We start from the raw sequence: 72089 nt of genomic DNA on the forward strand, positions 1-72089 counted from the left end.
TATGATGGGCAACACAAGCACCAAGGACTGTCCTCAGCAGATACAAACAGAGACAGGCAAAAAGACAGATACAGTCAAATGAGAATGAAACAAATTCCTTTCATTTGTGCAATCAGGCAAGTGCCAGACATTAACCTCAGATATTGGAACACACAATATTTTCCCCTCCAACTGTGTGCTTTCGTTAGTGTGGAAATGACAGTTTCCCCAGCCCGCCCATCAATGGGACAGAGCATGAACGAATATATTTTTAATTTCCAATCAGCATTTGGTTGGATCCCTGCGGGCGCTTTCATTACAACAACAATAAAACGCGCAGTTGAGTGTCAGCACGGAGCTGACAAACGCGCGATCAGCCAGGCGGAGAGTGGAGAAGAGCATAGAGCCATTCACTCCTACCTTCAATAACACCTTCTATCCATAACCTATCGGGGGGAATAATACTCTCATTATGTTTTAAGATCTCTTCCTTATAGGTTTGCCATAAAGAGGTGGAAAAACTATTAAGGAAAGTACACACTAAAAGACTTTTCATATTCTGTTTCTAATATACTGATAATAGTACGTAACCTTCGTACATTCAGAGCACCTGCAGTTTTGAATTTTAAAGTGTAATCCTTTTAATACCTTCATTTGCCAACTTTAGAAAACACAGCCAAGCAGTGCAGTCTATCCAGCCACTCAATTTGACAAAACTCAAACGCAGTCATGGCCCATTTGACAAACATCCTGTACATACATATCCGGACTTCAAACTCAACCTCCATAACTTAGGCCTTAAGTGTCCAAAGCCCTACTACTTCATTGTAACTGATGGCTTATGCCATCATATCATACTTCTGACACAGGCAATTAAGTGTGTCACATACAAATGTATAAGTGACAATGAAGAAACATAGTCTCATGAGAAAAGCTTGACAGTCGACACGCTTTTAACAGGTGACTGTCAGACACCATGAGCTGTGAGAGAGAAGATGTCAGTAATTCAGTGAAGGAAACAGAGAGCAGGAAGCATGTGAGAAGCTTTTCAAATAGTCAGTCCTCAAGCATGATGCTCTTGAGATGATAAAATGACCGTGACAGTGGCAGCATTTCCACATACACCTTTCCTTTTGGCTGCCTGAACCAGACCCAGAGAACATCCAGACTCACCTATGTGAAGAGTAAAGTGAAAACAGCAGTTTCAACAGCATCAGCTAGGTAAGAAGCCTATCACCAAAGGGAGACAAAAGGCAGTACGGCAATTTAGAGAACCATTCATAGGTACTCTAAGTTACATGAAATATGTATTTCATCAAACAACAATTAAATATTTTAAGGAATGTATTTGTACTTAGGAGTGCTGTGAAATACAGCAGTGTCCAATTCAGCTACTTTTTTTTTTAATTGCATTTTTTTGTTTATCAAACATCCATCAATCAATTATTAATAACTGCTTGTCCAATGCAGAGTTGCAGTGACCCAGAGACTATCCCAGAAGCACAAGGTACACCCTGGACAGGATGCTAGTCCATCACAGGGCAATCATGCACTTTCTCTCTCACACACACACACACGCACGCGGCAAAGGGAATCACGAGTTCACCTAAAACATGTTTGGACTGTGGGAGGAAACAGAAAATTTAGAGGAAACCTAATGCAATTTAGAGTCATCAATTCACCTGAAAATAATATACATAAATAAGCACACAAATTGAGACCTCAAGCCCAAACCAAGGACAATAACTTCAGAACACTGCAAAAACACATTACACTGAGAATTACACTGACAGTACACTCATCTCTCATTTAATGTGGTCAATTCGTTCCATAAAATCACCCCATTAGGCAAAATCCCCTTGTGAGGGATCAAATTAATATAATTTCTTGTGGGGAAAAAAATAAAAGGTACCTGGACAAAAATGTGCTTAAAACTTATTTTGCTTTTTATCATACTTTTTCTGAATTTTACTAATAAATCATCCAGCTCCTAAGTATTCCCTTCAATGCAAAATATCTACACCAGCTTAGGACAGGTAAACACAGCTATAAAGCCCCAAGGTTTAACAATAGGCTGAATGTGTTTTTTCATGGAGTGTGCAGCTATGTTTTGAAACAGCTGATCCCTACATTTTCTGAGGTGGAGAACAAAGAAAAATGCACTGCAATAAGCGCATGAATTTATCTATAAAAAGCAAGTGTTAACATTTCTGTATTTATTCAGGATCAAAATTTAAAAACGCTGGTAAAATTATATTTTGGCTACATAATTTGAACTTTGGAATGAAAGCTGAAGTCAATTTCTATGTACACACCCAGATTCTGAACTACGTTTAAATTTTTTCACCAGTGATTCAAGAACTTTGCAACCTTTTTTCCCCTCTTTCAATCCACAGAGTATTTGTGAGAATCATGCCATGCCACGCATCATAAGAGAAAATAGTTGTGCGTCTACAATTTGCATTTTGTCTACTAATAATGGAGCACATACAGAAAGAAAAGCAAGGGACCAAAGGAAGACCCCTGCAGAAATCCACTAAGTCATATCTGCCTTTTTAGATTCTAATGAAATTAAGAACACCAGGGAACTGTTTAATCACTCAGATAATATTCAAACCACTTTAGTTACATGCTAGAGAGAACAACCAAGCATGTTTAATCTTTATTTGGGTCAATGCTGTGCACCGTGTTAGAAAGCAGCAGTTGTAACAGCATTACTAAAAGACTAAGTGAAGACCACAGATTGAATTAGTCCAGTAATAAATTTCCTTGTGGTCAAATGGTAGAATGAAACCACAATTATCATCAGTTTACAAGCAAGTTGCTTTATTGTGCCATAAAAAAAAAAAATCTATGGATTTTCTGTAACATTTTACTGTTTATAACTGTAGATTACTACACACAAGTGCCGTTAAACAGTCCTTTCATTCACCACTGTGACTGCAGCTAGAGAAGAATGCAGTAACCAATACTGTTATGACCTTCAGGGACCAGAGGGATCACAGCTAGGGTCAGTTTGCCAATTCAATTCATGTCATCTTTAAACGAAGCTGCTGTATTCCCACTGCCTGGCAAAGCCCTGCCACCCAGGGCTCCCACACGTCCGTCCTAGAGTGAACACTCGTCTCTTTGAAAATTTATAGAGGTTGTGCGAGTGGGGTCATTTATCCGCTCTACAGATAGACGGCTTTGCGCGATACCCCCCACTGTTATTCCCCTCCCTCGCAGAAGACAGAAGATGGGGAATCAGGGCACAGAGGGTAACAACTGATCCCATTCTTACAAAAATCTCATTAAAGGCACTCTTCCTGACAGCTGAATCATGGAACAGAAAACATTTGAATTTGGATATTGCGCTCCACATCTTTGTGTGAGCACAGGACACAATCCTTCTGGGAACAAAGAGGGGAAGCTGATGTGGAGGAGCAAATGTATTGACTTCTGTTCTGAACGCATCTCATTTTCCCCATCCTCTTTGTTGTAAAGCCATTCTGCGTCAAACCACCAGTCTCCATGTTTCTGCATCTTTTGTCATCTTTACCTGCATCATTAAGAAGAGTTTTAAAAATCTTATTTCATAAGGATTTTGCTTAAATGTACACTACTGCACCATAGCATCACAGTGAATATTAGATGCTTATAGGCAACATAATAATAAAAAACAATAAACTGAAAAGTAATGCATGGAGCGCGACACAACTCATGTTTACGGTCACAGAACAACATAATCTATTCACTGTAATCATCAGTGTCAAGAGTGAAACAGGTAACTGCCTGGATTTGTGCAAAACTGCACTTTTAAATTAACTACATTAGGGCTAAATTGCTACTCAAGAACCAAATCTTTGCTATCACTGAATTAAATTTGCAATCAATAGCTCAGATAACTCCTTATAGAAGGGTCAGGCCCCAGGTATCTTCTCAGGTCATTACTATTCCTTCTCCTAAATATGGCATTGAACGGCTCCCTTTTAGCTGACTGTACAATGCTGAGCATGTTAAGCATACTTAGTGAAATACACCAGCTCCTCCGCTTGTGAACACAGATAAAATTAATGGTTCTTCCTTAATAAAAAGTCTGTTTTGAACTATGTCATGCTCAATAAAACATTTGCATTTACTCATTCAGCAGACACTTTTCTCCAAAGGTACATACATCTCCAAGAACAATACAAAAAGAGCATCACATTTATTCATTTAGTACAGGCTTTTCTCCAAAACAACTTCCAATGAACACTTTGCAGTATTATCAGCTCACACATTCTCACCCAAGGTGACTTCCAATGGTAGATGTAGTATCCACAATATGGGCCACTGTGCCCCCACATTGCTGCATTACACCAAAGGAGAAATTTGGATGCAGACATAATTCTTGAGTACAATTTGTCACATACTAATTTAGAATGAAAATGTAATAATGCAGACATCCCTTGATTTGTGTGTTACTATCTGTAAAAGTACAAGACATAGCTACAGTACATTTATTCACTTAGCAGACACTTTTCTCCAAAGCACCTTAAAATGGATACTATGTAGTGTTACTAGCCCACACACCTTATTCACTAAGGTGACTTACACTGCTAGATACACTACTTAGAATGGGTCACTCATCCATACATCAGTGAAACACTCTCTCTGTGACACTCACACACTGTGGAGGAACCTGAACAGCATGTCTTTGGACTGTGGGAGGAAACCAGAGTACCCAGAGGAAACCCACGCAGACACAGGGAGAACATGCGAACTCCACACAGACTGAGCGGGGATCAAACCCATGCTCTCTCCTACCACCCAGGAGCTGAGACAGCAGCACTACTTGCTGTGCCACCCAGCTGCATCAAATAAATAAAACAAGACTATTTTAATAACATATGTTCAAACTGGAATTAAATTTTTAAAAAATAAAGTCTCACAAAAGTGAATTGGAACTCTAAATTGCCTGTAGTGTGTGTTTCAGCATGTCTAACACTAAGTCACTCTGGGTGAAAAGGTGTGGGCTCATAGTACTACACAGTGTTCACTGGGAGTTGCTTGGAGAAAAGCATCTGCTAACTGAATATATGTAAATGTAAAATGACTGAAAAAAAATACTCTACATTGTCTGTACAAACCATTTTCAATGCCAACTTTTTTACTGATTCACCCTTATAAACATGTACAGATTTCATCATCTTGTTATGTTTTTAATTGTGATACTCAGGATACTCCAAAGAGAGCAACAGAGAAACACCACTAATTTTTAATTTTCTCCTTTAAAGTAGTCAGCATTAAAAGATTATAACTGAAGTCTTTCTTATCCCTTCCCTCATCAAATCAATAGAGACTGATTCATTAGGACATTCATTAGATCCCAAATTCAGTTATTCAATTACATTTTGAAAATACTCAAATAAATGAAATATCATCAGCAGATATCAAACACTCAGTTCAATGCACAAAAAACTTCCAACATTCAATTTTCACTCAACTGTTTATGCAAAAGAGGAACTGTCACAAGATCAGACATAACCCTGAAGACTTCTGGTACTTCACACAGTTCCAAAATACTTGGTACAGGCTTAGACCTGTAGTAGCAATAAAGAAACTAAAAGAAGGCATCTGCATGGAAGCTGCCAACAAGAGAAGCTGTGCACTCATCTTTTTTTTGCCCTGCTTTTACATTAAGCACTTGTATTACATCACATGACATTCAAATAACATTTCAATCAGGACTCATTAAGTGCCAGCATATTTAGGACCAAAACCAGGATTCACTGGGGTGGGTCATGGATTAGGACAAAAATCACCAGCTTTTAGCATTGACAGTGAACATTTCAAAGAAAACACACAGGGAAAAAAAATTACAGAGAGTGGCTGAATTACTGGACACCCCCTCTAAGAGCAACAAGGTTCAAAGTGGAACAGAAACAAGTATTCCTGCATATAGATAAGAAGCACAAATACATGAATGTATTAACAACTGCCAGCCTCAAGTTGACTCCTATACCAGCGTTAATCACTTTTGGCCCAGTGGTCTAATTGCTTCTGTCCTCTTCCCTTCCTACAGGCATACCTAATTTATGCATGAAAAAGACAGAGAAATTACAGCCACGCTAAGTAGAAAAACAGCCGCTAGTTTTAATTCATTTTTGTTTACCGGTAGGAAGCTAACCAAACTCAGTGTACAGCTTCAATTATGTTAGAACTTATTATTTAGTGCTGATCAAGATTATTTAAATAGTGCTGCAGGAAGCTCAAGAATGCCTGTAGTAGTCATATGGTGTGGGTGTACATGGTACGCCAACCTGAATATTAATGGAGTTTTAGCATCGCAGGTAAAGTATGTGAAATTTTGAAAAGCCTGCCAGGATGAAAGTGCAACCTTTAGAAGTGTGCCAAAAGAAAGTTAGGGTTTTGCCCAGTCCTGAGTCAATATAAAAACTACTGGTATCACACTTTTAACCTAATCCTTACCAGCTTTCCATTGACTATTTCTATTCAACAAACATCTCTGCCGATCCTTTCACGTAAGAAGTATTTGACAGGCAGCACAAAATTCCGGCGAGACAAAATTTAAAAAATAATAGCTCTGCAGCTAGTAACTTATTTCACTAACAAAAACATGCTTTGACTAGTATGATAATTTCAGTTTACTCAATCAAGCATCATTTATTAATCACCAAGCAGGAACAAAACCCAACATATGCAGTGGCTTCTCTTGGACATAGGATGAATACTGCAAACCTAAAGATTTAAGAAAAAAACCTCCAGATTTTGTTCTCGAGCACCATAGCGCAATTATTATCATTTGCAAAACACATTTGTACGTTCTCCTTCCATCAACAATGTGTTAGCATTACAAGACATCTTAAACAGATCATAACAGTTATAAACGTTATATTATAATCTTTTAAAATAATAACAGTATTAATTACATTTCTTAAAAGACAAGGAGATGTAATCAAATACACATGAAGGCATCCTCATCCATACAACAAACCCCCTAGGCTAGTGTGAGTAAATACCTATCATGACTAAAAAGGATAACACAAGACTTAGTGTCCACAAACACCGCTATAACTTTTGTACACCACCTAAAAGATTTTTAAAAAATTTTATTTTACACACACAAGTAATTTTTTTAATAAAAACCTTTATTAACTGAAATAAAAAACAGACCACCTTCCCAACCCATTTAGTGCGTCTCAGGGTTTCCTCCCAACATTTTCCAACAGACACTCACCCCCTCATAATTCCCGGGAGTCTTCACAACGGTTGAACAAATATTTCACATTTTACCCACAATCCTTAACTATTTACAATAACATTCCCGCCCAACAATATCACACCCCACAGTAACGCGGGATCCGTGTCCCAGCTCAAAGAACGAGGCTCGAGCATTTCACATTTAACTTCGGTTATACAGCTAATGCTAGAAAAAAAAGTCAAAACTTCACTCAAAGTGCACAGATTATCGTCGATTCGGCAGCGATCTGCCCACATCGTACGGCGCCCAGAAACAAAAATCAAAATGGCGACAAAGAAAATGGCGCCAACGGTGAAACCCTAACGGGAGTAAATTTTCCCCCAATGATTACCGCAGATTAAAGAAAGTGATAAAAAAGACACCCACGATTATTTTGGCACAGGAACGACAGGAATTGAATAACGGTTATAGCTGAAGTCATTTCAGGGAAATAATAAACTTTTAGGGCATATCGTCTAAGTATCGACGTTGCGTTGGTGGCTGGACCGTCGATTTTACTTCCTTGTAAATCCCTTTCCATCTTAGTCCATCCAGGATATATTATTCTTACTACTCAGCAGAGAAAAAAACAAACTAAACAGCAAAATACGTACCTCCATGATTTGGAATCATCCATTTCTGTAATACTGATATATTGAAAGAGCATAATACCAAGGTTTCGCGCGCTACACATTCCCTTCCGCGGATTGGTTCTTCCTCTCAATAACACTCACTATCATATCCCTCCGCCCCATGCACACAAATTAGTTCCTTTTTTTTTTTGTACCATCACAGGAGGAATTCAGCAGGGCATCACTGTGTTTATTTTCTTTTTTATGCAGTGAATATCCACAGTGCCAAAACGAATTAATTCGTGAGGAACCATTTAATTATTCACATCTAGATTTATGAGTGATCTACTTTCTATAAAGTGGTTTCAAGTGACTGATGAAAACTGCTTAATGCTCATTAGGATTGAATAATGTGGTGTGTTTTGCATTTCCGACTATTTTGACTACATGATTTTTTTAATAATCACATTTTTTTCAACTTCATTTCATAACATAAGAATAAGAGTGAAAACCCTCCAAAATTCTACATCACAAATCACAAACACAAAATCACATCCAAACATTTCATCATAAAAACATTTCCCATCATAAACATGGCAGAGCGTATTCGCTCATCTGAACATCATCTCATTTCATTAATACAAGGAGTGATACACATCGAAGATAAAGAACAAGTATAAATATCCACTATGACAAGAAAACCTGGGACTTGAAAACACTTGATCATTAAAAGTGTTTTAAGAAAAACAGCAAAATAAAAAAAATACATCTGTGTGTTACATCCACAAGAAAAGTACCCAAGCACCCATGTCAAACTTCTACACTCTGATTTCACTCTGCCATCAAGAACCACAAACATCCACACAACAGACATCTAAAACTTCTCCAGGACTCTTTCCCAGGCCCTGACGAATTGAACCTAGGGGGGAGACCCCATCCGAGACAAACCAATAACTAATAAACCCAAATGATCAGGTACCACTGTGGAGGAAGGAGGATCTTATCGGCCCTTTTGGGGGGTTGCAGTCAAAACCGGCACCCTCAGCGCAGTACCGGTGATCAACCCAGTCTCCCTCCTGTGCCTCTTCTTCTTTCTGGTCACTCCCGCAAAATCCCATGAGCTATCCGTGCGACCTCAGCACCCGCCACTGGTCCTCGCTGCTCCACTGCGCCACCAGACGAAGGCTGGGCTTCCATACTTTTTTCAATCACATGCTCGTTTTTTGTCGATTGAAATCCATTTATTGAGCCGTCCATCCAGCCATCCATGCACTGTCAATGACTGCTTACCCAATTCAGGTTCACGGTGGTCCGAAGACTATTACAGAACAACAGGATATGAGACAGGGTACACCCCGGATGGGATACCAGTCCATTACAGGGCAATATGCACACTAAGGGCACTTTGGCTTCACAATCTGAGGTACATGCTTTGAACTCAAACTAACACTAACGCAACACATAGATAGTTCGATTCGAATCAGACTCAAATGTTATGATATTCACTTTGCTCATCTGAAACAGCTATAATTATTATAGAAAGTGGCATCAAGTTGGGTATTTGCTCCTGTAGGTTTGCTGCCTTGTATTCTGAAGGTTCTTGGTTTGAATCCCACTCTTGCGACTTACCATACTGATAGAGTAAAGGTGTCCTGCTGTATAAATAGGTAAATCATTGTCAAGATGATTATGTAACACTGCAAGGGACCATGGACAAAGGTGTCAGCTAAATGAAGGTTAATAGTGTTAAAGTAAATGTGTTAAAAGTATTCCTTTGAATTATTGTCTATGTGAACAGATGTGGTCATTGCCAAGACTTAAAATAAATGTGAGCCTCAAAGAGACAACAGTTTGCCCTGGACACACAAGTAGAGGCAAATAGGTGTGGATGTACAGCTTCAGGCAATGGTGAAAACAGTGACATACTTTATTCTAAATGAATTATGAGTATTGTAAACATTTTTAAGGGGGTGCGGTGGCGCAGTGGGTTGAACCACAGTCCTGCTCTCCGGTGGGTCTGGGGTTCGAGTCCCGCTTGGGGTGCCTTGCGGCGGACTGGCGTCCCGTCCTGGGTGTGTCCCCTTCCCCCTCCGGCCTTACGCCCTGTGTTGCCGGGTAGGCTCCGGTTCCCCGTGACCCCGTACGGGACAAGCGGTTCTGAAAATGTGTGTGTGTGTGTGTGTGTGTGTGTAAACATTTTTATTAAGGGAGTGGGCAAACTAATGGGTGTCCCAGGACAGGACTGAGAGCAGAGTTTGTCCTTTGGACAAACCTAAAGGTATTTAAACATAATTTATTCAGTAAAGAAAGGTACCTTGAAATGAAGCACTCGACAGACAAGTGAAGAAGTGAACATTAACATTATATTACATATTAAGACAGGGGTGCGGGGGTGCAGTGGTGCGGTGGGTTTGTCCAGGTCCCACTCTTTGGTGGGTCTGGGGTTCAAGCCCTGCTTGGGGTGTCCTGTGACAGACTGGCGTCCCATCCTGGGTGTGTCCCCTCCAGCATTGTATCCTGTATTGTCAGGTTAGGCTCCAGCTCACCACGGCCCTGCTCAGGACAAGTGGCCTCAGCCAGTGTGTGTGTGCATATTAAGAAGTGAACCTAACAGTCAATATAAGTAAACTATAAATGATCATTTTCTGGAGTTCAGTGTGTATAAGATAATTTTCCATGTACAATATAGGTTGCGTTTTACATTTTTTTAATAGCTTAAAATGTGAGATGTCAAAACAGCTGCAAGGAGACGTACTGCCTGTGGGCACGAACTCTCCTTCAGGCTGCAGTGTTGACCTGACCCTTAGGTGAGTTCCTTAGGCTAGCTTCTGTTAGATGGCACCACCCGACAAAGTGTACAGCGGCAGAGCTAACCTGGCTCTTGCCCTCAGGCACAGTTAAAGGCATGCTTTGCCCTGAAAATGATATCCATGTCTTGTTATTGCCATCCTCCATAAATGAGGAACCATGGCTTCTCCTGAAATTTGTAATTCTAAGGGCAGATAAGCAATTAAAAGTACATTGGATTTATTATTTGCACTTTGGTCTACAAACGTCAGAATATATTAGCATCTCTATGCCAATGACATGTCAGAGTACAATAATCCAATTTGACTGTGGTACAGTGCCCAATGAAATATACATTTTTAATGTTTTTAACAAAGTCGGGAGCTAAACCAAATCTTTGCATAGAAAAAATGTAATGTATTAGAAAAAGGTCTTCCACAGTCTCTAGTGATCAGTTTCAAGGTAGAAACTGTGCCTCTATTTATGGCAATGAGTCAGGAACAAAAAAATCAGTTGCTCTCAGTTCAATCTAATGGTGTGGTGGATCACAAGGGATTCTCTCCATCGTATGAGCATAGAACATGTGTTTTTTCTTTGTTTCCATTTGCTACCTAATAGCCTCTTCCTGCTACCGGAGTGGCTAATGCACCGTGGCCTTCACAGAGTTGCATTTTTATTTGCCTAGGCAAAAGGAAATTACTAAAAAGACTGCACCACGTACAACATTTAATATTTAGTGATTATCATCTTCTTATTTGCACAGAAGTTTGAATTCCCTTAACTGAACCAGAGGAATGTTTTGCTTATCTCTTTACCTGACAAATGGCATCAGCAATAACATCGAGATCAGCTTGTTCATGGTACCAAGAAATAATCACATATTCACCTGATAAACAGAATTTCATGTGGATTTCAGTAAAAAGCAGAGTGGAGAATATATTTAGATATTTTCTAGTGATCACTAATCTGCAAGTGCATACTTTTCCACTGAATGTTTTTTTTTTTAATGTAATTTCTTATGCAACCATAACCCAGTTAACAGTACAGATCAAAGGATGAGATTCCAGTTATTCCTAAAAGGCAGCTGTATTGCTAAAATTAATATTTATAATAATATCTTTGTTATTACATTATACAAACGGAAATGACAATGGTAATATTAAAATTACAACAGCTGTAAAAGGGGAGATGATTCATTATTTCCTTTAAATTATTAGAAATATAGATTGAAGTATATAGTTAACATCTATGTGGACACTTCTATCCTGCTGAAACTATATGAAGGTAATTCAGTGGTTCACTAGTACTTGCTTGACAGGGCTACCTGCAAAGTATGCCTCTAGAAGGTTCACATGCTCTTACTAATTCGCAGGATTTTCTGTTAACTGAGTGACTTAACAGGTTAGCGAACAGAAGAGAAGCAAAACTGTAAGAATGGATTTTCAAGAGAAAGCATTCCTTTTTTTCCTAATATGATGCCTGTTGTGTCGGTGCCCGTTGTTACTTGTGTTCTCCTCCAGAAAGACTTTGTTCCTGGGGGTGACATGTAAACTAAAAACCAGATAATGTTACATTTGAATATAGATAAAGCGCTGCATGATTGCACATTGTGTACTGTATGTATTGTACATCTACATTTAAAACTATTCACTCAGAACAAGTCTTTTTTAAGGCAATTTAGAGAATGAGTGTAATGAAATGAATACATATGTACAAAAATATGAGAGGGATCCACCTCTGTGTAAGGCAGAGATTTGCTTATTAGTTCTGAACAATTTATAGTCCATGTTATGCTTATTGATATTTGATGGACTTTGGATGACATCCATAGAAAACACAGAAGCACATGTATAGCCTCATCTACATTCAAAGGTGACAATTCTACATTGTAGGGGTTCCAGATTAACTGATGTTGCCTCCAAGAAGAAAATGCATTGCGTATGTACTGTAGCTGATAATAACCATGTCAGTCTAATCAGTGCATATTAGAGCTTTGTCAAACCTCTGTAGGTTTGTATAGTGAGCCCTGGCGAGAGTGTGTCAATTCCCAGAGGCCAGATGTGATTATGAAGCTTAGATAACGCTCCCTCCCACTGACCCCTTTCCAGATCTGGGAAAAAAGATTGCAAGAGGTCTGCACCATCACAACGAACACTTCCTACCCGCATTATCCGAACGTGAAAACATCTGCAGTAATAGAGTAAAAATATAGCTGAAAATATTACCTGTAATTTCCATCCATTGTTCTTTGTGAACTTTCATCTATTCAAAGACCACATAGTGGTGGGAAGAAACCTTGGACACTAATAAAAGAATCCATACCCAGCATGTTCAAATTCATTTTTCAACAGGCAAAGAAGCACCCAGGAGTAAGTTCTTTTTTCTACTATTCTGCTGTTTGTATAGACGTAGAGTATTATGACATTGTTATTTACTGACCCTATAAATTTCTCGAAGTCTGTATTTAACAAATATTATCTCAATGTCTTTAGTTCCTTTGTAATTAGGTTTAAACTAAACAGATGAAACAGGCCTACTTAAATCCTAACTCTGGGCAGTTTTTGCCTGGATATTACACGTATATATGGGTTTAGATTTGTTTGCGGTTGTGTAATTGTTCACTTACATTATTCCTATTATGAAAAAACAGGTGTGTCATTAAAACAGCTTGAATGTTCAACAATGAATTGCCAGCACAACCCAACAAGGACCGGACCAGTGGTTCCTCATAATGAACCAAGGAAGCAAGAAATTGCACAAATCTCAGATTTTAATCATGGATTCATTGGTTACTGTAAATTTTCATTAACGATAGAACTATGACGTATGAGGCAGTTAACGTAAATATACAAAAAAACTGGGAGCTGCGTTTGCTGGTGAATTAGCATATAATGCTGTAACGTAAGGAGACTGAAAATACGAGTTGGTTTAAAATGAAATTTTATGAAATCATTTAGTGAACACTGCACGCACAATGTGTATATTATATAATATATATTTATAAAGAGGCCAGCATAAAAACTGAGAATCCGAGTCGGATCTGACCCAGATTTTTAAAAGAGCAGTTGGCTTGAGCCCAAATTCGAAAAAGATGTAAAGATGGGACGCTTAACATAGATCATCAGGGGCGGTTTTCTAACACAAACTCTTAAGAAGCACTTATTCTCTGTAGTGAAGAACGTATTCCTTCGACTATTAAATCCACGTCACTGTTGGGCTGGAGCTTAAAGCGTTGCTCCTCCCGTCTGCAGCCTCTTTTGGAGCCTTATTTGCGTCCCTGTCCGCAGCCCTCTTACTGCAGCCGGTCTGCATCCCCGTCTGCAGCCTCGTTTTCGGTCGGTCTGCATCCCCGTCTGCAGCCTCGTTTTCGGCCGGTCTGCATCCCCGTCTGCGGCCTCGTTTTCAGCACGTCTGCATCCTCTTTTGGAACCGTATTTGCATCCCTGTCCGCCGCCCTCTTATTGCAGCCGGTCTGCATCCCTCCTCTGCAGCCTCGTTTTCAGCCGGTCTGCATCCCCCGTCTGCGGCCTCGTTTTCAGCCGGTCTGCGTCCCCCGTCTGCAGCCTCGTTTTCAGCCCGTCTGCAGCCTCATTCGCAGTTCCGCCTGCGAAGGTCCGAAACGTGACCGTGACATATGAAGTTGAATAGTGTTGACAAGCGGCTCTCGAACCCTTTCGACAATATATTCACGAATAAACATCTTTCATCCCTTCACAATGGCCTAATTGACACATCACATGTACTAGCATGTCTAACACATAATAACTCAGCTTCGTAGATGCCCTCTCGGAAACAGGATACGTGGGAATTGACGCAAATTTACGTAATTTATCGAGAATGAATAGCTTTTATCAACACAAGAATATTGCATTAGGACAAAAAAAGTGGCAGAATGAGAGTACATGACTGACATGACTGAGGCTCGACCTACTGCTCTAGTTTCTGTCCGTTAACTACCTCCGCGGTTCATTTGTTTGCCTAGACATTTAATCATCATGTCGTCGTGCTGAATGGCGATGAGAAGTCTGAGGCACAGTACTGTACACACAGCTTTTTGTTTAATATTTCCTTTTAAACTAGCAGGCTTTTAATTTTTGTTTATCTTAATAAGAGAATTTTCATGTCCCAGGGGACTCCTTCCATGAACACCCAGCAGCTGCACAAGGAAATGTGTAAATTGAGAAACAAAAAGTGGGCCATATATACATATATAAATATATGCGTGTGTATATATATATATATATTGCCCCCGATGCATATTGTATTATATTATCATTTAGACACTTCTGGGGGCCTTTTTTAAAAAATCATTAAAGTGATGCTATATCATTACACTTTTTAAAATAAAAGTGCTATATATATATATATATATATATGGGGGTTTTGTGTAGCACACAAATTGGAGAATAATATAGGTGAAACTTTTTTTTTTTTAAAACAAACAGTTTACAGCACCAAATGTGCTACTTCCTTTTATTAAAGTCACCCAGCATTAAAATGTGACGGTGTCAAAATAATTACAAATAAATAAACGAAGCGCTCCCGGTTTTACATTTACATTTACATTTATTCATTTAGCGGACGCTTTTGTCCAAAGCGACGTACATCTCGGCAAAAGTACAATTCATGCATTACGTTAAGAGAAGGAGACGTAGCTGCAGACATGTGACTCAAGCAAACCTAGTTTGTCACCTACCACTTGCTGCACCGAGGTTCATCGTTCATGTAGGTGCATAAAACACAGGATAGACAAATCCCGATACCCTCCCACCAATTTTTTTTTTTTTTTAATATTATTATAAGATACACAAATAAGCAGTTTTACATAAATTTCTTTGAAAGGACGTAGTGACACAACGCACGGCTTTTAAGAGTTCGGGGGAGAGATGGTGCGAGCAGTGGGATGCCGGCGATGCTCCCTGGCCACGTGAACACATGGAGTTTTACATAACGTAACCACTCTAATTTGAACCCGTGGTCGAGCACTGTGGGCCACACCCGAGAAAATCGGAGGGCTTGCCGGCCGGCGTTGCGAGAATGCGGCCGCCGTGCTGATTGAAAGTTGGAATTTCGCAGCTCATCTTCGTTTTGTGTTTCCATCCTAATCCGTGTCTTTTGCGAACAAACTATGGCCCCGTCGCCTGGTCTCTCCGTGATCCTGTCACTCAGGTTGACAGGCAGCGAGGGGAGCACAGGAGCTCGCCTGGCGCGGGGAGCCAGATCTCCTCTCTCTTTCGTAGCGTCCTTGCCCGCTCAACCCAGGCTGACAGGAAGGCGCCTCACATGGCTGCTGTCTCATACATATGGAAGAGCAGCCGGCGAGGGAGAAGAATAACAACGAACACACTTATGTACACAGGCACGCTTGGACAAATACACATACACACACATGCACATAAACTTTACTGTGGTGAAGAAGGTTTGCTCTCGAAACACGTGGCGTTCACACACGCCTATACAAGCACCGCCAAAGCCAAAATTAGGAGAGCGCTTAAGAACGTCTAGAGGCCATCTTCATGCGGCCACGCTATGTTCATCTTCGCAGTTTTGGTCGCTTTGAGAATCCCTTTCTGTGTCTTCATCTTCTAGCTCATCCCCCAGTTTATCTTCATGATATTAGGAATGGGGGGGGCTACCTTGTACCTGATACGGCTTGCTAGAGGACCCCATGTCAGGTAAGGCCATCCTTGTCCTTATGCAATAACAAAGATATCCCTAACCTTCTATTGAGTTCTCGATTTTTATAAGAAATGTTTATATTGTAAATTAATTCAGTTAATGCAAAAAGCTGGTTCAGGATTATGATTACATCTGTTCGTTACAAGAATTACGTGTATGCAGTGAAAGTTGAAAAATTTCTAATCCTATGTTCAATTGTCAGAACTAATCTTATTAATACTCAGAAATTGTATGTGATTAAGAACTAAAAAATTGCTTTTGGTTAATAATTACTTTCTGCTAATTCACATTTTCAGGTTAAGTTTAGAAGATTGTTTTTCAGCTTTTGGTTGCATACATAATGCTCAATTACACGTTTTGTACTCCTTCTGAGAAGTTCGTAATACTTTACCCACTTCTTCAGATAGCATCTTGACACGCAAGTAGCCAAGAAAAAATGAGCACAGACAATAAGACACTCCTCAAAAATCTCAGATCAATTACTGCTGCATGTCAATGATCTCATTTATTTAAGGCTGCCACACAGTAATACTTTTCATTATTTCCACTGTCTTTCAGTATGTTTTCTGCCCGTCTGTCTTCTGTATACAGAATGGCATGAATACAAATGAACGATTATCACACTTGTCATCACTTCTTTATGAAATGCCTGACATTATTTTATCATTAATGGTGTGATTGATGAAACGGCCATTTCTTGGTTTTAACAGCTTTCTTATTTTTCCATATTCAGGCAACGTGGTTATAAAGGCTCCGATTCTGGTTGTTCATCTTTAAGTACCCTTTGTTTATGCTTGGCTCCTCACTTGGTCATTATAAGTACACTCTGTGCCATGTCCGTGTGAGAAGGGGGCTTAGTTAATGAATTGCAGATGCCTGCCAAGGCATGACCGGATTGACCTCCTCTCATAATCACCTCTCTCTCTCTCACTATGTGACCTGGCCTCACCCCGGTGTGGGCAGCTGGGACAGAAAGAACAACCCAGAGCCCTGGAACAAACTCAGCCCAACATATCAGTACAAGGTGAATTCTTTTTCCATACTAATCCTGTCTGGCGAGAGATGGGCCGAATGATCACCCACGCTCATGGCTCTGTTTTCATATGGAGGGACCGACAGCCCCGAGCTAAACCGTTTATGAAATGTGTATTAAATGTTTATTAAACGTTACGATTAAGCGCGTCTAAAAAAAAATTAATACGTGTTTATTTGAATATGCCCTTAGCATCTCAGATGCGTTTTAAGAATTTAATCCATGCACTCCAGGTACACTTCTGTCATGCTTGAATATATTGGTCAAAGATGCTGAGTAAGGGCATTGCCCCAACCCAGTGATAAAAATTCAACAACAAAAGGAAGGAAGAATAAAAAAATAGGACCTCATAAAGGACCAGTACATATTGCAGACGGAATTTCAATGGTTTTCAAAGCCGAATCTCATGCTTGTGTAATGAAAGTCACGGCAGATGAAAGGTCATGGCACAGCATGTTTAATTCTCAGTAGCAGGCAAAGGTCGCACATCGAAATTCCACTGCAGTCTGAACAGTAATAATGAACAAGGGGGAGGAGGGACGAGGGAGATGACAGCCAGCTGATCAAAAACAATATGCAGGAGGAAAATAATCATTGAAGAAGGGAAAACGTGTCCTCTGTCACGAATGGGGAGATATACTGTATAAGCTGTACATGACATATGCAAAGAGCGTTCCTGAGCACTTCCTCAAGAAAAAAAGAAAGGTGGGAAATAAACAAACACGCTCCGAATTGGGGACCATCCTAAATGAGAGGAGGGAATGGGCACTGTTAGTGTTTTCCTCTCCTAAAGACACACAGATGAACTTAATTTAAGCAAAACATATTCAAATGTATTCTCTTCCAGTTGGTGGCCGTCAGCACGGACTACAAGAGTCTGAAAAAGGAGGGCCCTGACTTCTGAAGGTCTTTACTGTCATTCCAGGGGCACACGGTGAGGTAGAGCCCCCCTGTCACCATGCGCTCCTTGTGCCGGTGTGACACTTTCCTATTTTGTAGCTTTATTCCACATCTTTCGTTAAGCTTTATCGATCAGGGTTTCCCTCAGTGCTCCATTGGTGTGGTGGTCTGCCAAACCTCAGTTTTATGCTGGCACACCGGCAAATTTAAAAACACTTCGCTGTGTGATGCTCAAGTTAATCCTTTGAGCTCAAGGTCAAACAGAGAACACTAAATACAGTAACTGAAACTAGTATAATTGGAGATCACAGAGAGGAGGTATTACGATTTTATCTTTTTTCATAAATTTAATTTTATGTGAAAGTAAATAATTTGCTTACCACCAGGGCTAATGAGATTTCTGAAATAAACCCTGATGAAACAAGACCTAGTAGACCTACTTTATTTGTACCTAAGTAGTAAATATATATCTACTCTAAGTAGTTTTATGCTTGTGTAAATGTTTCTTACAGTTGACCTCATGCGGTTTAATTCATATAGATTCGTATGACAGAAAAAGTACAAATTAATTTATTCCCTTATGCTTATAGCACATGTAAAACTGAACCTTGCTGCATCCGATTATACCTCTTGACATACTAAATATTCTCGATGCAACTGTGTTTCTTTTGCATTCTGGAGAGATGAACGGAGAAGCTGCATTCGTGCTCTTAGGCTAATTCACGCAATATACGAGTAAACTGTCACCTCATCGGAGCGCGTCTATGCTTTGATGGCTTCCACCCTTGTAATAAAAATGTATTCCTACCAATCCGTGTGTGTGCATCGCCTTAGGAAAAGTCATAGCAACTATTCACTTGAGTGGGGCAGCAGGGGTCCTAAGCACTCGGAGTCAAATAGTTGTGCCCCTTGTTGCAATGCAAACGAGCAGGACCAATTGTCCGCCTTAACGCAGCACTCTCGCCCGTGGCCTGCCGCACGCTGACAAGTAATCACGGAGGCCGAGGCATCACACCAGCAATAATCACCAGCCCACAGATGTGCAGGGCCAGTCGTGTTCAACCACAAGGCGACGCATGTAATTGCATTCCCCATATTTGTTATTTGCATTCCCACAATTCATTTTCAGACCACCAGCAATCTGCACGCTCTATACTTGTCGTTATGATGCCGAAATCAAAGAACTGATGGATCGTCTAAGGAATACTCTTAAAATTTGAATGAATGACCCATTGAAAATTGAGCTGTTTTTCATAGGAGCTTCGTTCACCTTTCCACAAAGCACGCGTAGTTCTCTGTTCAAAATTTAACAGAATGCTTGTTTCAGCACACCCTACCCTCTTTGTTTTATTTATTAAGTAGAAGAAATTACACACACACACACACACACACACACACACACGCACATTGTCTGAAGTTGCTTGGCCCAAGTGGGGTCGTGGCGAACCGGAACCTAACCTGGCAACACGGGGCATAAGGCTGGAGGGGACACATACAGGATGGGACACCAGTCAATCACAAGGCACCCCAAGCGGGACTCGAACCCCAGACCCACCGGAGAGCAGGCCCTGGCCAAACCCACCGTGCCCCCAGGAGAAATTACATTCTCTGTTTTTTTGTGTCATGGCTATACAATAGTGTCAGGTGTTAGGAGGTAGGATGAAAAAAACGGGTGCAGGACAACTGCAGATGAAGGAAATTTTAGTTGTTAACAACAGGAAAAACCAGAAAATAAACTTAGCACTCAGGGTTCAAACTAAAACTTCACTCAAGCTAGCTAATGATGTTCTGAGTCAGTGTACTTCCTTAGGTAGCCTTACTACAAGACCAACAATGAGTTGCTGTTGTCTGAAAAGAGAGCAAAAAAAGAAGACGACGGATAAATGTATTTTGTATATTTTGCTTGTCACCTTTCCACTGTCCTCCAGATCATTGGTTTTACAGCAGATACTTCCAGTAGGCACATAATGTAAAGTCTTTCTCGAGTTCTGATTTATCTCACAGGACTCGTGTTGCTCAAGGTTTGGCTTTACATTCGTTACAGTCCTGCTTGGTTGTACTATGATGGACTGGTGTCCCATCCAGGGTATACCCTGTGCTTCCTGGAGAGGCTTCAGACAAGTACAATTTGCACAAGTGGTTAACAATAGCGGGTTAGTGTGCGAGTGCTTAGCCGTACTGCCGTACTCCAGGCCATAAGTTGCCTTTGCGAACATCACCCTGTAGATAATCACAACAGAAGTCAGACCAGAAAGCTAGAGTTAGTATCACAATGAATGGTCATCCACTGCAGCATCATTGACGAAGATGAACTGCCTCTATCATCTCTCCCGGTGACATTAAAGACCATAAAAATGTATTTTAGGAAAGCACTTCTTTTTCTATCAGTGAATATTTGCCTACCTGTGCCTGTAGCTTCCTGCTCAGGCCTCTAACCCCAACTTGAGTGCATCTATTGATACAATAAAGGCCCCTGACTGGTCAGGTTTATGGATAAATGGTTCTGAGTACAGTGCAGTTGTCAAAATTTGGAAAGCTTAATCATTTCGTTTCACAGATCAGAGAAGAGAGTGTATTGTAGAGAACTATGATGTAAAATGTTAGTAATATCCAGCCGGTCCACAAACTCAATCTGTTTTTATCTCAAGGAATAAGCCAGTTTCTAACAGGGCTTATTTTAGCTGCCTGGAGTTGTGACACCTTGTGCCTGATAGCGAAGTCAAAACATTGTGCCCTGATTAATATTTTGAGGCATGTGCATAGAACCCTGGCATTCTAAATTACTTTAAAACTCTCCAAATCCAAGCTAGATGGTCCTCATGCAGGAGTCAACATGGATGACTAGGTTATGCTGATATACAGTTATCATGCTATCAGTGTGGTCTTAAAACTTTGCCCATGAGTCTTTGGAATGTGGCAGTGGCTTCGCGTGACCCAAATGGTAGAGCACAATAATGAAACGATCTGTCCGAGGTAGCAAATATGATCTTTTTTCAGCTTGAGGTCCAAAAGAAGTTATCATCCTTTATTAAACTCCTGAGTGATTATGTAGAAGGCAAGTCCCAGTAATGTAATCCGTATATTGACATGGTACAAGCGTTAAAATCTAAAAAGGCAATACATTAGACAAAGTCATTGCAGAATCGCTATAAGCTATCCAGCTTTGGGACTATGACAACAGAACTGGCCTGTGGGCTGCAAAATTCAGTCTCAGAGCTTCCACAGATTACAGCTAATAGTTCCAAATGTCTTCAGCACTGTGCATACACCTTGCTATGATCTAAGGAATTTATTTTTGGCACAAACTCCCACCTGGTCTGCTGTGCTTGTTGGTCTTCCACTATGTCTCTCCTCTATAGATCTGAACAGAGGTATGTTGGGCAGTTGTTTTGAATTTATGACAATGACATCTTTATGCTGTGTCAACTGTTACCTTTTTTAATAAAAACTAATATTTAAGGTGATAATTGTGGAGGCATTAGGATGGATGGGTTTGGGCTTTACCTTTTATGCCACTTGGGAAGGGGGTACATTAATGTGGCTTTGTTAGCCCTTTTCACTACCTCTATCGATCCTTCAGGATCCCTAGGAATCAGATGTTGGATGCATTGTGAAAAAGGTCATGAATGACATAAAAAATATATTTAGACAGTTCCAAGGTAGCAAGTAAAGAGAGGTCTTTAAAAGCCAGTAGACTACTAGGACACGGTGCTAAGTGGAAGCTCCTTCCAGACCTTAAAAGTAAGAAGGGAGAATGAATCTCTCTTTGTGTACATTTGGGGAGAGCAGGAATAGAGAAACAGGGAAAAGGTTGAGTATAGTAGGTAGAGGTAAGAGAAGAGAGGAGCCAATTCATCTACGAATCATTACGTTACACAATTTCTGCATACACAGTTAATGTCACTCTTCTACACACATGAGAAGCCCAAATCAAAAACATGAATCAAAAATTAATTTGACATATACACCTACCTCTTAGATAATTAACATCCTCAACACAATAGCACTGAGCAATTTAGGAACAGGTAGGCTACAGAAATATAGGCTGATTACATTTAACTTTTAACATTTGAATCAACTAAAACAAAAAATTGTACATTTTAAAATAGCTAACAATGTACTTCTCTGACATATATTTAAATGGCCCAATCGGCCCACTTGTTATAGACTTGACCTGCACCTGTTGCACGCCACCCGATATACCATTTTGCTTGTGGGCAAAAGAAAACACTTGCTGGTGTAATTTTCTTTGTAAATGTCATCCACTCTATTATACCGCAAGGCTGCTTTAGGTTTTCTGGACTGATATTTCTGCAGCATGAAGGGAAGTGAGACCTTTTAGACACGTAATGCTTCTTGAACTTGCAATAGGCTTTGGGAAGGGGGAGCAGCTGCTCAACAATGGCATACTGCCCTTTTTTAGGTTTCTTCTTGCACTTGAGCAGCACGAAGATGACTGTCCGGGAAAGCTGGATCCAGTTTACAAAAGTAACAAGGAGAAATTATTAGTAGATAAACCTGAATTTTAATGTGGGAAAAGGGAGAACAAGGGAAAGGTCCACACGAACAACTAAATAAATACTGAGCCAGTGAACGGAAGGGAGCAGCAGAGGCTGATGAGCCATGGAGCCTGATTTGCCCTGGGCAGATGCACAAATTTAGCAGAGATGATAGGTTCCTACTTCTCATATCCCAGGCCCAGCAGTGGCCTCAGCATGTTTATGCCATTTGACTAAAATCCCAGTGTTTCACTCCAGGCTCTCGCACATTGTTAAGACCTAGTGGTTACAACAAACAGTGCAGTAGGACATTATTTTGTATAGGTTTTAACATCCTATATCATTTATGGATGAAACTGAGGTCTCCAAATGTCTGCTCTTAAGATCTTATCAGCTGTTTATGGGGAAGGTGTTGGACATGGAAGGTGTGTCGTCTCTCACTCTCCTACTTCCCAGTTCCACTATGTGTCAATTGTGTGGGATCTTCCAGCTTTATTTCTACTTCATCACCTCTCAGATATGGTTCTCAATGTGCTAATTGATGTGTGGAATGCTTTCTCTCTCCGAGTGATCACTATGATCTTCCACCTTCAAATCCTTTGGGGTTTTTTTTTTCCAAGAAAGGACACAGCTTGACAGTTAAATAATAGTTAAATTTGAGGAATAACAGCATCTCTTCCTGTGCTGTTGTTTCTCAAACTGCCACGGCATGTTACAAAGGACTTTATTTATGACATTGACAGCCCTTTGATAGTAGCCTGAACTGTTGATCAAATTGACAGATTCTTTCCTGGTGTATGAAACATTTCTATGCAGTGTTTTTCAACAAGTCCACCAGAATGCGCTACAGAGTAGTTTACAGGGATTCTTCACATTGCTTCCTGGTTCTGAAATTCTGTTCTACTGCATATTGGTATAAATAGATTGGACTGAATTAAAATCATGTGGCTTACTGACACAGCAGGTAACACTTGTCTCCCCGGACAAAGGTTGGACACAGGTTGGAACCCAGCTCAGGCTCTCGTAGAGTTGGCATGTTCTCTCCCTGTTCACATGGATTTGCTCCAGCTGATTCTGTTTTGTCCCAAAGACATGTTTCAGGTGAATATCTGACTTTTTGTGTGTGTCCCATCCAGGTCATATCCTGCCTCATGCCCTGCTTCCAGGAATCACTATGGACCACATAATGTAAAATTTCTCAAATACACTAATCATTAATCCAATTTTCAAATAAACAATCTAGTATATAGATGGTGAGTTTTAAAAAAAGGCACACGTTTGGAGGGCTTGTATGGATAAAACTTAGAAATGCAAATTGTGTGTCCCTGAGGGATGATGCAGAAAAAGGAAGTTTCATACACAAAAATAACAATCAGAGTGGAAAGAAAATTAAAAAGGTTCCTTATGTCAGTCAGACACCAGATCAAGAGAAGGTTGAAAAATGTAAGATTAAAGGCTCCCTGTCCTTAATCACAATAGCAGAGTTAGTTTCTTCCAAAGGCTGCTTCTTGTTTGGGACTTGATACAACTGGCATTAAAAAAAGGCTGAGAGGAATTTGATTTTTGCCGCTTCCTGTCTTTATGTACATGAACATCAAACCAAAAGTCATATTACTAATGGAAATAGACTTACTGTACAATGTTAAAAAGAACTAAAATGACAAAGCATTTTATTAGTATTAAATTTCTATTTATTTCAATACTATTTAGACAGGAGTACCATAAGAAAAGATTAAATAAATTTGCAATTGAGGAAAAACACTGGCTTCCCAGCACTGGACAACAAAACCACCTTAAGAACCAACTGTGATCATCATGGAAAAAAAAAAGCAGAGCCCCAGTGGGAGGTCAGAAGTGAGCAGACGCTGATGTATGAGTTTCCAACCATTCGGAAGCTCCATGGAAGTCGTCCAAGCCAGAACTACCAATAGAAGGCAGACCCTGAGAGAAATTTCTCATCGTCTACGACAAAAACTCCAACACGTACGTAGGGATTTCACAGGCTCCGTGTCGACCCTTCGGCGCCAAAGCCACCCTCTCCCTGTGCTGTGCCTGTACAGCTAGTCAACTCCCCAACAGAGGAAAACCCCTAGAGTTCACTGATGCAGTGCGAAGTGGTAGGGAGGCCCAGGCAACAAAAAGCTACTATAAATACCTTTAGACCACTTATATTACATTACAATCCACGTAAAAGTAATGTATTAAAAGCTTTCGAGGCATTCGTTTTTAGAAAGATAAGACAAAGTCAAGCTATTTAGTATGCCTGTTATAATTGTGGATTTTCTTTCGTTATTACCTTTGTTATTACTTATTTGTGTTACATCAGAAGACTGAAGTTGGATGTTTACCCACCCTTCTGTTAAGACTTCCTGTACAAGAAGCTGAAAGCTCGCTATGAAGTGAAGCCAGAGGGTGAAACAGACGGAGTCCAGCAGCTTCATGCAGGAAAGGGGCTGTCCCGTCCTGCCTACGCTCCATATTTTCCCGGACCGGATTACTAATTGATCAGTCACTCCAAACGGAGCCCCCAGCATCAGCTGAAGTGAGCGACGTTATTATAAAAATTGCATGGCCAGAGAGAGTGCGTCATACCTCAATTACAGCATGAAAACCTTTTCAAAAATAAACCATTTCTAAAGGTTTTCCAGCCACATTAGATAAAACATTTTAGAATATTATTATGAAACTGAATTTAATGTCAAACTTAAAGCCATCTAGAAAATTATTTCTTTAAATTCAGTTGTGTTTTTAATTTTTTGCTTGAGTTCTTTGCAGAGAAAAACAAAGTGGGTCAATGAAGCAGTCTTTGCCTATAGACACTATAAAACTAAGATTTTCAAAACTGTCCAATGAGCCTATGACCCTCACGTGGCACTGGCCACATGACTCGCATGGCTTCAACTAAGACTCAAAATGTTAAAACTGTGTGTTTGCAGCACCACTTGTAGAGTGTCCCCAGTCCTGCCAGCCCCAGAACCTGAACCCCACGTCGCTCTACTCTGCTGTGCTCAGTGATCGAGGAAGCCAGGCATGGGGAAAGGGCGTGCAAAAGCCTCCACGCGCTGCCGCAAGTCTGCAATCTTAGCCATTGTCTCACGATCCTCCAGCAGGAAGGACTTGAACTCTTGCAGTTTTCCTGGAGAAAAGGGAGAAGAGGAGGTGGAGAGGTCACACATCTTTCTGGGGCTGCCACAATTCCCACACTAAACCTTATCATAATGCAAAAGCACATTTACACCACTCGCTTTCGTTTTTACATTCAACGACAAAAATATTACAGGTATCCACAAGTTACTCTATTAAAAAAAAGACAATTCATTGAAATTTACATCCAACATTCACTGCTACTGTATAAAAGTTGCACTGGCTGACATTGTACCTGAACCTTTGACGTTATTGTCAAATTCAAGTCACTAATCCCTACTACACACAGCCCAGCTGTCACCACATTCTCTCGCACCCTTACACTCACCTGTCTTATTCTTCACATCCAAGGCAATCTTGAACCCTTCATCCATGAACTCCACCACCTTCTCAAAGTCAGCTTCTTTGAACTGCCTCGAAGTCAGGGCAGGGGTTCCTGTGACAAATTCAACAGAGCCATGGTTGAATAAATAAAGACTGAGTAAAAACTCTACCCATAGCAACAAAAATAATGACGGCACAGTGCAACTGCAAAGGATCATGCTAGTGAACCCAAGTCTGGAGTCCTTGGTAACAGTACCCAGCCTAAGACCCCCGGGTGTGAGGGCGCTTTTGTCCCCTGGGCAGGTGTTCTTGTTGGCAGTGATGGACACGAGCTCTAGGACTCTCTCAGCTCGAGCCCCGTCCATGCCCTGAGGCCGCAGGTCCACAAGGACAAGGTGATTGTCTGTACCTCCTGAAAAAGGGACCAGGTTAGAGAGGGGAAAACTGCCAACAGAACACTGGAGATATATCAGAGGTGTCTAACTGACAGATACACCAACACTTGGTCAGCTCGACAATCAATCAAATTAATGTACACAGCCCAAGAGTCATTCCCAAAATGCAATTACAGAAGCTTGTCTTCTGGGATTTTACGGGTGTGTTACAGTCCCACTGGACACATCTGCATCAGCAAGTGTAATAATGGTGCTCACCTGACACCAGAGTATACCCTCTCCTGAGGAGGGCATCTGCCATGGCCTTGGCGTTGCGAAGGACCTGAGCAATGTATTCTTTGAACATAGATGTTGAAGCCTGCCGTAAGAGAAATATTTCAGCAGCTGCACTGAAACCGACAGGACAGTTTGAGAAAGATCAGGAGCAACACTCAGCTGTTAAGCGTCAAATGGAAAAAAAAAAAAAAAATCATTTAGTATCCAATCAATCCATGATCTTAAACACTTCACAGAAACCTTAAAAATCATATTTTCAAAATCGTGCTCCAACCTAGTCTGTACCTGACCTTACAGTCAACATTCACATTTACTTTGAACAGTAACTATACGGTGTGTCTCAACTTAACACTCTGGTTGGTTGAGGTTACAACTCTCCAAGATAGGCCCCTTTCTATCCTATTGTGCTCTATCTAATCTAATTCAAGTGACAAGCAAATTTAAGAGAAATAAATAGGGGGGGGTGGAAGTGTCATGTTTACTACTACTTTTTCTCCTACGCTGACAAAGTTTCCCTTCTTTCCTATTTGGCTGTTTCCTAAAGATATAAATACTAAACTGCATTCTGTGTATTAAAGCTAAACAATTTAAATTAACAGAAAAGTTTTTTTTTTTTTTTTTTTTTTTTTTAAGTGGAGTACTTATACAGTATTAAGCGCATGGACCCTTAGCTGCCAAAATGAACACACGTGTATAGACAGACCTGGCGCAGGGCAACAGCCACACCAGCGATGGCGTGGTTATGGGGACCACCCTGCAGGGACGGAAACACTGAGAAGTTGACTTTGTCCTCCAAGTCATAGAGTGTCTCTTTTCCCTTCTTGTCAACGGAGCGCACCCCCTTCCGGTAAAATATCAGGCCAGCTCTGCAACACAGAAAAATTGTTACACCTCCCATTCATAACTAAACACAGATTTACATGGAAGACAACACAATGATTTAAAATAAATAAATAAATTAAAAAAAAGTTCACACACAGATGATTGGGTTGGAACAGCTCCAGCTCTGAAGACTGTTGTTATTTTATTTATTTACTGAATTTATATTGACACTAAGTCCTACTCATATAAGAAGTGTACTGGTACTACTGAAGAGCTCCTTTAAGGACCAGCATCTCCATGACAACTGTATCCTTGTACCTGGAGCCTCTGAGAGACTTGTGAGTGGTCGTGGTAACCAGGTCTGCGTGCTCAAATGGGGACGGGATGGCCCCGGCCGCCACCAGGCCGCTGATGTGGGCCATGTCAGCCAGCAGGTAGGCCTTCACCTCTGTGCACAGCTGGACAAGAATGGGAGAGCCCAGAGCGAAGGACACGTTATACAGATGGAGAAAGAATGGCATCTGTGTTCTTTAGTGTATGTCACATTAGAACACTCATTTGCAGGCCACCTGAGGCTATTATGACATCTGAAGTCATTATCGCACAGGAAAAATTAGACCACAGGCCATGACAAAAATGCTGTGAAGCACAAAACTACACAGATCAGCAAAGGAGTATAATGGCAAGTGTAACCTTGGCTGCCACTGCAGCTCTGGGAGTGTGCTAAACATCCTCTAAACGGCTGAACGGGGACAAGGGCTTCACGTATTTCAAAGGGTTAAAATGCATAGCTCAGATTAAAAATGTTTACAACAGGAAAAGAACTGCTACAATAAATAAACAAAAAACAATAATAAATCAGACACTATACACTGGAACAACCCCACACCAGCGATCAGTGAACTGAGAGAACTCCTCAGTCCTCAGCCATAATACCAAGCACATAAAATGTCAGGACTGTGGACAACATGTTTGTTCTGTTATCCCCCTGACAGAACTGTCTGCTGCACAATAACAATGTGCTGGGAAGTGCTGCGGAACTTACCACTCGCAGCTAAATTTCCCAAATTGTTTCAAGGTCTGAGAGAAGTCTGTAAAAGGTTATATTTGCTAAACTGATCCCATGTCACCTTTCCTTTGCATATCTGAGGATGCAGTTCAGAGTTTATAAATTAAAAAGTGGAATATTAATGTTAGATGCAGGAATATGGATGGGATATTCCACTGTTATGTGGTGCAACCCTTAATGCTGCCTCACTTTGTAGATCTCCTCTAATCTTTATATCAAATTAACGAGGGCATTAATGATTTCTTGATAAGAGAAGGAAACACACAGTCTCACCCTACAGGAAAATAGTCAAATTTAGCACAGGAAGCCAAATTCCAATTAAAAATTAAGTCTGTAGCCCCGAATACCTGGAATGCAGCCCATCTCTAGAGCTCGGACTCAAAGTTCCTAAAAGTAATCTAATACATCAACACCCAACTCCTTTAAAGATAGTTCTGGAGGGGAAATCAGCCCCACAGGGGGAGGATCTATTTCAGAGCCTTGCAGGCACACCGGTCACATGGCCTGTAGACGAAAATCCTTTCAAAAGGACAATTTGCATACAAAGCAAATTGCCCTGTTTGTAACATCCAGCACCTGATTTAAGCGGTTTACTTTCCAAGCTCCCGCAGTTGAGAAACGGGAGGAGTGACTCAAAATGGTCCAGCGGGAGCTTTACAGAGGATGAGAGGAGGCCTGGAGAGCGTGCGGGGTCAGAGACACCAGCCTGAATGGTGTGCGAGAGCAGCATTCATACAAAGGACAAAAGGGGCAGAGAAAAGGATGTGGAGGATGGAGGAGGCGGCGGTCCAAGCACAAGCAGGAAGGGGAGGGGGACGTGGGTGTGCACCTTCTTCATGCGGGCATAGTCAATGAGACGGGCGTAGGCACTCGTGCCTGCGATCATCAGCTTGGGTCGGAAGAGACGAGCTGTCACCTCCATCATGTCGTAGTCAATGAGACCTGTTTTAGGCTGAAAGAAAGAGAGAGGACCGGAATATGTTAACAACAAGGAAAGACACCTCTGACACTCCAACTGTCACTCAAACTCACTGGGATAAACTGCCAATGTTGTAATTACATGAGTCATACAACACATAATAAACAGTGCTTAAGAGATAAGCTCAACTCAATCTTTGAAGTAACAAATCATTAGTAAGCTATTGATTCAGACATTTAAAAAAGTAAACACTGAGCAGTCTATGTGGAGTTTGCATGGGTTTCCTCCAGGTGCTCTCGTTTCCTTCCACAGTCTAAAGACCTGTGTTCCGGGTGAATTGGACTCTGAATTTCTCATAGTGTGCGCATGCGTGAGCAGGTGAGTAAGTGTGTGGAAACCCTGCAATCAATGTGCATCCCATCCGATGGGTACCCTGTATCCTGCCCTACGCTTCCAGAAGAAGTGCCGGACCACGGTGACTTTCTGTAGGACATATGGTTACTGAGAGAAGAATATTGAACGAGCAAAGACTGAACAGCAACATAAGCTTAAATTCTTGAAAGACTTACTTCCTAAAGTGTAGCACAGAGCTTTGTCAGTGTAACATGTTGAGGGTAGATGGGGGGGGGGGGCTGTTAAAATGACTTTAAAAAAAAAAAAAAAAAAAAAAAGATCATGTGCCAGTTCTCGTCAGAGCCTGCGTACATGCGGATGCTTCACGCGAGCAGAAAGCTTTATTTAGACAGGCAAATAATGTCCCATCTCCAGAGCATCTCCAGGTCCCCTCTCACTCCATCAAGGCCCTTATTCTGGGGACGGAGCGCTGGAGCCAGCCTGTCGATTTCCCATTATCTCTCCTGCTGCGGGAGACTGCCACCCCCATCAATCACCTCCCATAGGCAGCTGGACACAGAGAGGGCCGTTGGACAGAGGGGCATTGATCACCGAAACACAGGACTACAGGAAAACATTGATCACTGGGACAGGCCAGAGACAGGCGACCGTGAAGATGGTGGTGCTGGCTTGAGGCAGGCAGGCCAGCTGGCCAGTACCGACTACGAGGTGGAAGAGCGGCCATCGTGTGTGTGTGTGTGTACGCGCACTCACATTCAGCTTGTAGGGCATGGACTCAAAGTAGATGGAGGTGGCGGAGATGCGTTTCACATCCGACATGTAGCCGTGTGTGAGGCTGGAAGGAGAGAACATAACTGTGAGACTGCTGAGGGAAAGCAGTCATTTCATCAACAAATTAGCGCACTTCAGCACCAAGCCAACCCGCCAGTCTGCATCAGAATACATTTATTCCTTTGGCAGATACTTTTCACACACACATTGTCTGAAACCGCTTGTCCCATATGGGGTCGTGAGGAGCCAGAGCCTAGCCCGGCAATACAGGGCACAAGGCTGGAGGGGGAGGGGACACACCAGAATGGGGCGCCAGTCCATCATAAGGCACCCCAAGCAGGACTCGAACCCCAGACCCACCGGAGAGCAGGACCCGGTCAAACTCACTGCGCCACCGCGCCCCCTTTAGCCTAAACTGCTGCAGCAAACTCTATTCAGCTGTATAAATTAGTGAATAACTAAGTAACTTAACATTGCAAATCCTGAAAAAAAGTGTCACCTAATTAAAGAAAGGTGAAATTCAGCATAGCTGTGTGTAGTTCATGACGACTGTAACAGCGCTGTGGTTCACAGTGACAAGTGGAGACGGTGGTACTAACTGTCCGCCGTCAGGGAGGTCCAGGCCCATGATGCGGTCGTGCGGTTGCAGGACAGCCGTGTAAGCAGCGAAGTTGGCAGGGGACCCCGAGTAGGGCTGCACATTAACCCCCCACTGAGCCGGGTCCAGGTTGAATGTCTCCAGGGCCCGTTTCTGACAGAGCAGTTCAATCTGGTCCACAACCTCAGCACCGCCATAGTACCTTTCGAGGACATGAGACAGATTTAGAGGAAAAAAAAAAAATCCTTTGAGATGAAGACAAGGTAAGTGCTGTCAAGTCCTATTCAAATCATGGCGACAACTTGCGTGGTTTTCATAGGGGAGGGTGCAGAAGTGGTTAAGCACTGCCTTCCTCCAAACATGTCTCATTTACAAACACGTTCAGAACATGCAAAGTCCTCAACTTTAACTGGATTCGAACCCACGCCCAAATGTATAGGGCCGGCACTTGGAGCCACCAGCACAACGGCCGTACTTTTAGCGCTACGGCGGCGCAATTCCCCGATAGACGATTTACTAAAATTCCCTTCAGTATCTTCCCCCAGGTCCCCTGAGACCACCACGCATCTCAGCATTACATGTTCCTACAGAATACTGTAATGACCCGCATCACCGTGTTTTGGATGAGAAGCTTGTTAAATGTAATTGGTTAACTTTTGGCGATGTACGGGGTATATAAGGGGGTGTTTGTGTCTGCCAAGGGGAGAAAGAGAAGAGAGCCTTGGAGTGCTAAGCAGGCTGGGAAGGCTGGCTAGATGCGCAGATCCTGGAGAAAACAGGGTTCTCGGACCGATAGCATTATTTCCCTGTGTGCTGGTGTTCGAATAAAACGTTCGAAATGAATGCTGCCTCCGCGTCCTTCTTCGCGCCACAACACTGTTACCACAGAGCACTTACAAGCCTCGGCCAGGAGGCCTTAACCTTGGTGGACGACGACTTAATCTCATCTCAAGCAGCGTTCTGTACTTAAAACCTAATATGTGCCTTCACCGCAGCGATTCCTGAAGGCCCAAATGAGGCTCTCGGAAGAAGTGCCTCAGAGGAATTCGGCACCAGTCGACTCTCGCGTACAGGAGTGCAGTCCTCTCCACCGCTGCGTGCCGAGCAGGAGAGGCACACGCAACTCGGGCTTCACCGTAACGTCTTTATTCTTCGCTCTCTAAGACAAGAGCCGATCATCCGGTTTCAAACAAACATGTCATCACTGGTTCTCCTCCCCGACAGGACATAAATTACCTTAATATACCCTTATCTGAACTGCGACTAATTTATTACAAAATATTTACGTATAGTAACAAATATTATACATGGCTGATTAACAAATTCCACAACTTTTTAATTTGCATTTTGAGGCCAAAAAAAAAAAAAATTCTAGGAATATTTCAGAAAGGGGACTCAATGTGAAAGTACAAAGTGTGAATACTAATCACCGGAAAATGTGAACTGGCAAATGTGTAACCTGTCCTAAACTCAAGAGCCAGAAGGGTTTTGCTCACATACACAGGAACGGCGCACACAAGGACCCCCACTGTGATATGTATGGCTGCCAGGCCTTTTCAATTAAAAGAAACATGCTTCTGCTATTCACAGTTATAGCATACCATCATATTGCTAAAACCCCACACACACCCTTTTAGAGGAAACACAAAGTTGCTGTTCATGTTGAACAGATGGACTGGTGAAAACATGCACTGCGTACCCATGTCGTGATTAACAATATGGATTACGAAAACTGAAACGGCATATTTTACTTACTAGAGTAAGAGCATTTCGTACACTGGCCATGGAAAACAAGGTATACATTACCGTGCCTCACCTTTTCCCAGGGTAGCCTTCCGAATACTTATTGTTCAGACAAGATCCTTGGGCTTCAAGCGCAGCGCGACTGCAGAAATTCTACGATGGGGAGAAAATGCACACGTTAGACGAGCGGGGTCAGTTTCGCGCCAGGTAGCGCTAATAGCAGTAAAGTGGAGAGCCCCTGGGCCTCAGTGGATTCAATCTTGTCCCAAGTCACAGGCCTACTCAACTTATTCTCTTCATCTCATCTTGGAGGGCAAAAAGCATTTATGGGAAGAGGGGGAATAAACCTTTCTAGTGCTCAAAAGCACTTTATAATTCCATATATACACCTGAATTGGTGAGGAACAAATAAATTCTATCCAATGTGCTTTATTGGCGCCTTCCTGCTGCACAGCCTGTCCCCACTCAGTGATGCTGACACCAACATTCGGTACAGTTTTCCACCGGGGCGACGCAAATGTCTCCTTCGCCAGTGAAAAACAACAATGCAAGAAACATCTTCCTTCAGCGCTGGCCTGTCACACTCCCATCCAGGCCACATTAGAATTGGAAATACAACTGTGGCAGTTTTTTCTTCCCCTTTCCCCCTTTTCTTTTAATAAAAGATATCAGACTTCAAGGGGCCGTCTGAGCTGTGGAAGCTTATTATATATACAAACGTACACAAACCCACACACAGACACAAAGTCTGAAGGCTCTTCCATATCTCATCAACCTGCTCCTCCGCCGAACATGTGAACGAATTCTGGGCTGCCTATTTAGTGCGTTTCCAATATGGATATGCTCGGCACAGGAGATATTCCTTCCCTCGAGATGTGCTGATCTTAGAGCCGCGAAGCTTTCATTGCATCTCCACCTTTGGCGCTTGCGTGGTGTCGGAAAATGAGCCGAGCGCAACCGCAACCTCGCGTGGCCACCTCACCTCGGAGGCGATGAGCTCCAGGCCGCGGCACTGCCTGTCCTTCTCCCTCTGCAAGAGGTCCCACATCTCGGGGTCATCCTGTGCCAGGCTCTCTTGACCCGTCCACGGCTTGTCCCGCTCCGCTGCCCGTGAGGCCGCCGCCGAGTGCTGTCCTCGAACTGCCGTCCTGAGTGCGCCATGTGCACGGTGGCTCAGGGGCTAGATGAGATGGGGAAACAGGGCACAGTTCACATAACTAAACATCATCGCTCTCCATAATTATTGCTGAGCAGCGCGCAAACAAATAGTTCTTTTCAAAAACCTTTTGGGGGCATCACCCAGTCTGCTGCTCCATATCCCCTATTGAGCTGTTCGTTCTGCAGCAAACCAACCACACAATAAGCCGAGACACATGGTACCATTAATTCAATCATCTCTTAGCCTGCAAACCATATTTAATATTTTGAAATGTTAATGGTTAAAATGTTCACGTGTTTGACTCGACAAGAAATTAATGTATTTGTTCTCTTTGTTGAACAGCTGTGTACTATAGCTCTTCCTGCAGTAGGCTGTAGTGCAGAAGTGATGCTCAACTATTAGTAGAGAGCAGGTGGGGCAGCACTTCTACCCCAGACTAATGCCCTGAACGCTGTTGGTTCGAATCCCACTCCTACCTCTGCTCCATGAATAGGCCCCCAAAAGGTACAGAGCTCTACAAAAGGGTCGAACAATGAGACGTTTTGGAGAAAAGCATCAAGACTCAGTATAACTGCAGCTGTTTGAGACCCTTTGATGCTGTATGCTGCAAAGTTGAGAAATCTGTGCATAAAGATCACACTGGGTTTAAAAGTCTAGCTCAGCTTGACGGATTGCCGAAAGAAAACTTTTTCGAAAAGCATTAAAACAAAAAGGGACAACGCTGTGCTAGACTTACTGTTCATTGAGACAGTTCTGCTAAACCCAGCCATCAGTGGGAAAGTTGAAAATTCACAAATGCTGAAACTTGAGTTCAGGGTTTATTCATATTTTGTACTTTTGTGATTAACAGTTCACCTATTGAAATAACATTTTGAAAATAAAACATTAAGCAATTAATAAGAACACTAAACAAGTCAGTATAACAACTGAGGGCAAATTCAAATGAAACATAAGCTTGTCCCTAAAGAATTAAGTACATCAAAAATTAATATGCAAAAAGATAAGAGGTCTTCACACATTTTTCTTCTTGAATCCAGAGACAAGAGAGATGTGGACAGACGAAACAAAACCAAACCAAACCAAACAAAACAAAACACCATCCCTGGGGCAGGGTGCAGCCTGGCTACACCTGATCTCCAACTGGCAGGTACACATGGGAAGAGCTTGTTGACAAGATGATGAGCACCACGTGCAGCCAATTAACCAATGAAAGGATTTTAAAGAGTGGACTGAGCCGGAGGACAAGGAGGAAAGGAAGCTCCTTAGTTGGGAAGGCTCTGGTACGGAGAAATTTAATTTAGACTTTGTTTTGGTTAGATATTGGCCCTCCCTCTTGTATTACTGCATTTGTGTTGGCTTTGAGCATTACAGGTGGAAGGAATAAAAGGAGCTGTAAATCCACCTGCTGCCGCTCCCTGCCTGGTCGCTCCTCAAAACGGGCACACCCCGGCCTGCTAGTTGCAAACAATGACAAACCCATATTTAACATTTAATTCTATGAGTTCTTGCTAATAATTACTGATAATGCTGATAGCTGAATGGTGCAGACAAGTGTATTTCCAATATATCAGGAGTGCCAAAAAAAAAAAAAGCTTGCCAATGTAACACCGCACATCAGAAATACAAATACGGAGGGGGGGGGGGGGGGAAGAAAAGTCTGTCGATCAGTGCGACACAGGACACCCCTGTACGAGCATACACACAACAAATACGCTTTCCACTGCCTCCTCGCAGACAATGACCGTCTCCACGACTGCTCAACGCTATCGGGCAATCCCCACCCCAAGTGGGTGTTCCGCAGCCTCTTATCAGGACCGGCCACATGCAACATACCTGATTGTTGCATCATGTGGACTGACTGTTGGAGCACGAACTGAGTAAGGACACGGAATAGGGAAAAGCACATGGGCAGGAGGAAGGACGGGCATTAACACCACAAGTAGAATAAAACTGCTGAGTGAATGTCCCATAATGCTGTGAGCAAAGACGACAGGATAGTGCCATAGAGCAGTGCTTCAGTAAAGGCATGTATTGTGCAGATGCTGTGTTTTTATAATTATACCAATGCGGAAGTGGTTCCGCAGCATTAGCAAGTAAAACACAAGTGCCAGTTGAGCGGAATAATAATCTGATAGTGAGACCACCATAAATATTTCAGACAGACAAGGGCAAACAAAGCGACTGCAGATATATGCTCATTTATTATAAACAGTGCGTAATTACAATTAAAAATCCTTTACATCTGTTGAATGTGGCCCGGGCTCCAACTTTTCTCGTTTCTCACACGATCGGATTAAATTTTTAATCAATTATGAAAGTATGAAATAGTAACTCATGAAATGCGATTAAAAAAATGAAGTGGTGCATGAAACCTGCTAGTGCAATGATAAACGGGGCTTCATTCACATTCCAGCTATCGAGACAAGATATGACGCCCCATCTCCACACGTGGGTCACGGGTAACACGCGGGGACAGCGGGGATCACAAGGGCTTGTGACGTGCTAATGCACCACCGTGGCAAAGTGGACTCATCCGAAACATTAACGTTCAGAAAAGTTCCTGTAAACTACTACTGCGAGTAAAGAGCCCTCGCGTTCTGATCGCCTCTGTGGAAAAGTTAACCAAGGCAGAGAAGCGCACGCTCCATCCACGGCCCCTCCAGTGCTCCTCGCACGTAATGCAATTAACAAGAGCTGCCCGTTTGCGAGATATCAATAATCGGCGTGGATGTTCAATTACGGCTCTATCAGGCGCGTGGCAGAGGGGTTCGCAGGCGTGGCGGAACAAGGCAGAGCCCTCATTCAGCACTTCCACTTATCTAATCTGGGGGCACCCCGGAGAGGCATGTGACCCCGTGGAGCGGCAGCACCATGAAGGCCGTCGCTCTCCGTTTTCCTCCCTTCGCCGTCCCTTCTTTCCGTTTCGGCTCCGGGAAAATTTCTGCAGGACCCTGACAGGTCGTTCTCTCCCCGTGCGCCAGGCTTCTGTATTTCCAAAACGCACTGGATCTGGATTAGGCACTCTGCCAAACAAATACATAATAACAAGAGAAACAACAACAGTAATGATCGTAATGTATCGCGTGCCCTCCCCCAACCCCTCCTACCCACCGGGGAACATCACTCTTAGCGTCACGTTTGCGAAAGTATGATGTACAGTTTCGTTTTAATAGTGTTATTAAAAGCAAATTAGTACACTGATGGGAAGCAATTATGGAATTCTGAATGAGAGCCGGGGTTTTTCCCTTCCGTGTGGCGCTCTGCGGTGAATGCCCTCCTGGGGTTGTGTCCCACTCCTTCATCATTAAGAAGCAGCACTGCAGCAAGGAAACAAAGTGTCTGACGGAGTCATTGCCCAGCACGATCTGAGGAGTCACGTAAAATTCAAACACGTTGATACGACCCATTTATAAGAAAATACGCATTTAAAAATGCAGACAAGTCATCCAATACACTCAGCAGCACTATTTATTAACACGTCTGCTACAAGCCATCGCCGTGCGGTTACTTTCCCCGCAATCAGAACGTTTCTGCAACTTGAACTGACATGGCTCAGCACTCCTTGCGTGTCGACATTACCTAAGCGTGTCGTCTGACAGTTGCTACATCTCAAAAGCTCTGCACTCAAACCTAACCCGTCAACAGAGGTGGCACCAGCTGGTGTGTTTATTGCTGCCACCTTAGAACTCGAGGGACCCGGGTTCGAATCACACCTCCTGCTGTAGCATCCTTGAGCGAGATACTCGCTCTAAATTGCTCCTGTAAAAACTACCCAGCTGTGTAAATGGGCTGCTAATAATAATACTTCAGTTACATTTATTCATTCAATAAGTTACATTTATTCAATTAGCTGATGCTTTTCTCCAAAATGACTTCCAACAAACACTCTGTAGTGTTACCACCCCATGCCTTATTCACCAAGGTGATGTACAATGCTAGATACACTACTTACAATAATAAATAAAAATAATGCTGCTTTGGAGAAAAGTGCCAGCTAAATGATTAAATGTAACATTATTTCGAGGAGACAGCATGTGAAGGTTCAGGTCCAGGTCCACGTTCAGATCCACACCACTAGTCCCAACTACTGGTTCTGTGGGATCCCAGTAAAGCAGTTTGTCCCACTTGATATCATCTCCGCTCACTTATTTTCAGTTCTAGCAGAAGTCAACTTTCAAACCAAGACTCCAAAAATCTAGTATTTAGTACCCTCAAAAACAGAAAGAAACAGTTCTTTAATCATTTAAAGTGTTTGCCTATTAATCATTCATGAAAAACGTCCAATTTGCAAAATGTCGATGATGACAGATGCATAATTAAGCTGTAGATCAGAGGTCCAACAAGTTTGCAAGGAAAACAAATCCCCCCCCCCCCACCACCACACCAAGTGTCCCTTGCACAAAAAACACAATTTAAGAAAAATGAAGTTTGACAATTAATTAGAAGATAGTACTGCCAAGATTTGAACAAGGCAACATCTGGAGTGAATCAGTACTTGGCCATGGCCTCCAAGGGGCTCAAACAGTCTTAAGTGGCCATTCTGTCGCTACCATCCCGCCGGGGTCCGTTTCCCCAAACTGATCGCAGCACAATGAACGTCACCGTTCAGCAGAAAGCCGCTAAACTTCAGGTCACCGAAACGCTACAGCAGTTCTGGGAAATGGACCCATAAGTGGAGAAACCGCTTATTCTTGACAGGGTCATTGAGGTCCAGACCTAATGCCAGAATGCATGGGGGCACATGGTGAGGTACACACCCTGGACAGGACCAAGCCATTGCAGTGCAATCACACACACGAATTATAAATTGAGCAGAAACACATCTTTGGACTGTGGGAGGAAACCCACACACACACACACACACACACACACACACACACACACACACACACACACACACACAAAGAGAACATCCAAACTCCAGAAATATACACTACCTGCTGCAGTACCATGAAACCCTAACTCCTGAACATATTAATACATCAACTAATAACCACTAAGTCATGGAAGCTCCACTGAAGCTATTCTCAACCCGCACTTTTTCACCATGTGCAGCTCTGCACATCCTTATTATTTCTGCTTCCACCCCATTCTCATGCCCATCTCTGCATTACCATTTTACAGCACAAATCAACATTGTATGTTTTATTTATACTTTGTTTACTGACTTTTCTCTATATTTACTGGTGGGCACTGCTCATATTTCACCTGAATTTCCCTCTGAGTACTAATAAAGCACTGCATATCTATCCACCATGATCATCATTTCCCAACCTGCAAATACACTCAGTTTCTGACACTGACCTCTCTGACCTTTAAATGGAATTCCAGATGTTTGTAAACTTATTCTACTCTTTAATCCTAAATTTAAATCACATGAGAGAGACTTGTACACATTTGATCACAAATTACTCATTTTTTTCCCCACATTCATCCTCTAAATTAGGTCATGTTAAAATACATTTATAGCATTCTTATGAATATTTATACTTATTTAGCAGACACTTTTCTCCAAAGCAACAAGATCAACTAGGATTTACCTGACACCTTCATCCAAGATGACTTAAGTGTCTGATGCACTGAGCCCATCTACACACTAGTGTAGTCTAATACACACACTCACTCACTCACTGGGCAACTGAGCGTGACCAATTCATCTGAAACACATCTTTGGAGTACGAGAGGAAACTGCAGCACTGAGAGAAAACCCCAGTGAACATGGGGAAAACATGAAAATTTCATTTAAACCGAGTAGGAATCGAACCCACGTCCTACTGCACTGTCCAGGTTCTGTGCAACGAGAGCTATTCACTTTGGCCCATGCCGCTCACACAGCACTCAGATTAAGCGGGAGGCCCGTCTGACCTCTTTATAGAGAAGTTAATTCGAAGGTGGGAACACCCAAACTTGGTCTTTCATCAAACTCAAAAAAAAACACAACTCAAGCTATCAGTCTTCAACCTATTTTTCCCCACTCATACCAACTTTACTCAAGGTCATCCAAACCTATATAGGGCACAGGGAAAGACCTTAGTGCCAAATTAGATAAGGATATATATAGTATCCAAAAAATAAGACATTCCGAAGGTCACCGCTGCCCAGTAGGGATTATAGCAGATGATGGGTTTACTTACAACAGCCCCCTCCCCAAATATTTTTATATAACAGTTCTTCAGCTGCATACAGCTGATTATTCCATTATTATTCTATATATATGTGCCTAAAAAAAATATGAAACAAGGAAAAAAATGAACAGTTGGTGGTCTTGCTGTGCTGGGGGGGGTATCAATTCCTAGACCCCCTCCTCCAAGCCACTGCACAATGGGGCTCTAAGTGTGAAGTGCGGGCGAGCGAGGAGATGCTTGACGCCCAGCAGCCTTACCTGGCTGTCAGTGAAGAAGTTATCCCGGTGAGGCAGAGCCCAGAGACAGCTCGGTCCGTCCGTGCGGAGGCGCTACGTGCAGCCGAATCACACGGGTCATTTGGCTCTGACGGGAACTGTCCTCTGCTGTCTGCGCTTCCTGGGGGATATCAGGGCCGACACATGGCCTGGAACGGCACAACAGGAGCTGGGAGTCTGTGACGGGAAGACTCCGGCAGTGCTCTGCTGGCTGCAATCACACTGGGGTGGGGGGGGGGCTCCTCTGCTCAGCATGTAACGGCATGCCACCGGCTTTGCTAGGGTTTTTTTTTTTTTTCCCCCTCTCTCTCTTTTCTTTAAAGCGTCTGCTTGCTCTTCCAACGAGCCATCTGGCTGAGTCAGGGACGGGCAGCAAGGGTCCTCGAGGGCCGACGGCCTCCCGCAGCCGCTCAGGACCTCCGAGAGCAAACCTCTACGACGGGCTTGTGATCTACCCAGAACACGTTGAGCGAGAATTCATCAAGTGGGGAGGAAAGGGAAGACACTCTAAAGCCGCCGCTAGCTCGCTCTCTGACAGCTCCTGGAGGAGCGCTACGTGCCTGGGTGGTGCAGGTGTGTTGCCATAGCCCCCTGCGTGGCACAGACTACGGGTACTACTGCGCCCGCTCATCCTTTCTGGGTGGCATCTGGCATCAGCTGGCTTCAATAAGGAAATTAAAACACCGAAAGCATTTCATTTTTCCCTTACCATTTTTGTCATTTTCTGAGGTTTCTGAAACCCAGTCAATTTTACAGGTGACTGGTGTCCATCAGCCTCGTCTGCGACAACAATCAGTGTCGGAACACAGGGGATAAAAAAAAAGAGGAGGAGGAGGGGATGGGCAGGGAGAGCAGCGAAGGGTATCACTCAGGCTGACACAGTCTCCCTTTCGCCCTGTCACCGACTAATAAGAGAGCGGACCGTACAAATTGCCCTCTGCTCCGCTCCGCCATGCTGAACCCAATAACAAGACCGGGGAGGGAGGGGCTGCTTTCGCCCGTGCATCGCACCCTTGGCGTCAACACAGAGCGCTGGACTGCAAAGAGAAAAGAGCACGTCCTGCAACGGTTCATTTCCAGTCTGACGGTTCACACCAGCTTGTTCCGGCTGGAATCAAAGTCTCTCTTCAGAGTCTGCGCTCAGAAACAACGGATAAAGAAAACCTGAACAATAAAACCAACATCAATAAAATGAATGAGAACTTCTACATCATTTAAATGTCCTGGCCTACATTTCTTAACGCGGTATGCGAAACGAGACCTGCTACATTTTTAATAAGGTGCTTCGGCAATTATGTCAGTATCTGTTTTTTCGACCACGTATGTGAAATTGTGCCAAAGTGCTTTTAGAGATCTGGAAAATTAATGCCAGTTTTGCAAAAATGGGACTCCCTTGTGCTATGTTTTATAGAGAAACTAATATTAAAAATGTTATCGGGAAAAAAAATTATTCACAATGGTTTGTGACAAGGGAAAAAAAAAAAAAGTTTCTTTAAAATTGCTGCTATTCTAATAAGAAAATGATCTCAAATGCACTAAATAGGTCTTGAGAGAGAAGTGGAATTGAGTGTCTACAATGAATTCCCTCAATACACACTCATTTCCTTAATTCCATTATCAGTATCGGCGTGTCCAACGAAGGGTATTGCTTGTCCACAAGCGTAGGGCATGAGGCAGGGTACAACCTGGATGGGACACCAGTTCATCACAGAGCGCGCGCGCACACAGACACACAAGCATCTGAAACACACGACTGTGGGAAGAAACAGCTGTGAACGTGCAAACACCGCGAAAATCGAACCAGATTCAAACCCATGCCAGAACACACAGCCCAGGATCTGAGAGGCACCAGCACTACATGGTTTGCTACTGTGGCGCCGTGCAACTGGAAACCGGTAAATAACAATAAAACATGGTGCAATAAAAGTTTACACTGTACAACCTACTTTAATATCCTCTATCATTCACAGGCATCAAGTAGAGCCTTTGAAGAGGGAGGGGAGGTGACCAGGTGAAGGAGAGGGGCACAGGAATGGAGACAAGTGTAATTGGTACATAAGTGGCTCGGCAGCTCGGCCGTCACATCTGGCAATATTAAGTGCTGTGTTTATCCAAGTCATGTAACAGGATTTCAGGGTTCAGAGAAAAAGGATGAGATACAAAGTCACATAAAACACCTCCTCAAAAAATTTATTTTGAAACATAAACTGCTTCCAAACTTGTGCTTGGCAATTTCAGGTCATAAATATCACAGACAAAACACTACGTGGGGGGGGAAATCACTGCGCAGAAAGGCCCTGAAAAGCAGTTCATTAGCATAAGAATTTTTAGCACGTTAATGGGGATCGTATTAAAAAGTAGCACTGTATTAGAATGCTACCATGCATGAAAATAAGTTTTTAAAAAAAAAAAAAAAAAACAGCATACACACAAAACAGAAGAATGCAAACATTTATCATCTCACCTATCACATGTATGTTTGTGATACAGTAGACTAGCAGGCAAATTACACTCATTTAGCTGATGCTTTTTGCCAAAGCAACTTACAATGTTAAGCTACTTAAAATTATTTATTCATTTATACAGCTGGGTAATTTTTTTCTTTACTGGAGCAATTTAGGGTAAATACCTTGCTCAAGGGTACTAGAGCGGGATGTGTGATTCAAACCTGTAACCCTTGGGTCCAAAGGCAGCAGCTCTACCCACTATGCTATCAGCTGTTCCCTTTTACCTTTTTGGCATCTTGTTTGAAAATCAAGTCAGCAATGCCTCATAATTAAGATTACTGAAATTAGAAATCCTTTATCTCAACAGATTACTGATTCTATAGGAGACCTGCAGAGACTGTACGTCTGTTGGCAAACATGCCGTCTGCTCCCAAAAGACTGTCTGCCATGTGCCCCCTGAGCGACCTGTACTGTCCAGAAGCATCTGGAGGTGAGTCTCATTTCATATCTTCAATTCACTTTTATGGCTAAAGACGACAGAAAGTAGACCTGTCAGTCAGTCCAAGTGTCCAGCAGAGATTTCTTGGTCACCAGAGATCTCTACTTCTTTTTCACCTGTGAAATTATGTGGCTTTTCATTGGTTGACAAACAGCAACACAAACCTATTGCGAATTTATTTTATCATATTGGGCTTTGCTGGTAAAATGTGCTCTTTGATGTCCCATAAAAAAAACAATTGAAGATGATATGGTTAATAACCAAAGATCACACTGTTTCTGTCCAACATAGAATGCAGGGATGAGACAGTAATCAAACATAATGAAAATGTGATGAAACAGTCAATTATGACAAAGACTCATTACTGCAGGAGGAACAGTACGTTATGGTCAGATTTTACTTTGCATCTTGATTTTCTTCTTCTTCTTCTTCTTCTTCTTTTAGATATTCAGCAGTGTCTCTTATTCCCATGATTAATTTCATAACTGGGTTCCTCTGTTGTGAAGGAGTGAAGACAGTCAACATGACAGCACTAACCTGCTGCATTATATCAAGGACTTAAATGTTACTAAGAATGAGTGGCATTTTGTTGTCAAATATATACACACACACACACACACCTTCTGAACCGCATGTCCCATACGGGGTCGCGGGGAACCGGAGCCTAACCCAGCAACACAGGGCGTAGGGCCGGAGGGGGAGGGGACACACCCAGGACAGGATGCCAGTCCGTCACAAGGTACCCCAAGCGGGACTCGAACCCCCAGATCCACTGGAGAGCAGGACCTGGTCCAACCCACTGCACCACCGTGCCCCCTATTCTAATATATACAATTAGTGTAAAATTTATTTTTTTTTGTACTTATGCAAACTTTCTTCACAATCACTTCAGCTCTAACAGGTGTTTTAATTACACAATTTGGATGTGAAGTGACGGAGAGAGGAACATGGGTGTACGCAACCCATACTTTTGTGAGTGTCTCTTGGAAGGAACATGATCTGTTCAAGGTGAAGAAGCATCTCTGGCATGGGGAAGATCATTCCATTCACATTCAGTCATTGGCTGCGTGACAATACTGTTTTTAAATTTTATTTTTTTGTTTGTTAAATTTTGTTTTATTTTACTCTGCTGTATTACAGGTAAAGATGAGCCAGAAAGGTAACAGCAGTGTAGAGACGGCTGCTGGTGGCCCAAGTGGAGATGGTAAAAGAAAGGCTATATGACTGCTACAGAAGTTGGATAAAAGCTATGAAGTGCTTATAAAATTATAGAAGTTGGATAAAAGTTATGAAGCGCTTATAAAGTTATAAAAGCGCTTTGAAGGAAAAAGAACATTGCACTGTATGTGCTGCAGGTATTAGTGAATGAACAGTGCACACGCCCAGAGGTCACTCACTCACTCATTCTCACACTCTCTCACACACACACACACAGAAACCCGGAGCCTAACCCGGCAACACAGGGCACACGGCTGGATGGGGAGGGGACACAGCCAGGACGGGACACCAGTCTGCCACAGGGCACCCCAGACCCAGCAGAGAGCAGCACCCAGAAAAACCCGCTGTGCCACCATGCACCCCCCAGAGATGACATTTCACAAAAAAAAAAAAAAAAAAAAAATCCCAGCTGTATTGCAGTGACAAGCTTGGATATTGTCCATTATTTTTCATGCTCTTTCTCATTTATTTCAACAGATTACTTATGGCATGTTTTGCACTTTCTGGGTGAGCTGAATTTCTTGTAGATTACAATTTCTGTACTTTTTCAAAACGCTGTTTAAAAAACACACATATAGGTTTAAAAAAAAAAAAAAAAAAAAAGAAAAAAAAAGTAAACCAGTTTTTCTTTTTTTATCTGCCCCACCAAAAACTCACCCATAACCACAAACTGTAAACTGTGAAAAAAGTAAACACACACTAACTACACACACACTAATTAAAAAAAATAAATTTACAAACTATCCGGACAAACAGATCACTGTACTTTATGCATCCTGCCCCAGTCCCAGTTTTCCCACTGGAACCTTTATTTTTATGAAGTAAATAAGCATAAGGTCATGTTTCATAGGTACATGAGTGTATTAGAACAGAACTGACTGTACTTCATTTCTCTTTAGAAATAGATGCCCCCGGAGGCTTTGATTGGCATATTAATAACACTGAGAACAAGAGCGGTTCAAGCAGGCTTCACCAGGAGGAAAAAGTGCTAATAACTCAGGCCCGAGCACCAGAACCCTGTGTCATCACTATAGCGTATATGTACAGGTCATCTGCTGGACCTCAATGACTCCGCGCACTGGCAGGCTTCCCTTCCGTTACCTGCAGGGGACGACAGCTGATCCAGGGCACTGCTGGCCGCCTGGGTCTGACCCTCCGCATCCTGCCCAAGTCACTTGTTTCTCATCCTAGCCTGAATTAAAATCATGGGTTCTGCATTAGAGGGTAAATAGGTGCAACGTGATCCGATGAATACCCCCCCCCTCCCCCAGCGCCTTGCTCACTAGCTTAGGGTTCGATTGCTGTGCTACCCTTCCCCTTTCTTGTTAGCCACCTAATGAAGTACAGCTGTATCCTCCAATCCATCTGGTATGAAGCTGAAAAGTCTCATCACTGTTTTCCATTTATTCTAAATCTCACCACAGCTCCACACATCACATTTTTAATGTAATTCAGGCCTTGTGATGAAGTTTTACAAGGCCAGTGAATAGCATTAGGCTGGAGATCCAGTTTACTAATGGTCTGTAATCGCCTATGTTATCTATGCTAAATAAGGGCAGGCGCAAAAATGGATTTTAAACCATATGGACATGCACACAGGCATATGGCACTCCCCGACAACCAGGCATTTGGTTAATAAGATACAAACACTGCCTTGAAGTGAAAACACTTAACGGCACTTTTCCGGTAACAAATCGAGAACATCCAACCTTGCCTGATTAGCAAAAGCCCACCCCCACCTGGGTAATTTGCATAAACGAAACAAGAAATCATCATAATAAAATAATCCTGCTTGTGCAAAGACTGAGCAGATGCAGTTAAGAACCTAAGAGGTATCATGATGGACATTTCTTAAAACGCATTACAGGTGCTCCGCGACTCACAATGATTCGACTTACGTTTTTTCAACTTTACGATGGTGAGCTGGCGATACGATTTCTATTGAATGTGTACTTTGAATTTTGATATTCCCCCCCAGGCAAGCGATATGCGGTGCGATACTCTCTCGCGATGCTGGGTAGCAACAGCGATCCACATCTCCCAGTCTGCCAAGCGGTCTCTATACAGATACGCCCCTGTATCTACATTGTGTTTTTTGCATCCATAATGTCACAGAAACGCCCATCTGTGTCTCCTGCTACTGGTGGGAAGAAGAAGAGGAGGGCAATTACTGTTAAAGAGGAACTCAAGCTAATTACCCAGCATGAAGGCGGCAAGCCTGTCATGACCATCGGACGTATGTTAGGCTATGGTGTTTGGTAGGTTAGGCGTATTAAATGCATTTTCGACTTACGATACTTTCGACGGGTTTCCCAGAATGTAACCCCATCGTAAGTCTGAGAACACCTGTACTATAATAAGTCATTAGTTACTATTTTATATACGGTTTACAATTTTTCATGGCTTCGTAATTTTTTTAAAACAGGGTTCACAACCCATTTATTATTTTTTGACAGTCAGTACTGCTGTAATGACAATCAGAATAAAAAAAGTATGAGCAGCATGCAATAAATAACCAGAGTGGCCCACACAGCTCACGTAATGACAGGTACACGGCTCTGCGTCTTGCCCCTGAGCAAAGGGCTGAACGCGCAGGAGGGTGTGGAGCAACACGGCCGAGCCCATTGGCTCGGCGCTGGGGACGAGCTTTGGCATTTCACACAAACGGCAAATAAGTGCCGAGTGTGCAGTATGAGCCAGTGTCACTCACAGACCCACCAAAGCAAGAGGAGCAAGAGGGATTGTGGGGAAATGTGACCCAGATACGGCACGGAGGGGATGCCACTGTCAAGTCCTCGAGACCGCATGTGTGTGACCACCTGACCACACACTCAAGAGGGTCCGTTATGCGCCATACAGCATTTCAAAGAGACACCACTTTCCGGCTGGAGACATACCGGGATACTTCCCACTAGCAGAGGCTCTTCACTGCATCAGATGTTTCCACAGTGGGGTTCAAGTGTATGTGAAAACAGCCCAGTTCATCCCTCAAGCACTCACATGATCTTACATGACAGTAGGCTGAACTGAATACCAGCCTACAAACACATGACATCAATGATATTCTCTCAAATTACATACAGCACATAAGATGTACACACTTTACTGCATTATACAGTACTGTGCAAAAGTCTTAGGCACTTAGATGTTTCACAAAAACATTTTAGACGGTTATTTAAAAAGTCTTCTGCATTAGTGTCAATGGGAAAGAGCATATTTTAGATTTCCAAGCATTCCTTTTGCAAAAAGTTACAGTATTACAGTAAGGTTTTGTATATCGTTAAAGTACACACACACACACACAGTTAGAAACTGCTTGTCCTGAGTGGGGTTGTGGGAAACTGGAGCCTAACCCAGCAACACAGGGCGCAAGGCTGGAGAGGAAGGAGACACGCCAAGGATGGGATGTCAGTCCATCGCAAGGCACCCCAAGCAGGACTCAAACCCCAGACCCGCCAGAGAGTGGGACCTGGCCAAGCCCACCATGCCAAGCGGTTCTTGACGATGGATGGTTACTAAGCTTTGTAGGAAGTTTATTAATTAAGAGCATTATGTTTGGAAGCATTCTCACTTTACATCTTTTTTCCCCCACATGCCTAAAACTTTTGCACAGTACTGTATTTAGTTAATCCTCCGTTTGGATTTGAGCACCACTTTATGACTACTACTGCAGCAGGTGGCGTAGAGGTTAGAACCACTGCCTTTTGGCTCAAAGGATTCAGATCTGAATCCCACCTCCTGCTGTAATAACCACGGGCAGTATAATAATACCTGAATTGCTGCAGTAAAAATTACCCAGACACATAAGTGGAATATTTGTAAGTTGCTCCGGAGACAAACACAGCGTAAATAAATGTAAATCTAACCAAACTGTTAAACATCAGTAAAACCTTTGGATAACCAATATGGAGTCAAAGTTTCTTTGCATTTACACCAGAGGGTGTTTTACCACGTTGGTTCCCAATTCTGCACACGGCAACCTACATTCACGTCCCAGTGTTTTCCCCCTCGGTCAAAATTTACAGCTTGTGACCAGTTGCAAAGAAATTCATGGCGGTGAAGTAAATACAAGCACATGCTCACTTCACTTTAAAATTCCATTTTAAAACACCTGCCACTCTGAGGGACGTGAACATTTCGCTCAAGTATAATAGCTGTACGAGAAATTAACACAAACTGTACAGCAGGCACTCGTGAGCCTCAGAGGTACACGTTTACCAGGATACATTAATGATCACGACCATCGGTAATGACTCATCATAGAAACACATACTCTTGTGTACTTTAGAAAACTTTTTGGTTTGTGAAGTTTTCTGGCGAGCGACAGGTGTCTGCGTTTTCGTTCTTTGGAGTGTGCACTTTGTCCTCTGTGTTCTTTGCTCTGGTTCTGCCGTGTCCTCAAAGTAACCGCGTAGAGCAGCTGCTAATAAACGGACAAAACCAGACACCATGATCCCCTGACACTGGGGACTGTAGGAAGCAAACATGTAACAGCTGAAATAACCTGTAGGTGTAAATACATGATCTGCATGAAAACCACCATCTCTGGTTCCCATCGGACAAGTTGGTGGCACAGAGTTGACCGAGCTCTGGAGTCAATGTGTCTGTCACTGTGTCAAGTGTGTGTGAGGCGGGTTGCTATGGAGGTACCTCCACGTGGACATAATGATGAAACCCACTGGGAGCAGTTGCATCATCTGGACACGTCGTGGACTCCCAGGGAGAGCGCAGCCCCAAAGTGGAACCCGTGTGTTTGCTGCCCGCGGCGGTAACACACAACTGGGTCCCCAGCAGCGCGAGCGCCATCGCTAATAATAAAAAATAGGACTCACGGGCTGTTTGAATGCGGGAGGCCAGGCAGGCTCGCGCGCGCTCGCATTCGTTACGTACACAGACAGGCGCGCGCCTTTCTAGGCCCTCCCCCCGCCCGCCAAACACAGCTGATCACCACACACGGGGGCGAGCTCACTTTTCTCACATTTTTCACTTGAACTTAGGGAAATGAAGTAAAGAAAGAGACAGTGAAATCAATCAATGTGCAGTGAGAGAGCGCCAATATCAACTGTCAACACCCCCCCCCCCCCCCCGTACCACGTCGGAGTCCACGTCCCAGTGCAGTCAGTGTGTGTGTGTACTCACTCAGTACTCACTGTACGCACAGAAACAGAAGCCCGACTACCCCCACGTCGACGGTCCTAGCTATTTAGCTAGGCTATTATATAATTATTCCGCTCGAAATATGGAACCAAGACTCCTAATTATATATTTACTCATTTTACTGTCTCCAAAGGAGTGCAGTGCTGCAGACCACGTACCGTCCCCGTCGGGCTCATGATCAACAAACGACTCACCGCGGCTCCTCATTCCTCAATTTCGGCACATAGAAAGAAACGCCTGAGTGATACACACGAAATACAATTCAGAATCAGAATTCTCAATTCGCATACTCGCACAAATCGGACCGTCACGCGTCAGCCATCGATCATTTCCAACTCTGTGATAGTCGTACAAAATGAGGTATGCAAAGGAACGCGCGTGTCCCTATACTTACGCGTGCAAGTTGTCTTAACGTTACTGACAGCATGTCTTCGAACACTGACGAGCCGCCACGAGTACGTCTACAGGAGTTTGCTTGTTCGCACTGTCTGTAACGAGGGAAATGGACTCGTCTGAAGCTGTCCGCACATGCGCATAAAGTCAAAGAGGGGGACAAGGGAATTGTAGTTTTTTTTTTTTTTAGAAATAAGACTACCTCACGGATACGTTTTCCCGAACTTTGCGACTGAAAATAAAATACATGGCTAACCACCCGCAGCAATGACGCTGTAAAGCCGGTCAAACAGACACAATGCATGAGGCAATGGTTAGTTAAAAGTCCAGACAATGCATACAACGTTTTACGTGAGAAGGATTTATTGCAAGATACTTAAAGTTAAAATACTTAAACTTGGTCAGAGAAAAAACACAAGGGATCACCCACATTATGCCAAAGACGTACATTTATTGAGCTTTCAAGAAGCATTCAAAATATATTATTTTGGAAAACTTTTAAAAATTTGAACACTATACATGTATACTGTAGTGGGCAGTAAGCAGCATGGTAGTTAAAAGCATGGACTTTAAAATGAATGTTGCCAGTTTAAGTCCCAGGATAGTCATGCTGTTGTCCCCTTGAGTACGGTACTAAACCTGAATTTCTTCAGTAAATTAAACCTATTAGAGAGTAAAACTGTAAACTGCTTTGGATAAAGGTGTCTCAAGGTAACAAGGATACAACAGGTTAATGAAAACTGAGCAATTTAACTTACCAGCACTCAAGTTCAAGCGCTGCGTTTCTTCTTCACCCAACCTCAACGTACACATGTGAAGGCCGATAATAACCAAACCACGGTGAGAGCTCTTTTTCGAGCTGAGCAGTTTTCAACACCTTAATAAGTCGCTCATGATGTGCAAAAGATGTTTTTTCTTCAGTATGAAATGGCCCCAACTGAGTTTATGTGCGTACACTGTAAAGAAAGAGTCTACAAAACTGAACAAACTCAACAGTGAGGAATAGCTTTTCTTATTTTTTCACTGTGCCGTGGAATCGCTGCGCTCGGGGTACTAAATATAGCACCACAACCTTTGTTTTGCAACCACTCAGTGTAAAACAAAAAAGGGAAGTTTTGAAAAACAAAAGTGTGAAGTGCTTTGAGGAAACACTCCATTAACAGACTGTTGTTTTCCATTTGTTTACTTGTCAGAAGTAGAGTGTTACAGTTGCTACCTACACTGCCAAGAGTGCATCTTGAATAAACAGATTTTCTTATTATAACTACAGGCAGCAAAAACAGATATAAAAATGGTGAGAATAACAGAAACTGTACACCCCCACTACCAAATTTATCAGTACCAATTTCAGTTTTGGAATGATGTATTTTTCATTTGCACATGGAATTTGACATTCAAGTAGCAAAAATTCAGCCACATCAGACAATTTTATGACATGAATGCTGTGTGAATTGTTTCTTTTTTTGAGCTGGTTGAGATTGGGAACTACTAATCAACTTCTCAAGCTATGAAGTGTTTTATTAAGAATCTGTTAAGATTGCAGTTCAACAGTATATTGTAATTATTTTAAAATTGCATACACAATGGCTCACATCATAAAGGGCACTCATTTGCCTATCTGTCCTTTAGCACCCTCACTAAAGCAGACATGAAAAGTTGATTTTTACAATATAAATGCTTTTCTGATGGGAGAGATGCAACAGAAACCTTTGTATCGTGAGAAACTGATAAGTATTCCACCTGAATGGAGCTGTGGGATTTGTGATCTAGGGATACTGTAATAAATAATAGACAAACATAAAAAATGAAGCTTTCATTCAGGATTGACTGTATTTTTCAAGAAAACATCCCTGGGTTACCCCTGTCATTATCTGACATAAGGGACAATGCACTTTTGAAAAGTACAGTTCATAAGCAGAGGTAAAAGGAAAAATTATTTATTTCTTTGAAATCCAGCAAGCCTTATTGCTAATTTTATTACTATTTGTAAAAATCAAATGATTTTCTTCTCATTTCATTCCTAGATCTAAACTCTGGTATGGTTGTTCACCCACTGTATTACACCATGCTTAGAGTATTTTACAGAATAGTCAACATATATACTTCTTATATAACATTTTAGGAGCCTTTAAATGATTATTTATTTTTTAAAGTATTTGAAAAAATGTAATATAAGAAATATATATCTGAGACCAATAAATTGATTAAAAGACAGCCTTGCAAAAGTCTGAATTCCAAGCTACCTGTCATTATAATGTAAAGACATTTGCTTCTGGTGTTTTATTTTATAAATGATGCAGAAAAAACAGTTATTTGATTTAGACAAGATGTCTGCTCTCTCTTTATTTCAAACAACTTGATAGTCTCCATTATAATATATTATGTCTCATTCGATTCATTGCCGACAACAGTTTTTTTTTTCAAAGAGGTACATTTAATTTTGACTTCAGTCTGTAGTTCACGTGACTTGCAATCCCTTATTATTCTTTGGCCCTTCGTAGGTTTGCAATGTAAACATGTAATTCATGCCTTGCTCAAAAATTCGGCCAATTCATTTAGACAAAGACCTGAAACCAACTGTTTAACACATTTTAATGTGCAATTTCATATATGCATATCCTGTCTTTAACATTTTCTACACATAATAGCAACAGTAGCACAACCTTTTTAGCTGTGACTTATCACACCCTCTCACCACTTAAATCTGGCACTCAGGAATTGAACAATTAGGGCAAAATTCACTAACCAAAACAACTTCTCACTAATTTACAGTCTAGTACCACACATAAGATGGTATGATTTTATTTTCACAAAAAGTTTGATGTGAAGAGTAACATTTCAACCCAATCATATGCCTCTTCTGATCCTTCACATAAAATCTGAGACTTAAACAGAAAAAAAACTGTAATATTAATGAATGAATTCTAAAAGCAGAGCAGAGCAAATGTACAGAGAAAAACCTAAATAAAACCAATACAAATACTGAAGTCCTTTTAGAAAACAGCTGAATGTTATCTTTGCAGGTGTTGACCTCTTCGTTTTGATTCCAAACCTGTATTGTGGTGAAGGAGGGAAGGGGAACGATAAGACCTCACAACTGCCTTCCTTAGTGCCACCTCTCATTCTGCCTCTTTCATCCGAAGTAGGGGTGTTCATTCTGGAAGTTGTAGTCCGGACATACCTTTTGTACCAGCTTGTAGTCGATGCTGAAAAAGGAGATGAATATGCAGATGACCTTGAAGGGTTTGGCGCAGAGCCAGGCAGCGTGCGATTCTGTGTGCTCAGAGAAGCACACCTGGGATGGGTTGTATAAGCAAGGCTTGGTTTTTCGTTTACGGTTGGTCTTTTGGTACTCTACCCGGCAGTTGAAGGTCTTTATCTCTTTGGGGTCAATGGTTGACTGCTGCTGTTGCTGGAGCTGGAGGTCAGGGTGAAGATGCTGTTGCTGCTGGAGCATCTCAAACTCCACAACCTTGGAAGGCGGCACAATACTGACAGACACATTGCCCAGGCTGGAGGAGTTGTGGCGGAAGTAGACAGTGAAGGTGCCATTCACGTGGTCTACTATCTTTCCTGTCACCAGGAGACTGAATTTCATTGTCTTGATGTTTAAGTAGAAGTCCCCCCACCCAAAGATCTTCTTGGTTTTCAGGGCTGTCTTCAGTAAAGGTTTGCGCTTGGAGCGATACCCTGTCTGGTCAAGAAGAAGTGACTGGTTTCTGGCCCAGTCATAGGGGTTGAGAAAGCTGTAGCTGGAGGCTTTAGACTTCAGTGGAGTGTTGTCCATGGTGGAGAATATCCCAGAGGTCTGGTAGGGTGGCTTCACTCCCCCAATGGGTCTGACCCCTCCTTCATCTCCCATGCCCCCCATACCATAAGGAAGAGTCTTCATCCCCAGGTCCAGGTAATCCAGGGACTTGGCCATCTGCTTCTCCAAACTCTCAACCTGAGGATACAGAGAGAGAGAAGTTCAGTTCCATAATAACTGAACAAAAACAGCAGGTCTTCATCTAAATTATAACATTTTAATTGTCCCAAAGGGATTTAAACTAAACAATAAAAATGTGATCTGTGATTAATGAAAGTGTACATGTCAGATATTGCTTAGTCTTGCATTTATCACACAGATTTCCAGGGCCTGCTTCTTGAAGTTATGCACTGGCTGTCCACAGTAAGCACAAAATAAGAGTGTGTATCTGAAACTTGCATGAGCTAAGAATTTTAGTAAAGAGAAATGACATCTTAATGGTAGCCTAACTGCATTTTTATTGAGGTTTTTGGACCAAACCCAAATATGTGTCATACTGGTTATGTCGCAATCTGAGTAATATAATATTAACTAAAACCAATTCTGCATTATCACATGAAAATTTATATTACAGAGAATTTAATGGAGCAAAATTCTGTGATATTTTTTAGTATCTGGATTGATGCCCTCCTAACACCGCAAAGCCTCTCCATTATGTTTATTGCTGATTCGAAAGCTTTAGGTCATGGCTACATTTAATTTTTGTGGAATATTAATCCAAATATCTCAAAGTTTTAAAAGTCTTCATAGAGTATATTTCTTCATAAAATGGCTCTTTTACATTTACATAAGTGTCTTTCGCAAGACCACACATACAAACACACATGTAATCCAAAACAAAATGGACCACACTGCTACCACTGATTTCTATACCCGAAATAAATACATCAGAAAAATGCAGACCACTTTGAATATATTTTCATAAGCAAAATATGAGAAATAACACAAAAAAGATATAAGAATATAGTTTATACATCTAAATTCCAGACTGAATTTAAATAGTTGTGTTCCATTTTTAATATCTACATTCATAAATCACTAAACCAAATAAAAAATTTATGATACCACTTATCCAAACATTTGCCTACGTGCAGGTACTCCTTAATTAGTTTCCAGCCATTTCTGATTTCTTTGTCAGTTTGAGTTTAGGCCTAATATTTAAGACAACTAGTTAAGTCTCATAAACACATACACATATACACACACATTTTCAGAACCGCTTGTCCCTTACGGGGTCACGGGGAACCGGAGCCTACCCGGCAACACAGGGCGCAAGGCCAGAGGGGGAGGGGACACATCCAGGACGGGACGCCAGTCCGCCACAAGGCACCCCAAGCAGGACTCGAACCCCAGACCCACCGGAAAGCAGGACTGCGGTCCAACCCACTGCGCCACCGCGCCCCCCTACACATATACAAAAAACTTCAAACTTTAAAGCTGAATATGTATTATCTTGGAAAAACTGAGATATCCAAGAAATATGTTACATACAGCATTCTAAAAAAGGAATACAACAAAGACTTAGGTCAAATACAGAATAACAGAGATGCCGAGTCAGCGGAGTAATAGTTATCAAACGAATCTGTATGATCAGGAATCTGGTGTACATGCCTCTGTAAAAATAGAAATGATCTTCAGAGATGGAGCCACATTATGGAACGAAGCAGTGCAAGGCACAACAAACTGAGCCAATCTCCAAAGGGGTCTCAAGGGGGCAGGGGGTGTTTTTGGGCTAAACTATACTGCAAAAGGTGAAAGGGTGGTTTGAAATGCAGTTTCCGCCTGATTTCAAAGTCTTTCAAGATAGGCGGGTGTTTGCCTGGCATTTTTCAATCACCAAAATTCATGCATGCACGCACGCATGCACGCACACACACAGAAACTGCTTGTCCTATGCAGGGTCGCAGTGAGCCGGAGCCTAACCCAGCAACGCAGGGCGCAAGGCTGGAGGGGGAGGGGACACACCCAGGACGGGACGCCAGTCCATCACAAGGCACCCCAAGCGGGACTCCAAACCCAGACCCACCAGAGAGCAGGACCCAGTCAAACCCACTGCGCCACCGCACCCCCCCCCCACCAAACTGTTTTTCAACCAATTTATTTTATGAAGCAAATATGAAAAATGCAAAAAATAACCATATAGAATTCCTGCTTACATATTGTTACAGTGCTGAGGATGTGACTTATTTGTTGTGAATTTTTTCCTTGTCACACAGATTCACATCCAGCTGTTATAATATTCCTGTTCTTCTAGAGCAAGCAAATAAGAAATAGAGCATTACAGGAGTCTTACCAACTTATGTATGTATACCATGGATGGCACAAGGTTAACGGCTAGGCCTGAACTGAAGATGGAGGGCTTTCCCCACTCAGAACTTGTATACATATGTATGATATGGGAAATCTAATACTTTAAATTGAATTATGGGATATAAAGAGGGCAAAGCTGAAGGAAATGTTATTACTGGAAAGAAAAAGAGGAGACGAGAACAAGAACATTGTTTTCAGGGTTCGGAACATTAATAATCTTTAAGCTGATTCGGCTGTCTAGGAAGACAAACCATTCTAACTCGGTACGCGTGAGAAAGAGTCGTAACTAAGAATATGGCACTGGTGTAATGTATCGGAAGATACAAAATACAAAGGGCAGAAAATATAATAAAGCTTTGTCATTAGAACATGTCAACAATTAATGATTTATGGTTTGCTGCTGACGGCCCCAAAACAAGAGGTTTTTCATCATGAGTCCTGTATTTCTGACCTGCTCAAACCTTGTAGCTACAGATTTCCTGAGAATAATTCCACTTGCATACATTGAGGAGAAAGCAAACAGCTCTGCCACAGCAATTGCCCCTTCCCAGGGGACAGTTTGTGCATTATGCAGCCAGTAAGCCTCAACTTGTAGGCTTTTCATTTATCTAATTGGAGTTTTATTTGCGGTGATCAATTATTTTTTTCCATCTTATCGGTGGCGTCTGAAGTGCTGCTCCTCCGTGGCATTGATCTGCTGTCATTGGCGGGCTCAGATACCAGGTCCTCACGCCTTCTCGTCACCATGCTGAGGTAGCACTATTTTTCAATTCCTTTTCTTGCTTACACCACATATACTGTCTGATGCCGAATGAAACTTTCATATTTTAATTTTCTTACATATACGTATTTCATATTAATAAAAACAAACAAGCACGAATTAACACAGCTGGTAACATGGCAGCTGAGGACATGAACCGGGTACCATAAATCTGCCTGAATGAGGTTCAGAAGAGTGCCTGCTGTTGTACCTTGTGTATTTCTAGCTCAATTAAAACAGAATCTGTATGAAAAGGAAAGCCTGGTAACTGTACAAAGGGCAAAACTGTTGCTTTATCATCGACAAAATCACATATTTACATGTAATTATTATCATTATTACTTTGATTGTGCAGGAAAATTGTATTTTGCTTGGAAGTGATGGAAAGAATGTGGACAATATCAAGGAGTACTTATACAACTAAGGTCTGTAACTAAAAGAAGGCTGTAAACCTGAGCATTGGGCAGGGCACTACTGATGTACCCGGGAGCAAGGTACACAGCCGACCTGTTTTACGTCAGAGTACCAGCGATGTAATTCGATCCATGCCGATGACTATGTACTTGCGAGTTGAGTTCGGCCGAGTTGGCGTCGTGTTACGAGAAAGTTAACTACAAGGTCCGCTCGAGCTTCGCGAACCGATGCAGAACCACGGACAATTCATTCACGACTAGGGCTGCAAAACGAAGGCACAATATCCCATGAAAAAAGGAAGCTAAAATGTCATTTAATTACACAGGGCGAAATAAAGCCCAAAGGAATGAAGATAAACTAAGCGGAGGCAAAAAAGGAGGAAAAGAAAACCCAGCAAAAGCGATTTAGAGTTTGAGTGCCATTGCTGGATTATCATGAGAATGAAAGCCTCTGAATCACGGGGTGCAGAAATGGAGCTGCAGCTGATAACGCTGTGAGGAGGGGAGAAGTCAGGAGAAAGAGCAGAGAGCAGGGTGGAGAAGGGGCCGAGAGACAGCGAAGACAGCGAGGGCAGTTAGAGCGCAGACGCAGAGGAGGCAGCGGGCGACAGCGAGCAACAGAGGGAGAGACATGGGAACAGTGTGGGGAGCAAAAATAGGAGAAAATATGCACATATTATAGAGCATTTTAAATTCTTATGTACTGTAGCACTTCGAGAAGAGGGCAATAAAACAGAAAAAGGCAGAACTGTTTAATAAAGTACCAATTTCTCCTTAGATGTTGATCAGTTCCCTGGAGGCACTGTCACAAACATGCAAAACAGATTATACACACTTCTTAAGTGGACGGCCTGTGTATTGTTCATTCTTCTGCGTTTTATGAGTCTGAAATGTATTTGCTTTAGATTTTTAAATGGGATTTCAAACGAGGCACGTTCGTTCGCAAAGAAAACTGTTTTTAGCCTTTCTTTGCATTTTATAATTTAAATCAGATTTAGAGGATATACAGTTATTGGAAATTCACACAGAAATTTGTGCTAAATGTACATAACGCAAAAATTAAACCATACATTTATGCTACAGTAAGCATAAGTACATTATATTTCATTCCTGACATTCCAGCTTTCTTCTTGTCTTCGAATAAAATATATTTGATCTGAAGTAACAATTTTTTTTTAATTATTATTTAACGAGCCTGAAAATTATGGACATGCTCAGTCTGTTTTACAAATCAGATCATTTGAATTACATTGCAAATAAATTCAATTTAGATGTTTTGTACAAATCGTTCTCGTAAAATTGTTATACAGATTCAAAAACATTTCTCAGGCTTGAACACACTATATGACTTTAGGCCTTACAACTTTAATTCATTGGTATCTAAGTACGCAAGCATAAAGAGGACATGTTTAAACATATAGTCATTAAACATAATTTCAACCTTCTACACATAATGTCATCATATTAATTGTCAATGAAACTGTATGACACATTTTATGCATAGGCTTGATTAAGAAATGTATGTGACATTTTTATGATTAATATTCATGTATTCTGCAGTTTTTTTAACATCCTTTGGTGTTAATTTAATTCTATGCTGAGCATTTGAGACAAAGTAAGGAAAAATCAATCAAAAACATCAAATGTCCGTGTGATTGATGAAATACATAATGGAGTTTGACATTTTCTTTCTTTAAGGAGTGTAATTAATATTTCCATTGATATTCACCGTGTACTGCTGTATTCCCTGTACTCACCGTAATGCACATTCACTATTGTACACATTGTTCTAAACACACAGCTGAAACAGGTGACAATGCAAATACGTCGGCAACGATATTTGTGCTGGTGCTAAATGTTCAGACAGAAATTTTTCTTTCTAAGTAAGGAAACACTGAAATTTGCGTTACTATGAGCAAGGCGGCATGGAGATCAAAAAAGAGATTTCTAAGTGTGAGATTTTCTGTCTTTTTCTTTCCATTTGCAGTCACACATTCGAGTTTCTGTGCCAGGGCCAAACCATGCAGCGGGGAAGCAGGCATCCACAACTCCATTATCTCCCCTGTCTTGTTTTGGCAGATACACAGGAAGGGTTTCTGCCAAATTCCTTGAGTGCTCTTGTCTCCTCTCGTCCTACCCCAAAGTACAGTCCTCCACCCTTGCAGGAATCCCTTTTGTCTACGCTGCAGGGCCTAAGATGAATGAACTTTTGGAGAAAAGCCGTCCGTGGGCCAGCTTGGGGGCTTGTCTGAAGATATTTCAGGGACAGAGGGGCACCGGACTTGAAATTGCAAAGACATTCAATCTTTTCGGCCTGCCAAATTTTAGGATAGCCTGAAAATGACGTGAAATCAGTCATATAAAGATGTAATGCAGCCTGAAATGTATTCATCAGTAGATAAGATGAGTAGCATCAAGAGATACTCGCAGTGAGAAAAAAAATGCAAATGCCTTGCGGAGACTGAATACAAGTCTGATGGGAATTCAAACACGATAAAAGCAAATCGTTTTATTGCATTTATAAATTTGATGAGAGCTATAAATGTTCAGTGGTAAGGAAGAAATCTTTGATCTCAAAGGGATAGAAAAATGTTCGCGCTTCAACTTTCCGCGCCGAGCGAAAATACCACACTGACCGCGGACTGACAACCAATAAACGTAAAGGTTCCGGGGAAGAAGGAGTACGGCGCTGCATTTCTACGAGAGCAATCAAGTAAAACTAGGAAATGTTAAACACGGAAACTTGACATAAAAGACATGAGGCGGTCAATGGAAAAAAGTCATTTCTGCCCAGGAAAAAAAGAGATGTTGCCGTCCATTGAAAACAGTATCTCGGGATAATCAGATCAGAAGTGCAGAGGTAAAAAGCGCTCTCAGTGCAGGTCTCTCACTGTAATGGTGCTCACAGCCACTTCTGGGCCAGATTCCTTTGGAGGACTTGATTTAGCTCTTGAATGATTACAGAAACTCGAGTGCTTCATTGTAATGCACCTGAGCGGCGAGGGAGACGTCTTCTGCATAGGCGAGTTAATCTTCGCAAGCAGACAGCAGGCCTGGGATACACCCTCCCCCATACTGTCTCATCCCGGAAGTCCATCGATTTTTCATATTATCAGCTTTTACGTCTGCGAGGTCTGATGTTCCTGAATTTAATTTTGACGTAAAATGTAATTTGATGTTGTTTTGTTAAGTCTCAGCAGTCGAAAGTAACTTTATTTTATTTGTCTCTAACTTGCCCCACCCCCAGGCGGTGAGACATTTAAAACATGTTCTCACATTATTCTTCTTTGCAGTCATATTCAAAAGACAGGTACTGGTTGGCAAGTGAGCGGCGCAAGCTGAGGTTCAGGCGTACAGAGCGAGTGATGGGACAAGCGTTTTTCACCCAATCTCAGTCGATAACTGGTTGGCTACCTACGCGGACGTGTCAGTGGAACATCCGCACGTAGTCCAGTGCCCCAGCTGCGTATGCATCAGTCATCCCCTGCGGACACAGTTGGGCTTGTGCCAACAGGAGGAGAGGGGTGGGACAGCGTGCTGGGGTGGGGGGGGTCTCTTATGCATGCAGGATGGTAGGTAATGCATCAAAAGATGACAGCTTCCCCATTCTACTTAAATAAGAGTGTCAAGACTCCTGGCTGTGTTTTAACTTTAATCATTCATCTAAATAACTGCTGCAGAACTCTGCTGCACTGGAGGGTACGGTGGCTGCCAAGGAAGCGGAATAACATCTGACGTCGCGCCGCTGAATTTCACATTTGTAAATGTGTAAACATATATTTGAGTCAGTCTGCCGACACAAACTGTGCCCCCCTTGCAGATTTATGTATGGGCGAGATTTAAAATTCATGGCAGTTAGGAGGGGAGGAAAAAAAAAAAAAGAAAAAGCAGCGCCACTCTGGTCTGGCAGGATGAGCGACGCTCTGACTGGGTAAGTGACAGTGATTGATGCCCTCTGTGTTTGCGACTTATCAAGTGCAGACACGCGCTGTGCAGGAATAAACAGCAGGAATATAAGGCATAAACAAACGGTAAAATAAAAGCAAAAAGAAGAGGGACGGGAGGAAAATGCCCCCTATCTGTGCAATGGAGGACAATCGCTAGGGAAGGGGGTCTAGCGCCGGACGCTCCAGGTGGGGCGCTGAGGATCGGAGGTGAGGAGGCTGCCGGCAGGCTGTCACCCAGGCAGTAAAATGAAGTCGAGGTTCTTCACATTTGTTTTCCTCAGCTCATCATTGCGGGAGCGGGGTGACGGATGGGACGGCCCTGGCAGCGACGGGGAAGTGTCAAAGCTGCTCACAACGGAAAACACCTTCTATTTCTCCCACCTGCCAGCGCCAAGCATCCAATTCTGCTGCTCGCGAAGCTTTCCACTGGGGAGAATTTGACTGGCTTGTGTGGCAGGCGGGCCCGGAGAGTAATTGGATGATTAGAAATAGATGAAAAGACTAAACGTCTCGTGTCTTTCTCCTCCTGCGAGCCACAAGGAGTTCGGGAAGGGCTTTTCTCTGACTCCAGGGTAAGAAATTTCTGATCAAAGATGTAATTGGAGCCCGGGCAATGCATCCGCCTGCTCCGGTGCTCTGAGTGTGCACTGTCGCTAATCTTTCCATTGGACAATTAGTGATGTAGGCCTAAAGTCTCGAGTCCCCACCAGGGCTTACAACCGCACACCGGTAACTGCAGCTCAGAGCGGCAAATCTGCGAAGCGAGAAAATTCTGCGTCACTGGCACCAAGTCCATCGCGACCACGTCGCAGCTGCACGCCGGCCGAACCGACGATATTTTTGCTCGATTATGTTCATCGCGCTTTCTGTTATAGCTTGTTTTTGTGATCGGACTAAATATCGCGCTGAAGGACACGCTCTCGAGATCGATAGCGAGATTTAATACTTTGAGCGTCCAGTGATCGGGGCTGAATATCAAGCGCGTTCGCGTGGAGTTCAAACAGGGCCACGTATGCTTGAACAATCAGGAACAATCCCTGACAACTTGGGCGTGAATGAATCCCGAGGGCGCGGGCATGAGATGGAGAGCGCGCCGCGTTAGTGTCCTCGCTCATCCAGAACTGCGCCGAGACCTCCCTCACTCCTGAGGCTCCACGCTTCGCCAGCTCCACTGGTATCATTCTCAGCCCCCCGTATAAAAACAATTATGAAAAGAAATGAGAAACACAGGTCTCTCCTCAGGCAATTGTGGTCTATGTAATGGTTTGGGTCCCTCTCTCCGTGTAACTAACTGAGCCCATCTATTCTCCCACCCAGACGTGCACCAGAAATAAACCCACCCGGTACACGTCCGGCCGGCGCCTGTGTCGCTCACTGCAGCGTGAACGCAATGGGAGCGATGACACGCGCAGAATACACACGCTCGCACGTGAATATGCCGAGCAAATGCCCATCCGCAGAAATACTCTACGAAGACACAAACGGACATAAGAGCGGTCGCACGCACACACACACATGGAACACACAAACACAACACGTTGTTACTGGGGTTTCATCGTCTCGATGCACGTGCCGTATGTATGAACAGATTTTTCTTTTCTTTTTCATAAAATGAATGACACAATCCCATGCGGGACCCGAGATCAGACCAAGCGGCTTCCTCTTTGAGGTCAGGCAGCAACAAGTACCTGAGAGTCACGCGTGGACGGATACATTATAAATTCACTGCAGGTAAACAAAAAGAAAAGAAACAGACATAAAATAGGAGAAAGAAATTATAGATTGTGTTCCTGCAAAATGAGACATTGCAACACAAGTGTAATTTTTACAGCTTTGGGACATTGGCTTATGATATTGGCAGAAAATTATACCAATGGCCACTAATCCAAACTAGACAATAAAGGGTTTTATAAGTGCTGTGGTTGTTAAAACCTCAAACAGGGTACGGTACAGTACTCGTAAATGTTGTCCTTCTCTGGCTATCGAGTTCACCGGTACTATGACTATGTATTCTACTGAAAACTGAAATTCTATCCTCATAACAGCTGAGAATCGTAAAAGCTAGAATATGCCGACAGATTTGAATTTTATGGTATTTAAGAGAAAGGCTACACGTGGAAGCGAAAACGCAATGTTATGTGTGTACCTGTGTGCGGGCCCCTGTATTCGTGTGTGAAACAGAGGGAAGACTGCAGGAAGGAAGAACACATGCCTTTATAATAACTACATAATAAAAAAAATCTGCAGTGGTGAAATACAAAAAGTTGACAATAAAACTGACTCATCCAATCAAAGCTACACTGATATTCAAAAAAAAAAAAATAAACTAACATGTCAGTCCCCATGTAACTCAAATACTCAGTAAAATCCAGACCAAATCTTAACTGACAGTATCAGTATTAACATAGAGACAATAATAAAAAAAACAGTACAAACATATAAAATGCTCCCTTAAACAATTTCATAATGTTACTTGTTTTCCTCACAAGCGCAGCTTATAAAGTAGCTGAGAAACAAAACAAGGTGCGAGGAAAATCCATTGCAGTGCTTCAGCACAGCATAATAACCTGGGGAAGGAGATGTCCAAATTCTGGAAAGGAAACTTTCTGGGGGTATCATGGGTATATGCTCTCGCTGTTCCCTATCGCTGCGTCCGCCACATACATAAATTGATATGAAAAAATGCAAATGCATCAATAGGTTTTCTGGAAACCCCTGAGCTGCTGTTAACTCTCCTTAATTGCTTTGTTGCCAGTGCTTTTACTATATTGCACATCATGCCACACGTTGAGGCTTGTGTACGCATGATGCGGGTGCCTCGAGGAGGCCGGGTGGGAAGGTGGCCGGAGACAGAGGATGCAGTTTATCTGTCATTTCTAACGAGCTCTGAGACCATGGACCGGGCCAGGTCAGCATCACGGGGTGGGCGCACCACACTCCGAGGCATCCATCACCCTCCGAGCAGCGGGCATTAATTGGAACAGAAGTTAATGAACCGAAGCAGTTCCGTCCGCCTCTCTCACTTCCTTACGAACAGTACCAGCACGAGCCCATCTGAGAAAAGAGACAAACGCTTACCAACGCATGAGAATTGGGACCGCGATGTGTAATAATAACCAATGAAATTAGTTCAATTATTGCAACTTTATCACTACTGCTATTAGATTTACATTTATTCATTCGGCAGACACCTTTCTCCAAGGTGATGTATATCTCAGAGAATAATACAAAAAGTGCATTTCATCAACAGAAGGAGAGATTTGGATGCGGACACGTGATTCTGGAGTACGATCAGTTTCTCAGACACCGCCATATGAACCAGTATACAGCATTATTATGTAGCAAAAATTATAATTAGAATTTGGCCAACTTTGTTCCAAACAAAGCAAAGAAAGTTATATTTATAAATTATAACTCGCATTAGAAATTCCTATTTGGAATATTTTTTAGGGACAAATTGCTTATGCATTCATTCATAATCTCAAATAATATTATTCACAGAGTTAATCAAAGTAGGTCAGACTGTATATTGGCGCACTTGGCGGAGGATATAGAAAACTAATAATGACTTGGTTTGGTAGCATAATTTGTCAAGAGACAGTATAAAGACAATTAAACAAAAGACATTATGAAAGCTATTTAAACACAATGTACATAGTATGCTTTAAAATATGCAGATAGAAGCCATTAAAAGGGAGAGTACAAAGTGGAAAGTGAGGAGCACAGAGATGCAGGAGGAAGGGAAAATTGCAGACTACGTTTTTCCTGGAGTCTCCCATGTTTTTTTTTTTTTTTTTTTTTTTTTGGAAGTTAAAAAGAGCTGGGAGCGATAAATTCTGGAGCAAAGTCAAAGACAAACAAGACATTCATTCTGGCAGAGCTCCCACATGGCTGGAACAGTGCTCCCATAAGGCTTCTGGAAGGAAGGGCGACCTTCAGGACCACGCGTGAGATAACATCATTACTCTCCATCTCTGTGGTTACATTCAACGTCCAAGAATAGAAGCCGACCACCAGAAGTGGGTCTGGTGCAGGAGTCCCCGCGTTGCAGGTAGCCCTGGATTAGCATTCCACGCAGAGCTCATGACCTCAGTGCCCACTGCAGAAGATGGCGTTTTAGTGACGGCGCCAATGGGTGAAATGAAGTTCGAACAAATACGGTACACGCATCTAGCGCGTTTCATTCTGCTAACTGAGTAAGTGAGACAAAGCCGTCCCTACAAGTGGATGGGAATTTTTAGGAAAGACGGAAATTTCTAGTGTGAAACCAGACAGATCTATCTTTCCATGCCGTATGTCGAGTCTGGCGGATATACATAGTCCTTTACTCTTTTTCTGTCTTTTTCTTCTTTGAACCAGTTGGGAGTCGCTCTCATAATCAATAACTTTCTCCGGCGTGCAAAATCTGCAATAATAAAAGCATTACGGGAGGGTAAAACAACAAAGAGCGTTATTAAAATATGGAGGAAGACTCCTTTTTTCCCACCTCCCCTCCTCCCGGCTTCGCTCCGCACTCCTGTTGCCTGGGAGAGCGTGATTGCTGAAGGAAGCGTTGCCTTAGAAAGGGACGGCGTGGGTTTCCAGCACGCAGCCTGTTCCAATAATGAACAGCCAGAGCGGAGCACGTCTGCGTTGCAGGTAGGCCTGGCTTAGCATTCCACCAAGTGCTCAACAATATATATTTTTCATAGACCTTCTTTTATATTCAGACAGAGGCTCCCTGAGCACTCATCTTTATTTCATTTTTTTTTTGGATGTTTTTAATTTTGTCTGAGATTATTATTTCTTTTTTCTTTTTATTCTTTTTATATTTACAGTCCTCCCCTTTAGCCGGCCTTTGCTTCCAACTGCCTTCGATGAAAAACCGCGTTCTCGATTTATATTAGGCTTTATTTGTGCTGTATGTATTTTGGTTTTTATATGGTTTAGAGACTTCCAAGAGTAACTGGAAATTTTTTTGTATATTTCACGTCTGAACATACCGAGCTTTATGTGTAACTGTTTAAACATAGCGGATACATATAAACACACAAGCACATAAATACATGCAGAAAGAAACTAATTTGCTACAGTTGTAAAAAAAATCCCATGTGAGACAACCAACTGAACAACATATGCTAGATGCTTCACAATTCCAATTAAAAAAAACCAGAAATACAGCATAATACCACAGCTGTTTGAGACTTTATTGGTATTGTTGTTGTTGCAGTTGTTGCTATTATGTACTTAAATATAAATTAAATGATAAATAAATCAAATTATGTTCTTCAATATAAACTCAGTATGATCTCAGCAGCAGATCCTCTTGAAGGACATGACAAATTTTGCTTTTTGTTTCACCTTTCAATAAACACCAAGAAAGTGTAACTTCTGTTTTAAAGCTCCTTTTACCAAATTTTGACTGTTTCTAGGTGTTGTTGCTCAGCTGCACCACTGGTCCATCATGATGGAGGTACTGTAAGGACTTCACACGACCAGACTTATTTCCCAGTTTGTCTCTAGGGGAGCTTTAACCCACAATGACTCTAATCCCATCAATGTTCTCTGCCTATTTTATTACAGCATGCCCCTGCTTTGTTTACCCATTTGTATACTCTTCCCGCTGCATTCCGACCCTCAAAGTGCATCCTAATTAGAGTATCATTTAAAGTGGTCCCCAGTCGATGGAGATTTGTACCGCTGCCACAGTTCCCTTAGTTCTACAGCCTGATGCATTCGCAGGCACGGTAAGCCTCTGTCCCTGTGTCTCTCTCTTTCTCTGTAGGTGAGACTGGTGCATCTGGGCCTCAGTGTCAGTGCATCTATGTGCACAGGCGTGTGTGTCTGTGTGTGTGTGTGAGACTTTTTGTGAGACCAGTCCCATCACTGCAGCCCGCCACACTCCTCCTCCAACTCTGGCGGGAGGTACCAGGGTATAAATGCCACACATTCTTGATACCGACTATTGCAGAATCAGGACGGACATGCATTTAAAGAGAATCAGAGCTGGGGAAGTAACTATGTTGACAAACACTACTATTGTGATGTCCTATACAAGTCAGGAAAATCCTGCTTTGCGTTACAGTGTCCAGGACACCTGTATACTTAAATTGTCTGTAAATAGGTATTTTTACAAAGAGGAAACCTGGCCCAGACCAGGACAACAAACAGCTAAGGATGTAGAGATGTGATTTAATAATTAGCATTCCTTTGGCATGCATCTTAAGAAACCACCATGTTGTGGAAAGTGCCCACTTGTCACAAGACTTATCACATGGAAAATGTTGGCCTTAAAAAAAGGGATGATGTCTTCTTGATTTACAGAACGATGTTGTGGTAAGGCAAAAGAGAACAGGAATGATATGGAATACAGAACACAACGTAGATAAATGGCCCCCTGCACCAGACAACATGGTCACAAGCAAATTCCACTGGACATGACACCAGAGGTATGTGTAACACCTTAGAAGTATGTATATGCATCTAGTGGTGCAAAGAAGCTGCCAAGCAGCAGACGTGCAGTCTGACCAATAACCCTATTCTACTTGCTCAGCAAATTAGAGAATAATATCAAATACAGACTTCGTTGACTGCCTACTGTACTATTATTTGTAGTACTGTATTTAACAGATACCTAATGCTACAGGGTTTTTTTTCATGCCATGACATTCGGTGTTATTGTCTAGATGGTTTTGCATCTCATCCACAGTGAAATAAATCCTCCACAGTAGAACAATATTACATTCAACGAAGCACTGTCGTCTGATTCTTATCCAATAGCACAGAATATGCATGAATAGATGCGTGACAGTTGCTAACCCCACAGTACATCAGATCTGAGTCATGTTGGTGTGAAATCCTACTAGTGATCGATTCCGCTTTTATGACCTCTACCTGCACGTAGGTACTGGGTCACATTACAGTGAGGAAATTCCATTTGTCTGCAAATTCTTTCAAACTTAATTTTTTTTTAATTATAGAAGATAAAATATACGATCTGAAAAAAATGCTCAGAATTGGCACATCTACAATAAATATATATTAATCTTTGCAATCTGCCTCACAAACAAAATGACCTTGCTCCTCACGTTCATGTTACCAGAACCTGAAAGCTGATAAACTTTTGAACCCACACTTTAACTATATTTAAAAATCAATATAATTGCATGTAGGGGGTGCGGTGGCGCAGTGGGTTGGACCACAGTCCTGCTGTCCGGTGGGTCTGGGGTTCGAGTCCCGCTTGGGGTGCCTTGCGACGGACTGGCGTCCCGTCCTGGGTGTGTCCCCTCCCCCTCTGGCCTTATGCCCTGTGTTACCGGGTAGGCTCCGGTTCCTCGGGACAAGCGGTTCTGAAAATGTGTGTGTGTGTGTATAATTGCATGTCTCATAAGCAGTAAAAACATATTTCTGGAGAGACAGGAAAATAGCAAATTTGTTGCTCTTTCAGGCAGCAAGGGAAGGGAAAATATCTGAAGTAGAAATTAAAACGGTACGGTTTTAGACAAACGCATTCCCAACTAAGTTCACTTTCAAAATACCACACAACCTTGCTTTTTTGAACCTCCCTATTTTAGACATCAGATAATTAGACCATTCATGTTTTTTATTTTACTTTAAAAGAAAAAAACATTACAATAATTTATTTTAACATTTTAAAGCATAAAGAGAAAAAGAAGCATGTAGAGACTGAAAAGTAAAATCAGTTAACAGAGAAGTTACAAAGGGGCACTGCAGTGACTTAAATGTCAGTTGAATATGGTATGAACCAGTACAAATACTGTATTTGACAAGGTATATCCCCAGTGCAGGGGAATTAATGTAGAAAAACCTAACATGTGTAATTACCCTTTAAACTTTTGTGGTTTGTTTACATTATAGCACTTTACATTAGTGCACTCTGAATACATGTTTAAGTATGGATTTTACTGTTTTCAGTTCAAAAACTATAACCATGTTTTTGCCTTATGTAATGTATTGTGGCATTATAGAAGTTAAAATAAATGGAATATACAGTATAACATATAACAGACATATTTATTAATTTATAATTAATACAAAATTTGGACAAATGATTATCTTGTCTCTCTTGCTTCCCTGAATAATCCAAGACTGTGACGATGGACAATACAGCAAATACAAATTTTAAATGATACTGTGTGACACAAACCCCTTAATGACAGGTTATGTCGTGTTCGAATATAAGCATAGGTAAAGGGGTGGGGGGCAGTTTGGGCTCAAGCAATCTAGTCACGTTCGTATTTGTCCCTGGATTACAGAAGTAAATTCTTTAAGAATCCCATCCTGAAACACACTCCCACCGCCTGTTTTCTGTTTGTTCCATGTGCGATTACATACTGCAATTCGCTCAGTTCACAGAGAAAGAAATTAACATTTAACATACAACCAATTTCTACAGACAACCAACATTTTTTAAAAAAAATAAGCACAGAGACATCATGTTATTCTGCCTTAAGCCTTTTATAAACTGATGTGTCTGGCCTCATACGAGATCTGTTGGCCTCAATCAGAATGGCACTTGACATTTCGACATGTTATTTCAGATAAACACAATTTAAAACAAGAATGCTTCCCCACATGAGATTTGCACTACTGACGATCACATAACAGTGCTTCTGAGATGTTACTGTCCTCTATTTTGAACTTTCACAGTAATTGGGACCCAGTATAACTCAATTGACATAAACATATATCCTTCAAAATTGTGCTGTACTTGTAGTTAATGACACCTGAGTCAAGGTTTTTAGAGGTGACACTACATTACCGCAAGGACAGTTTATTTTTTTCCATAATTCTAGTTTACAAGGTAAGGTGGCAGTTAATCTCTCACAGATCTTTTTTTAATCTTTCTTTCTCTCCCTCTCCCTCTTTCTCTCCCTCTGTCTCATGATTTATGGCTTTCCGGCTTACTATCCGGAGCGGGCCGACTCTGTCCGTGCATCAGTGTCTCTCGAACCATCCTCACGCCATTACAGAAGCATCCCAACACCAATACACTCTCTGTCTCACGTCTCTTCATCCTGGAGAGACGTTCGGAAAATAACTCTTTGGGATCTCTTTCAAACTGTTGCTGAAGACAATTCTGTTCATTGTTGGGAATAGTTAACCTTCATTATAGCACTACGTCTAATACAGCAAATCAGAAAATATAAATTTACTGAAAGCAGTTGTATGGTATATAAGAGCATTGTCCTGTGGAAACAGTCATTTTTGTCAAATCAGCACCTTTCAATCATTGCCTATAACGTTGCGAGAGTGGCACGGAGGCACGGCAGGGAACATGGTGAATCACAGCGCCTAGGCTGTAGTTTTGGCATGTATATTATCTCCATGTTCAGGTAGATTTCTTCCCCACGTCCCAAAGATTTGTGCAAAAAAGGCAATGGTAAACCACTAAACCACTTCCATAACTTCCCTTCCCTTGGAAACAATGCGACTGGCTCCAATGAGTCGGCAATGACTCAACAGCACTTAGCCCTACCTTCACAAGATATAGTGTTCTGGTTTGTGTTATTTGGCTCCAATACTCACAGTGTCTGTGACTATACATGTCATTGTGCTTCATTACTACTGGTACAAGGCTCTTTTTGTAAAAGCAGGTAATGTTTTTTCAAGCGGTGCTGATGAGTGCCGCCGTTCCACATCATACAGTCCACGTGTGATCACATGACTACATGGGTGTCACTCAGTGACAGACAGTGTCCTTGTCCCAGTCCTTTACTGACACAACATCTGGTGAATAGTTTTGCTCCCGTGACCTACGATTTTTCTTGCTCTGCCAGATGACCCAGATTCCCTGGAGCTGCTAACAAATGGTCCTACGTCGAGAACGGTCTTCGCGGCTGCGACCACGGCCAATACAGCATATACGTTTCAGGTACATCACATTAGTCTGCACATTTCCTTGTTAAGTTTTAAGTCTGTTTTCTGTTCACCATCACAGACTTGACCCAGTTCCAAGGTTGCCTCTTCAGGTTGATACTAAAGCTTTCCAGGTAAACTGTGAAACAAACATGAAAATGCTCTTGTCAGTTTTACTGATGTAAATTGTACAAAAAAAAAAAAAAAATCTTATTAATTCAGAACCGTAGATTTTAACATTGTTTTGAGAGAGGAAGTTTGGTATTTAAAAAGGGCTATTAATTTCTGTCAGAATGCATGGCAATAAGTCATATTTTTTCTCAGTTACTGGCTCTCTCTGTCTGTCTGTGCCCCTAATTGTCCGTACTCTACCCAGCACCACCTCCAACAACATTCTCTGGGCAAATTTGGACCAACTTAAAGGACTGAAAATCTAGTTCTGCTGCCACCCCCTCCCTACACTCTTGCTCCACTCAGTCTAATTAATGAAAACTCAAGCTAAGGTTTTATATTATTGAGTGCTGAGGGCTGGCATCTCCAACCCTTCAACGTCCAGAGAGGCTCACAACACAGCTACCGAAGCCAGGGAACAGGCGAAAAAAATAACCCCAGAACTTGGGCACAAGTACAG

At 42.2% G+C, this 72089-nt stretch overlaps 3 protein-coding genes across 3 annotated transcripts; 1 reads left to right on the plus strand and 2 right to left on the minus strand.

Annotated features, from left to right (window-relative positions):
• Positions 1-12890: 12890 nt before the first annotated feature.
• LOC108928363 (NDUFA4 mitochondrial complex associated like 2) lies at positions 12891-18477 on the plus strand. The gene is made up of 4 exons (XM_029247973.1): positions 12891-12932; positions 16153-16238; positions 17206-17266; positions 18123-18477. The coding sequence occupies exons 1-4, from the start codon at positions 12891-12893 to the stop codon at positions 18177-18179; spliced, it is 246 nt and encodes an 81-aa protein (XP_029103806.1). The 3' UTR covers positions 18180-18477.
• Positions 18478-23939: 5462 nt separating this feature from the next.
• On the minus strand, positions 23940-50484 carry shmt2 (serine hydroxymethyltransferase 2 (mitochondrial)). The gene is made up of 12 exons (XM_029247831.1): positions 50364-50484; positions 34072-34269; positions 33163-33242; positions 31348-31548; positions 30731-30812; positions 29534-29656; positions 27954-28093; positions 27517-27679; positions 26796-26895; positions 26399-26554; positions 26147-26254; positions 23940-25810 (listed from the first exon to the last, which is right to left on the minus strand). Exons 1-12 carry the CDS (start codon positions 50394-50396, stop codon positions 25683-25685), a joined length of 1512 nt encoding a protein of 503 aa, XP_029103664.1. The 5' UTR covers positions 50397-50484; the 3' UTR covers positions 23940-25682.
• Positions 50485-53438: 2954 nt separating this feature from the next.
• Positions 53439-54295, minus strand: nxph4 (neurexophilin 4). Its single transcript, XM_018742281.1, has one exon. The coding sequence runs from the start codon at positions 54285-54287 to the stop codon at positions 53496-53498; it is 792 nt and encodes a 263-aa protein (XP_018597797.1). The 5' UTR covers positions 54288-54295; the 3' UTR covers positions 53439-53495.
• Between the last annotated feature and the right edge of the window lie 17794 nt (positions 54296-72089).

Source organism: Scleropages formosus, chromosome 22, assembly GCF_900964775.1.
Source record: "Scleropages formosus chromosome 22, fSclFor1.1, whole genome shotgun sequence".
Classification (NCBI taxonomy): domain Eukaryota; kingdom Metazoa; phylum Chordata; class Actinopteri; order Osteoglossiformes; family Osteoglossidae; genus Scleropages; species Scleropages formosus.

What these genes read in the sequence shown, in the direction of transcription:
- LOC108928363 (XM_029247973.1), top strand. Translation starts at nt 12,891, where the DNA reads ATGTTCAAATTCATTTTTCAACAGGCAAAGAAGCACCCAGGA. An exon ending in AGGCAAAGAAGCACCCAGGA is followed by an intron (nt 12,933 to 16,152) that starts GTAAGTTCTTTT and finishes TTCATCTTCTAG; the next exon opens with CTCATCCCCCAGTTTATCTT. An exon ending in GCTAGAGGACCCCATGTCAG is followed by an intron (nt 16,239 to 17,205) that starts GTAAGGCCATCC and finishes CGGTGTGGGCAG; the next exon opens with CTGGGACAGAAAGAACAACC.
- shmt2 (XM_029247831.1), bottom strand. Translation starts at nt 50,396, where the DNA reads ATGCTGTCAGTAACGTTAAGACAACTTGCACGC. An exon ending in CGTTAAGACAACTTGCACGC is followed by an intron (nt 34,270 to 50,363) that starts GTAAGTATAGGG and finishes CATCTCATCTAG; the next exon opens with CCCCTGAGCCACCGTGCACA. An exon ending in GACCTCCCTGACGGCGGACA is followed by an intron (nt 30,813 to 31,347) that starts GTTAGTACCACC and finishes CTCTCCTTCCAG; the next exon opens with CCTCACACACGGCTACATGT.
- nxph4 (XM_018742281.1), bottom strand. Translation starts at nt 54,287, where the DNA reads ATGGCCAAGTCCCTGGATTACCTGGACCTGGGGATGAAGACTCTTCCT.